The 72,089-nt window shown below is 37.3% G+C and overlaps 1 long non-coding RNA gene across 1 annotated transcript; it reads left to right on the top strand.

The window, feature by feature from the left end:
• Window positions 1-33,809: 33,809 nt before the first annotated feature.
• On the top strand, window positions 33,810-55,503 carry LOC121728916. The gene is made up of 3 exons (XR_006035886.1): window positions 33,810-33,821; window positions 53,450-53,457; window positions 55,413-55,503. It is a non-coding gene; the product is annotated as an uncharacterized LOC121728916 (long non-coding RNA).
• The last annotated feature ends 16,586 nt before the right edge of the window (window positions 55,504-72,089 follow it).

The raw sequence follows: 72,089 nt of genomic DNA, 5'->3' as shown, positions 1-72,089 counted from the left end.
CGTACGAAATTACACATTTTATCCAAGAAAAAAATATATTGCTATGTTAAAATATACATCTTATGTCAAAACGAGCTTCTGCCCGCGGCTTCGCTCGCGTTAAGCAGTATTATTACATACAAACTTTCATCCCCTATTTTACCCCCTTAGAGGGAGATTTTTTTAAAATCCTTTCTTAGCGGATGCCTGCGTCATAACATCTACCTGCATGCCAAATTTCAGCCCGATCCGTCCAGTGGTTTGGACTGTGCGTTGATAGATCACTATGTCAATCTGTCAGTCACCTTTGGTTTTATATATATAGATGGCCCAAAACTATCCCAAATGTTATACAATACGTTATGTACGTACGTGTTTGAGAAGAAACTTCTTCTTCTATTCAAGAAGTATTACAGTATATTACCACATCGCAACCACTGGCGTCAACGCAACCACGTCGACATTTTGTCGGTACCACAACGCAGTTGCGTTGTGGTAACTACAAAAATCTGCAGCGACACCATTCACACGTAACCACTGCTCGACGACATTTTGTGGTTGCGATGTGGTGTGGTTGTGGTAAGTGTGGGTTGGCCCTTAGAAGTCCAGTGCCACCGGTATGCACTATTAGTAGAAATGCACAATGCGAAAGTCCAATTAAACTCCTATAGTATAACTAGTTTCTGGGAAAAGGCGATTGGATGGAAGCAAACAGAAACGGCAAACAAAAAATAGAGAACATATTGTTTCGAAGATAAAATAGCATCATTCAATTTCTACGTCCATATTGACCGGGACGCTTCCAAACATTTTTGCATCCATTTTAGAAATGGATTTGACTTTTCCGATTCGTAAATACGGAAATGTGTTTAGTTATAAAATATTGCAACTTTTAGTAGAAAGAAAAACCCCTAAAAATAAAATCTATCAATCAAATATCCCGTAAAAGTATTTGTTAAAAAATAGAGGTAAAGTATTACATTATATTATTTTGTGCATAAGTAGAATGAAGTAAGTGTTGAAAACAATTTAGGCGTCAGTCAAGTATCACGGTCTCGTCATCGATCAAAATAGTTACGTATGAATTCCTTTTCACGAGGAACGAGCACATATAAAAATAATTTCAAGCAAACTCATGCCATTAATATTATCTAACAATCGACAAGCAAACGCTCAGACGAAACGTCGAGCCAAGCTAGAGACGTCTCCGGTCTCCACATACGGCAATAAAACCAGATTGATATTCAAGATCGCTGCCAAGAGCAGGGAACGCCGCCAACAATCTCCCCACTTTCGTGGTAATTAATTTTAACGTAGCAACATTAAATAACTTTGAGGTGCGCGTTAGAAATTTCACCTAAGTTATATGCACGTTGAAATAAAGGGAACTTATTGAATACGAATATCCAGAATTTATGATGCTAGTAATTTCCAATGTTCTACTAGGCGCCGAAAACTACTTCTTTGATCCCTTTACTGCCGACAAAGCTTGTCCTCATTCTGCGGAGTGCGGAGTATTAAACACACGCTCTGGCCGTGGAGATGGTAGTAGAAGCAGCTCTGCCTCGCCAAAACTTCGGGAACATCAAGAGTCAGTTATCCACGATATCTATGATCAGAGTAAATGCTTCATCTATTATATAGCTAATTTTTACCCACAAATTAAGCATAAAAGGTATAAAGGGTGTAGATTAAAGATAGAGTTAGATAGAGCCAATAATAACGGCTTTAGTAGGAAAGCGTTTTCATGATAAACTAATCTAATAGCTCATTCAACAAGGTAGTTGTAGAATGCGTGAGCGAGAACCGAAGCAATTTCTGCAGGAACTTATTCAGGGTGGTTAAGGACAAAACATACTAAAAGTCCTGACGTCTAGGAGGTGAGCCGGAGGGAGGTGGGGCGGCAATGGTCTCAATTTTTGGTTTTTCGCCAATAACTAAAAAACGATGCGTTGTAGCAAAAATTATTCTATGGTGAAATTAAAGAAAGCGTTGTATAAGTGTTGTATGTGTAAATATAAATTAGTACATTGGTAAACCTAGTATGTTTTGGTAGCTTATTCTCATCTCAAAATACATCGTTTTTTTTATGAAATAAGGGGGCAAACGAGCAAACGGGTCACCTGATGGAAAGCAACTTCCGTCGCCCATGGACACTCGCAGCATCAGAAGAGCTGCAGGTGCGTTGCCGGCCTTTTAAGAGGGAATAGGGTAATAGGGGAGAGTAGGGATGGGAAGGGAAGGGAAGGGAATAGGGTAGGGGATTGGGCCTCCGGTAAACTCACTCACTCGGCGAAACACAGCGCAAGCGCTGTTTCACGCCGGTTTTCTGTGAGAACGTGGTATTTCTCCGGTCTAGCAGGCCCATTCGTGCCGAAGCATGGCTCTCCCACGTATAAATGCTATAATAATAATAATTAGCTATACTAATAATTAGCTTAGCAAACCGACAATGATTAATTATTGTCTAGTAATGTATTGGGAGACACTACATAGACGATTTTCCAGTCACAGCACAATCTGAACTGCAATATACTAAATGTGATCGGTTATGGTAATTACATGATAACAATAAACCACAGCTTGTAATAGAACAAAAACATAAACAGAACCAAATACACATGGCACGATCCATATGCATACTAATTGATTCGATATTGTGATTACTGATTAACATCAGAATGTTATTTTAGTCTGCCAGGTTTTTAAAATAAAGCATTGGTCCGATGTGAAAAAACTTTACTTATCCAAAAAAAAAATCAATGTCGAAATCATCACAATATTATGTCAAAAGGGCCCAAAACGTGCCAAAACTATCGCAAATGTTATACAATACCTTATGTACGTATATAATATAACATTTTAGTTTGAGAAACTTCTTGTCCTATTCAAGAAGTATTACAGTATATTTTGGGGCAGAACTGATACAATTAGCATTTTTCTACAATAGAATAGGAATGTAAGATACATAAAACGATAGTACTTGGCAAGATGGGCGGTCATGACTACTAATGGCCGTTTAAATACAAAATATACAACAGTTAAGCCTTTTATAGATGTGTTAGTTTAACATAACAAACTATTGACGGCGTATAAAATTCGATTAAAAGCATCTGTCTATACTCTGTCATCTGTGCAAACGTGATTAAGGCGAGGACAAACCCCGTTTTGTTATTTATTGACTCCCGGCTTACCTAGTTCCAATATAATAACGAACTGTAAAAAATATGAGATATAAAGCACGATATTTAAAAGGGTTAATATCATAAACATTTTAATAAAACGTAATACTTTGGATGTAATTAATTTACAAACTTACCTCCGACAAAAATCTTTACTTTCGAAAAATAAGTATTAACTAGGATAAGATACATTTTGACAAAAATAACATAGAGATGATCTCCCACTCGAAACTACAATTTATGCTAAGTTAAAATGAATCTTATTGCGATACATACACGACTTCGGTTGTGTGCAAGGTTATCGTTTAAATAATAAATAATAAGGTAGCGTGATAGTGAGGTAGGTGCTCGCCTTAAGAGGGCGACTAACCCAAAAAATCAAACATCGTCCTTCTCTCTTCACACTCACATTATGCCAGGTGAAAAAGGACGATGCGGATTCATCGCCAAATTAGTTTTTTCTCAATAACTCGATAAATATACAACATTTTAAAAATCCGCTAGGTCGATCATTCAATGATAGAATATTATACAATGAGTTAAAATATTAACTTACAGTTATGGCAATAAATGAAAAATTCGTGAAAATTAGATGCATCTTTGTGATTTTTTTCTATCGACAAAATTTTAAGATATCATGTTTTTGCTCAAATTGAATTCTCGGAAATATAATGTAGTATCTAATTTTAGAAAATGAAACAATTCGGGGCTTATTTTCAAGTATAAAAATGAATTATAAAATCGACACTTTAGCGTTAGTCGCCCCCTTAAGGCTAAGGATTCGTATTAGGGTCGGCAGATACAGAATCGTCAGCATTGCATTTAAGACAATTTTAACCGCCTTAAAATAAAATCAGGTTCTACAGTATTCGACTTCACATATTTTTCATATACAAGAAGATCTAAGTTTTGCAAAAGCAGCGCCAAAACGCAGTCCGGCGCTTGCTCTTTGGAAAGGATTAAACGTGTCCATCTGGTGGTAAGTAACTTCCCTTTAAATTGCAGCGCCGCATCACATAGCATCTTGTTGTGACTTATGAACTGACGCTTCAAAAAAATATGCATTGGACTTCTTTTTTTGAAAGTCAGTTAATACATTTTTAATAATCAAAATAATAAACGAGTATGCAAAATTTCAGTTCATCTATATATTAATACGTGAGAGAAAAACTTTGTAACCCTTTTTACGAAAAATGGGGAAACGTAGGTGCATGAAATTTCGCATAGTTATAGTTTATATGGTGAAGGAGCGCATTCAGCTAATATTATTTTAAAATGATGCTTTTATCATATATATTTTTAACAAATAAAACGTTACACCCACTACGACACTACTACTAGGAAAAATGACAGATTTTTGAGTGACAATCCTATACATACGAATTATACTCTTTTATATATGATTGAAGTCTGTTGACATTTGACAACAAGTTGACAAATTAAAAATGGATTATTGTTTTTTTATTTAATTTTAGATACTATGAGACAATGCTTAAATGGCCAGTCTGAGATCAGCTGAGTCCCAGAGACAAGAATTGAAAAAAACTATGATGAAGTCAATATTACAAAATATAGGTAAGGTCTAATTTCGACCATTGGGCGATCTCTAGTTCAGTTAAATATATCTACTTCAAAATGGAGGTCCAAAATTCCACCGTAACATACATACTTACATACTGAGCAAGTTAAATAAAAGTTTTTAAAAATAAAGTATGATAGATCATATTAAAATTTTGCTGTTTAGTACAATCGTAACGAAGCCTTAGTAGGATCTGACATTGAAGCAAAAAACCCTTAGAGCTATTCAGGTGAATAGTGAGTTTGCCATGCATGGTCTTTGGTCATGTAGATCGAAGGCCGCGATTCACACTGAAGCTACTAGTGTAATTAGTCGAGGATATATTTAAAATGCCTCACCGCACTGATTAACCGTTTATCTCATTACAACGTAAATGGATAGAATTACCATACATAATTACCGTGAGAGAACACACATTGTTTACTACGCTCGCAGTTCAATGTTTGTTTTTGGAACTTCAAAAGATTGACTGTGATTGCTGAATGGGGCTGAAAGGTGTAGGACTTCTAGAGATTTTTATTCTTTATTTTTATTTAGGGCGTCGACTCGAGGGGGGGGGGGGGAAATGCTATTTACGGCACTGGCTATATTGTTAACTTTATACAGGATATACACTCATTCGCACCCTAAAGTATTATTACTTACTTTGTTTTATTACACCCTGTATTATAAGGCACGAATAAGAAGTCAAACAATAATGTACTACTAAAGTAGTTGTTTCAAGATGAGACGACTCAGATAGATATTATAATTAATTAATGAGCGTAGAATGCAGCGGGGTGTGTGTGACGTCAAGCCAATAATGCCATAATTTGCTGCCTCATTGAATCACGGCGCATGCATCAAGGCAAGTGGTTACATATTGTGTAGTGGGTATAATTGAATCTCGAAGGCTAAGCTCGTAGTAGCTCTGGTAATGCACTAGCCTACGCAGTGTTATCCTGTTGTCTGATGAGGGGAATCAGATTTAGCCGTATCGCCACAATAGTTGAATAGACAATTCTTACACGGCCAGTCTGAGATCAGCTGAGTCCCAGAGACAAAAGTTGAAAAAAAATGTGATAAAGTATTTATTTATTTACTTAAACAAAACAAATTTATATTACAAAATAACATGGTTTACAAATATTATGGCTTAATGTTATTACAATAAGACATCGATAGTTGCTGCGGAAGTATTTAATCAATAGATGACGCGCCTCCGTCATGCCAAAACGCGTTTATCACGCGGGGACCGTACATTTTTCCGGGATAAAAAGTATTGTATGTCCTTTCTAGGGACTCAAAGTGTCAACAAAATGTTTTTTTTAATGAAATAAGGGGGCAAATAAGCAAACGGGTCACCTGATGGAAAGCAACTTCCGTCGCCCATGGACACTCGCAACATCAGAAGAGCTGCAGATGCGTTGCCACCTGCCGGCCTTTTAAGAGGGAATAGGGTAATAGCTCCCCTATTAGGTAGGGAAGGGAACAGGGTAGGGGATTGGGCCTCCGGTAAACTCACTCACTCGGCTAAACAGCGCTAACGCTGTTTCACGCCGATTTTCTGCGAGAACGTGGTATTTCTCCGGTCGAGCCGGCCCATTCGTGCCAAAGCATGGCTCTCCCATGTCTAAACAGGTCCGGGTTCAGCGGTTTGGGCAGGAAGAAGTAACAACAGACACATTTTCGTATTTATAATGTTAGTAAACCTCTAGTACAACAGCTGTAGAAGCGAAAAAAGCTCTGTCTGCCTATCCTCTTCACGCTTACACGGCTGAATCGATATAGATGAAATTTGATAAGGAGATGTATTTTTTAATTTGATATAATGGAAAATGACATAATAAATGACAGTTTACTTTGTACAGAAGTACAATATCTAGAAACGTGGTAGCGTGTCAAGCCAAGTTCCAGCATAACAAAACTGGCGAGCAGCAACGTGTGTAGGTAATATAATATTACACGAACCATAATATTATTTTCTCTACGTTTACTTTACTTTTACTACTGGTTTTCGTGTCGGTCTAGTATTTTTATTTTGTGAACATCAGACAATACGGAAAAAATATCTGTCAAAAACCTGAATATTGTATTTACCGATCAAATAAAAGGTATTTTTGGATTAGGTGTACAATACGGTTTTATACTTTCTAGTAGAGTTAAGAGGGCGACTAACCCCAAAAATCAAAGATCGTCCTTCTCTCTTCACACTCACGCCCGTCTTTCATATGCCAGGTGAAAAAGAACGACGCGGATTCATCGCCAAATTAGTTTTTTCTCAATAACTCGATAAATATACAACATTTTAAAAATCCGCTAGGTCGATCTCTCAATGATAGAATTTTATACAGTGTGTTAAAATATTAACTTAGTTCAATGCACGGTTATGACAATAAATGAAAAATTCGTGAAAATTAGATGCATCTTTGTGATTTTTTTCTATCGAGAAAATTTTAAGATATCATGTTTTTGCTCAGATCGAATTCTCGGAAATATAATGTAGTATCTATTTTTAAAATATGAAACAATTCGGGGCTTATTTTCAAGTATAAAAATGAATTATAAAATCGACACTTTAGGGTTAGTCGCCCTCTTAATACGACAAGACAAAGGAAGTCATATTATAAACTACTTTATTCAACAGTGAAATAATTTAGTAATGATCTAAGAAATATGTCTACGGTATGTTAAATGTATTTCAATTAATATTAAGTTATAACAATCATAAAACTATAAATTAAATTGTACCAACAACTGTTTCTTCCGTTATAATTATAACGGTTATAGACCTTGTAAATAGTTTGTTTTTTTTTCTAATTTATCTTAAAACTTCTTTGTTCATTTCTAAAAATTATGACTTTTGAATTAGATCAAAATATTATGCTGCCATTATACATCGATGATATAATAATATTATATTACAATCATGAAAATATTTTACTACTTAATTTTCAGTCAAATATGTTTAAAATTGTCCAACTTTATGACCTACTAGCGCTTCGAAAACTATCTCGAAATTATCTCGGCTAGAAGAAGTCGCATAAGAATCTAAGTGTAAGTACTCCTCACATACAGTTTTTCTCGATCGAGCAATCATGTAGAGTAAAAACCACGGCTCGGGCTTTCGTACACACATTCAGCATTGCTCGATAGTTTTACTCCTGTTCGAATTAAATTAGCTATGAATAATAAAAACTAGTGTCAAAAAATTGTCAAGCCGGCTCGATTCGAGCCTTCAAACTGGCTCGATGCGAGACTTCGAGTTGTGAGTTTTGCGGTCCACACGGTGGTTTTTGCTCGATTTCGAGTAAAACTATCGAGCAAAGCCGTATGTGAGTACTTAGCATTAGACGAGAAAAAAATAAAACAACTTTCTAACATATGATGACTACTGCAGTTCATTACTTACTTAATATTTATTCAAATTACTACCCAGGGAAGTGTATGGGTAGATTTTTTTTACTTAATCTAACATGCATGCTAAGTATAATATTTACAAATTATTTTTTTATCTACTACAGTTTATTCTTAGATAAGATGTTGTACACTCCGTTTCCATCTATTTCAATCTAAATAGACTACTGGACCATCCGTAATAATATTACTACCATTTACATTTTTTTTCTAAACTATGAGAACGAAAATGCGAGAAGTCCAGTTAATTTTTTTTTTTAAAGATTAAAGATGATGTTGATGTTTTATTTAAGATTTAAGCAAGTGGCGAATTTTTCTCTTTCAATTAAAACCTTAAGTTGTTTACCCGGGGAGCAAACGTTTGAAATGGCTCTCTAAACTGAAACACTAAAACTAAACGCCCGTCGTTCGCTCGTGGTTTGCTTGCTCTTTAAACCGAAAACCTAAATGTTTTTAGAAAGACGTGTTTTGAAGCATCTTAAGCTTTTGTAAAATCTTCTCCTCTTCATTTTTACAGTCATACAAATCAGAGTAGTATAACCTTAGTCATACCAAAATATTATATTTGTAGGCATAATATTTATACTCGTATGTATAACGTTTACTTACCTAACTTACTGCCACCAATAAATCCCACAGCTAACACCGTAAGCTTTATAACTTTAATCTTTCAGCAGCGTATTGGTAAAAATACATAGAGTATTTTGTATTTTTTGACAACATAAAAAGGTTTTTGTTACCAATCAGAGCAAGATAATCTTAGGGCCGATTCACACCGGAATGGCAGCGGCGAGGCGAGCACTTTCAGCGTCATATGATTTTAAACTTTATCTTCACTATTGTAATACATGGTATCGCTTGAGAAATCGTTAATCGCGGCCGCCGGCGGCGGCCAGCGGCCACGAGCGGCCGCGAGCAGCCACGGGCAGCCGTAGACTTATCAAGCGATACTATGTATTACAATAATGAAGATAAAGTTTAAAATCATATGACGCTGAAAGTGGTCGCCTCGCAGCTGTCATTCCGGTGTGAATCGGCCCTAAGACTTAGTTGTAACCTAACGCACGGATTAAAAAAACACAGCAGAATTCGTTTCGGATTTCGGATTACTTCAATAATGGATTTAGGTTAAGCTAAGCATTTCCATATTTGATCCTTTTGGAACCCGGGTATTTGTGCGGAATTATGTTTTCTATTTTTTGGGTCTCCTTGTTCAAAATCAGTTTTTGAGATCAGCGGAATTTCGATCCGATCGCCTACGATCAGAAAATTTAGTACGTACTTTTTGACGAATTTTCCTAAAGCTGCTTATAATAATAATTGATTGATTGTGATCGTTGATAAATTTTATTGTTTAGAATATTATGAAAAATACACAAACTGGATTTTTTTAAAGGATGACTTACCAAATTTTCCTATTCGCAATACCTGGGAACTGGGATAGACAGCGGGAACCTACGAAATACCTTTGGCAGGAAGGTTTAATTGCACCCTGTATAATATGACTAGTAGCGCAAAAGACAGTTACGCAGTTTTTCGTTTATCGCGATATTACCATACATTCTGCCGCTATAAAAAATATACTTTGTCGTTTTCCGGGCCTTAAAGTAACTTCATACAAAATTTTGTCTATTTTTTAATACTAGTATGGGTATTTTCTTCTTACGTAAAGACGAACACACCACATAATATTTAATTTTAATGACTTAATTTTATTATTACGTGATACAGTGCTAGTCAAGTGTGGGAATAAAGACGTGTTAATATAAAGTCAGTGAGCATTTAATTTCATTTCCATTTAATTTCATCAGTCAGCACCAGTTTCCTTGTAGGATGTTGAAAATAAGCCTTGAATCAAATAACAAACAAGAAATCGATTTTCAAGGATGTGTGTTCACTTTATACACAGGCCTAACCACAAGTAACTCCCTAACACAAGCACAAGCTCTCGTGATCTGAAGTGACTTAGATAAACGATTATATTACAAAAAACTGTGTCCTTTCCGAGTCCACGAGAAGTCACGTTTTCGTCAGTCGAGTGACAGTGAACAGGAATCGCTTAATTCAATTAAGGAAGTATTTTGGTGCGGAAAAATTAACATGGAGTCTTGTAATAATTAATGAACTCTTAACAGCTTTGTTGTAATTAGAATTTGAACAAAAACACTCAATCACGTCAGATAATATCTGCGCTTGCTTTTGACACATTCGAGATCATGCCGCGATATCATTTTAGATTGTGAATTTCAATTTAACAAATTAGACCGCTATTTATGTGCGATGAATTATTATTTAAAATTAATATGAATAATTCGCGCCGTATAAATTTTTTTCTTATGAATAATTTTCTTTTAATGAAAGTTAAAGTGCGCTCAGAGATTATCTCGTAGGTTCTAGAGTGATCTCTAGATCATCTTAAATAATTAATTTTACAGTCTTTATAATGAAATAAAGTAAAAACGAGAGTAAATACTAAATAATCTACAGCTCATCCTCGACTGTTGTTGGAGCAAGTATTGTTCGATACGTTCGATTTTCGATCGATACATTGCCTATTTAAAAAAAAACACAGTCTAGTAACGTCAAAAAGGGTTTTATTTTTTTAAATAAGGGGGCAAACGATCAAACGGGTCACCTGATGTAAAGCAACTACCGTCGCCCATGGACACTCGCAGCATCAGAAGAGCTGGAGGTGCGTTGCCGGCCTTTTAAGAGGGAATAGGATAATAGGGGAGGGTAGGGATGGGAAGGGAAGGGAATAGGGGAGGGTAAGGAAGGGAATAGGGTAGGGGTTCCGGATTGGGCCCCCGCGAAACTCACTCACTCGGCGAAACACAGCGCAAGCGCTGATTCACGCCGGTTTTCTGTGAGAACGTGGTATTTCTCCGGTCGAGCCGGCCCATTCGTGCCGATACATGGCTCTCCCACGTATGTTTTAATTTTCAAGTATTGCAATAGTCTCCATAATTACTACGTATGCTAAAACAAGCTTCATGACAATGGAAATAGTGTTGCAACGAAATGCAAGGAATTCGTGATCACGCTTGAGAATTATGTGAGGCCACTAAAACAGCGGTGCCAGCGTCGCGACAAAAAACGTACGTCATCACGTTTGTACGAATTAAAAAAAAAGTTCTTGAGCAAAGTATGGATGGGAGAGTCGCTGCTGTCTAAACGCGTAACGTAATTATTGTAAGCATCTGAAATATTATACGAGACAAAACTTAAGCAGTTGTGTCTCGTATAATATTTCAGATGCGCAATGGGCAAAATTTGGGATTATTTACCGCCTTCCTATCGCAAAGTCTCAAGACTGCTTGTATGTAACACAATAATTATTATTAGTATCCTCTTGTTTGGAAATTCCCATTTACATGGGTATAAAGGATTAAGGAGTTTTTGGGTGGTTTCTGAATTTGCATTTACGAAAACAGCGATTTAGGCCCGTATAAATAGTCAGTACTTAAGATGCATCTCGGTCTCTAGACTCGGTTCAGGCTCTGTGATAGGTTGGCTATCAAAATTTGGACCAATCACAGAGCCGAACCATGTCTTGAGACCGGGTCGCTTCTTAAGTACTGACTATTTATACGGCCCTAAATCGCTGTTTTCGTGAATGCAAGTTTTGTAACAAGCCGTCTGTTGCCTATCCTCTTTCCGTGAGCTAAAAACCGTGTGATATCCGATAATTTTAATAATGTAATATAACCCTTGCACGATTCCTGAGGCTTAGTTAAGAGAACGTACAAAATAAATGTAGAGAACAGTTTTGAACAACGAGAATAAAATTAAAACGTAAATTATTGTACGTACAAGTGAAATATTTGAAATTGTAGATTAGTTACATTTCATAGAAATAAATTTTTTATGAAATTATTTTAGGTACGTACGTAAATTAAAAGTTTTATTACTTTCATTTGGAGTATTATTAACAAGTTTTTTATACAGACTAAATATAAAATTACATTACTAGAATATGAACAGAGCATCAATTTGTTCTTAATACATTTTAATCATAATTTATCATTGTGTATAAAAAAATTATTTTGTTATTATTTTTAGCAACATTCCGCGAAAACGCGAAAATTGCTAAAAATAATAACGAACTAAATTTAAACTATGGATTTCCGCAAAGTAACGCCTGTATCCATTAACTATTTATCATTCTGTTGTATGGTCCATGGGCATGGTGCCTACGGGTGGTGATTAAAATCAATCTGGCCAAGAGAACTATGGCTGTAGTTGATTAAGATATAAATCATGTTAAAGTGATTAGAATAGTCACAGCGCTTGTATGAAATATTAGAATAATAATAAAAATAATTTAACATTTTCTTAGCTAGCTTTTGAAAGTATGAACTATATTTTTGCCTATCCCCCTTACTAACATTAAACTTACAAAGTTACTTAAAATACTTGTGGCACTCGGGGACTGCCGCGGTAAACCTATTGCATACCTACCATGTTTTATCAACCGCAGCTAACTGCACAGCGAGTGGGGTGTAATTAGATTGTGGCGGTACCCACAATTCACCTAACAATCCTGCATCGCGCTATCGAAGTTTCGGAGAACGGCAAGATATATACAACGTCTGAAACTGACGTCAGTGGGCTTCGGCCTAACCGAGCATGCTATCTCTGTCGGTCGGAAGATCTTCCTTTTCGGCCGCCACTAACAACGTAAAATGTTTCGTTACGGAATTTCTTGATTCGGTCGCTGCGCTCAAAATCCGCGATAAAAGCTATGCAGTAGCTTAAAAACTCTACCTGTCTGCTTGTCTCTATCTGCCATATTGAAAACTACAAATGACAGGCAAATACAGCGGACTATGAATAGTGAAAACTATACATAAATGCGACGTAAATATTTGTTTTACTAAGAGGATTATTGTTTATTAAGGAGATTATCATTTATAATAATGGATCCATTCCATTATTATAAATTCGAAAGTGTGTCAGTTGATTCGTCTGTTTCCTCTTCACACTTAGTCGGTTCAACCGATAATAATATTGTTAAATATTGAGTTACTCTCAACATCAAACTATTGTAATTTAATATTCATAGAATATACGGTGATATAATTTAGTCCCTTAGAAGATTTTGCAGGAGAACACTCCTGTCTCCTGAGTATTAGCATTGTTTTCATAGAAACGATTCGTAACAGAATAAATTATCACCTCTTTTTCCTTTTATGTAGCGTCGATTCAAACCGAAACACTACGTGCTGCTGAATTTTTAAACTTGATAAAATTGAACTCTATATAACTTAACCAAAACAACATACAATATTTTTGTGTTGATAAGTTTTCTTCAAAATAATAATATTTTACTCTTTATAAATATATTCATTATTTTTAGTGACTTCTCTAAGCCCTTACCTAACCTAACCTAGACGATCAATTTTACTGTGCAATGTGCAAATCACGTATTGTGCAATATTATTGACCGTATTGTAATATAAGATTGAAATTTAAGTATTGTTGTAAAGTGCGCTTAGGGAAACCCTTAACACAACATAATATATTGTTTAGCTAGAATAGGTCAGTTATCCCCCTATTGGGGAAACTGTTAGAGTAGGTAATTTTGACATTTTATTTTAATGACATTTTACACCTTGACATTTATTTATTAATAATTCAATTTAATTTAATTTTAATTTATAATTTATAATTTGAATCTTATTTATTTAAATTTTAATTGAGATTGACAAATCCCCCCTATTAAAATGATGCCACGTACTTCCCAATTACGGCGAGCCAGTGATACGTTTACGATATCGCCAGCGAGGAAAAACGAGGCGGATGAGGGCAGAGCCCAGTCACAGCCAACAGAAACCTCCATAGTGCGGAAAAGCGTAGATCAATATGAAGCACTAAAAATAACTAAGAGTGTAACACCCCCATCCAAAAGAGATAAACCCAAGCCCAACCCAGAGCCGCCAACAACGAAACCTAAAGTTAATAAAAATGCTACTATGTTAGTAATACCCTGTAGCCCCAACCACCCCAACAAACCTAGAACCAACGAAGGTAAGGCCTGTCTGATGCGAGCGAAAAGCAGTATAAATTGCTCGAAAACTTTTAAAAAGGAGCTCAAAGAAAAAGCTTTTTCCGCTTTAGAGAGGCTTTACCATATCGTAAAAGAATTGGAGGATGAGCTCATCAGTGTCAGAAAACGGAGCAACGGAGGGCCGGGGAAGATACATCCCACCCGATCAACCAGCGCAAACGACAGCACACTGGCGGGAAACCTGGAAGAAGAAAATAGATTAGTAAGAGAAAATATGACACAAGGAATGAAGGAAATGATAACAAAAATGGAGGAAATGAAGACATGTTTAAAGGAAAATGAGGGAAAAATGGGGAAGTTGAGCTCGTTACTGGAGAACAACATGACTGTCGCCAAACCGGCGAGTTATGCGAGCGTTGCCTCGAGAGGATTCGTAGAGAAACCTTCTGAGGAGGCAAGGGCACTGCACTCAGTCATGGTGTCTTCCAAGGACGAGCAAGAGACTGGAGAAGAGGTGCTGGAAAAAATCAGAAAAGCTGTAGATGCAAAGGACGGCTGGGTAAAGGTGGAGAGGGTCAGGAAGGTAAAAAATAGGAAAGTTGTAATAGGATGTATTAAGGAGGAAGAAAAAAGCAAGGTGAGGGACAGACTCATAAAGAGTGAGAATTTAATAGTGGAAGATGTGAAGAATAAAAACCCCCTCCTGGCTTTCAGGGATGTGATGAAGTGTGACATACCCGACTTCGTCACCGCGTTCTCTAACCAGAAAGCGGACATCCTTGAAGGCTTGAAGGAGGAAGAGAAAAAGGTAGAGGTAGTACACATGATGCGTGCAAGGAACCTCCTACAGAACCATCTAGTGGTTAGGACGAGCCCACAAGTATGGAAGAGGTGTGTGGGTGAAGGATACGCCCGAATAGGGCTATTGAGAGTGAAAGTTGAGGACCATAGTCCATTAGTGCAGTGCTCCCGTTGTCTTGGGTACGGGCATACCAGGAGGTACTGTAAGGAAGGAGAGGTACGATGCAGCCACTGTGCCGGTCCTCATTTGAAGACTGAATGCGAAAAGTGGCTGCGGGGAGAAAAGCCCAAATGCATTAATTGCATGAAGGCTAAGAAAGGCAATGAGGAACACAGCGCTTTTGATAGAGGATGTACGGAAAGGAAGAGGTGGGACGTCTTAGCCAGATCGGCGGTGTTGTATTGCTAAGGTTGTCCCCGGTGAGTACTTCCAGTACCGAATATTGCAGGCAAACCTTCAGCGGAGCCAAATCGCCACAAGGGAGTTATTACTCGAGGCCACCAAGCGTAAGGCCAGCGTAGCGCTGCTGCAAGAGCCCTACATAGGTGGGGCTCGGAGTATGAGGACATACAACGGAGTGAGGGTCTACCAGAGCGATGGGGAAGGGGGCGGTGTTGTTAAGGCGTGTGTTGTAGTATTCGACGACACGTTGGATGTCGAACTGCACGCACGCCTCAGCAACAACAACATTGTTGTGGCCACCCTCCGAACCAAATCCTGGGAGATGGTTGTAGTGTCCTTCTACTTCGAGCCCGATAAGCCTGTGGGGCCCTACCTGGACCATCTTATGCGGATAGGAAGAGAGTTGGGATCTGATAAGATGGTCTTGGGAGGCGACGCCAACGCGAAGAGCCCGTGGTGGTGTAGCGACAAGAAAGACCCGCGAGGAAGGGAAGTCTCTGCTGTACTGGAAGCAATGAGCTTACACATACTCAACACCGGAGACACCCCAACTTTCGATACCGTCAGAGGGGGTAAAAGGTACACCAGCTATGTGGATGTGACAGCGTGCTCCGACGATCTGCTGGACCGAGTGGGCGACTGGAGGGTGGAGGAGAGTCTGACGAGCTCGGACCACAACGGCATATCATTCGGCATCAGACAACAGAAATCCACAGGCATAAACATAATACGTACCACACGAATCTTTAACACTCATAAGGCAAGCTGGACTCAGTTTCGTGAGAAACTGACCCGGCTGATGTCAGACAGACAATTGACTGTACAAGCGATTGACTCAATACACAGCACACAACAAATAGATGAAGCAAGCATAATAAACAATTACACACAAGCCATAACACAGACATGCAGAGACACTATGCCGACCAAAAAACACACACAGAAATTCACCTTGCCGTGGTGGAATGATGAGCTCGCGCAGATGAAGAAGGAGGTCGCCACAAAGAAACGCAGGATCCGAACCGCAGCGCTTGATCGCAGAAACCGCGTAGTTGGGCTGTACCTGGAAGCGAAAGAGAAGTATGAAAAGGCAGTGAAAGAGGCTCAAGTAGCGAGCTGGAAGGAGTTTTGCCGAAAACAGGATAGGGAGGGGGTCTGGGAGGGCATCTACAGAGTGCTGAACAGAGTGAGAGGGCGGGAGGAGTATCTGCCCCTAACAAGGGGCAGTGAGACCCTCGACGCCCGAAGCTCCGCAGAACTGTTGGCGGAGACCTTCTACCCCGCGGACCTGGAAAGTGATGAAAGTGAGGAACATCGACGGACGCGCCGGCGTGCGGAGTCCTTGGACTCCGAACCGCCGACGGGCCCGGACGACCCTCCTTTCATTATGGAGGAGTTGAAGAGAGCCGTAAGCCGTCCAGCTCGCTACTTGAGCCTTCAACCCCAAAAAGGCCCCCGGGGCGGACGGTCTCACGTCCGACATCTGCCAGCACGCTGTAGATTGTAACCCGGAATGGTTCCTTGCCCTGCTGAATAAGTGCCTCACTGTCGGCTACTTTCCCGGAAAGTGGAAGCAGGCGACAGTGGTGGTGCTGAGAAAGCCAGGCAAGGAATCATACCGGGTACCAAAAGCCTATCGACCGATCGGCCTCCTTCCTGTATTCGGAAAAATCTTCGAGAAGATGCTGGTCGCCCGACTTAGGTTCTACCTGTTGCCCAAAATAAGCCCGAACCAGTATGGTTTCATGCCCCAAAGGAGCACCGAAGACGCCCTCTATAGGTTAGTGAACCACATCAGAAAGCTGAGGGAGGAGAAGAAAATTTCTGTTGTGGTATCACTGGACATAGAAGGGCCTTCAATAGTGCTTGGTGGCCAGCCATAAAGGTTCGGTTGGCTGAAGTTGGGTGTCCGGGGAACCTGAGGCGGGTGTTCAGTAGCTACTTGAGCGGAAGAAGAGTGAATGTGAGATATGCTGGAGTGGAGGTTAGCAGGGGGACCGACAAGGGGTGCGTACAGGGGTCCATCGGTGGACCGATCCTGTGGAACCTCTTGTTGGACCCCTTGCTAATTTTGTTAGAGGAGATGGAGGTCTTTAATCAGGCTTTTGCCGACGGTATTGTGATAGTATTTGAGGGAAAGACAGCTTTAGAGATAGCGCAGAAAGCCAATAGGGTGTTGGACAAAATAAAAGAATGGGGTATGGCAAATAAGCTTAATTTTGCACCACACAAAACATGCGCTATGATCTCCACCAGTAGTGTTAGCACGGCGACCAGCGGAAATGCGAAAGTATGGACAAACTGTGGAAATAAACCTAAGGTGCCGTTCCGATCTTTTTTCGTTCCGAAAAATTCAATTAAAATGCCACTTTATGACAGACTATAGTCACAAACTGTGGAGATAAACTTAAGGTGCCGTTCCGATCTTTTTTAGTTCCGAATAATTCAATTAAAAAGCCACTTTATGACAGACTATAGTTCTAAAAATTCAAATAATATCCTACATTATGACATGTACTATAGTGTGTCATAAAGTGGCATTTTAATTGAATTTTTCGGAACGAAAAAAGATCGGAACGGCACCTTAGGTTTATTTCCACAGTTTGTCCATACTTTCGCATTTCCGCTGGTCGCCGTGCTAACACTACAGGAAACTGAAATTTGATACACCTAGACTCACGATGGGGGGTGTGGATATTAAATATTTTAATTCGATTAAGGTTTTAGGGCTTACCATCGACAGCGGAGTAACATTCAGTGAACATGTCGGCAACGTATGCCAAAAAGCTATCGCAAGATACAAGCAGCTAGCCAAAGCCGTTCGAGTAAGCTGGGGGCTTAACCCCCAAATAGTTAGGATTATTTATACTGCGGTCATAGAACCGACTATTCTGTATGCATCAGCAGCGTGGGCACCCACCGTGGAAAAGATGGGGGTCCAAAAAAGGCTCAACTCCGTCCAACGGGGTTTTGCCCAGAAGATCTGCAGAGCATATCGAACCGTCTCCCTGAACTCTGCAATGCTGTTGGCTGGGATACTCCCTCTTGACCTCAGAATACTCGAAGCATCGAGGCTTTATGAGGCCAAGAAGGGAGTACCACACCCGGCACTAAGAGACAGGGAGGTGGAGCGAATGGCTCCTGCGATTGAGGACCCACATCCGGCAGAGCAGGTAGAGCTGAGGTTCGGGTTGGTAGATGAAGACTCATATGCAGACGTGGTCAACAGCCACGTCCATAGGATATATACGGATGGCAGCAAGATTGAGGGTCGAGTTGGAGCCGCACTCTCCGTATGGAAGGGTGGGGCCGAGACAAAGGCCGTCAAGCTTGCATTGCCGCCGTATTGCACCGTCTACCAAGCCGAACTTCTAGCGCTCCAAAGAGCAGTAACTATAGCCTGCAAGAGTGGACTGGCGAAGGTCGGAATCCTCAGCGATTCCAGATCGGCTCTCCAGGCTGTCACTCTTAGTTCCCCTCATCCCCTGGCAGTGCAAACAAGGGCGGCCCTCCGAAAAGCTGCATTGCAGAGGCGGGAGGTCTCCTTGTTTTGGATCAAGGCGCACGTAGGGTTGAGAGGGAATGAGAGAGTTGACGAATTAGCCAAGAAGGCCGCGCTGGGATTGAGGAGGAAACCCGACTACGATCTGTGTCCTGTTTCATTCGTCAAGCGTATCTTAAGAGAGGATACGATTAAGGAATGGGACAGGAGATACGAAGTGGGAGGGACGGCTGGAGTCACGAAGCTCTTCTTCCCAAGCGCTGCCGCTGCATACAAAATAGTCAAAAAGATAGACATCATACACTACACCACACAGATTCTGACTGGACACGGCGGATTCGCCTTCTACTTGCACAGATTCAAGTTGAAGGAGGATCCGTCGTGCCTGTGTCAGCCAGGAGTTGAGGAGACGGTTCCTCACCTGTTACTCGACTGCCCAATTTTTGCTAGCAATAGATATGATATTGAACAGAAATTGGACACATCGATGACAGGTGAGAATCTGCCATCCATCCTGGGGGGAAAAAAGCGGGACATATTCCTGGCTTTTTGCAGGAAGATTGTGGGTGCAGTATGTAAGAAAAACAGTGATATTCTGTGTGATAAAAGTTAGGTTCTAGTTTAATGGTTAGCTGTGATATTAGGATAGTTTTACATTTGTGCCGTTGTTTTATCTTTGACATTGTTGCTGTATAATATTGAAAATGTGGATTGAAATTTTATTTTTGGTAATTTTTATTTACAATTTGTACTTATCACATTGGAATTTTATTAATCAGAAATTTATTAAATGGAACATATGGAAAATTGTAAGAAACTGATTATGGGAACCATATTGTATGAAGGATAATTTTACATAGGCTAATATGAAAAATCGAAAAGAAAAAGGAAATTGTATAAGAGTGACAAGAATCACGAAATGATATTTTAATGTAATAGCTACAATGATATTCTATGTTACTAACGTAACAGCTATCTAAGAAATCAGTAAATAAGACTAAAATAAATAAAAAGAAATTGAAGGAAAAGAAAAAAGAAATTAAAGAATAATAACAAGCCCTAATAATGTTAGGGGGGTGGGAATAAATAATATATATATATATATATATATATATATATATATATATATATATATATATATATATATATATATATATATATATATATATGTGTATAAGATTGAAAGGCGTGCCCGTCTAATAACAAGTACTAGTTTTATCGTTAAGCGTTTTGTAGCGCCGTTGGAGCGCGCGCGTTATAATTTTTATATGAATTTAGAAGCATATTATATTAATTAATTTAGAAACACTATTTTGACAGGATCGTTAGGAGTTCGCAAATTATGATTACATACATAAATTTATAATATTATAATATTGTTTCTTATTGATATTATACACATTCTTTTTTGTATGTCAAGTCAAAAAATGCCCAGTGAGAAGATCCAGCTTAAGAGGGTACGCTAGCACTGTTTTTTCTATAAATTTTATACAAACGTATTCTCCAATTTACTCCCTGGACAATGCGTCTAGACAAAGGATTTTTTATACAATATTGGGATCTGTTAAAGCTATGCCTCTACGTTCGATTTTTTCTAAATTTACTTACTAACAAATAAAATAATATAACCCTTCAAAAATCACAAAAAATGAATGCCCCGTACCTCGCCAATCCACCGACCATAAAACAAAATTGAAAGATCTTTAAGATAAAACAAAAACGTAAAGGCATAAACTCACTCTTCCTGAGGATATTAAAAAAAAATAACTTGAAAGGTGTCAAAGGACACCCAAATGGAACTAAGTTATAAAAAAACGCACCATAGAGGAATGGTAGAATTTTAAATTTCCCGCCACTCGACGCCATCGCCACATCAACGCCCTCTACCCTTACTTTGCAGGTACTAATTTTCGGTCAAAAAGTGTCGTTACAACTTTTTCCGTCTAGCACCCTTTCGCAACGCGCGTTAAGGGACTTCGTTCCAATAATAAATAGATAAAAATATGCTCTATTTTGAAGGAGGAATTAGAGGACTACGTTACCTCGATTTACTGTCACTATCACAATACACGTGCCGGCGCAGGGTGATGCGTGATGGCAATAGTTTATTTAATTCTATTATTCTTGCACCCACGTTCCCTCTTAAGAAAAATGTATTTTTCAAATTAGGAAACAACGACTTACCCCTCTAATAACTAAAGTTTAAGCTAGGCATAATAGCCGAAAGTGGTTCCACAAAATATCCTTTTAATATCGGCGTTTCGATTTAATCAAACTTTCGCATACGTCGGAAAATTCCACGTTATTTGGTGTAGACAATTTGCGAATTGTCTGTAATAAAAACACGCACAAAACAAACATTTTATAAAGGGGAACGCTGATTGGCAAAGTAAGATTGAACTCTGTATGCAGTTGTCAGACACAGGGATACGTGCTACGCATTTTGCTGGTTCGTTTCAATTGTTTACATCCTCCGACCTATCGTTTTGAATGAAATACATCAATTCCACACAACATTCTATGTAAAATTTTGATGTAGATCTCAAGATTTATGTTTATCTGTATGTTTGGTTTGATGTGCAAATAAAGGATTAACAAATATATAAAAAGCTTGCCAAGTGAAAAGTCCTGTATTTCTGCTGGTATAAAACTAGGCCTTTGTATCCGTTGTGGATGATTTATACAGTATTTTCAGAGTGAAGTAACCACTCTTCAAATACTGTAGTGCCTGGGACAATTTTTTTAAATGCCTGTAATATGGTTGCCCAAGCACATACGGCGTTCTCGCAACATAGTCCGCCTAGTCCAGAGGAAAGAACGGGTCAATACGTCTGGGACCAACCATGTGCGGATTTCCTCACGATGTTTTCCTTCACCGTACGAGCGTCCGTATTGTGTACTTAAGATCAGAAAATGTCTCATTGGTACACGCCGCCACCCGGGATCGCGAGTGCGAACCAAAGACTACCCAAATAGGCCACGGACGCTCAACTTGTATCTAAGCTGATATAAATATGCTGGTATAGCGATACGGAAAACTGGCTTGCTACAACGCTTGTTAATTAGTAGATCTGTCTACATTGTGCCTTTTTCTGTTCGTCGAGAGCATGCGTTATGGCGCAGTTAACAGCGAACGTGAGGCATGCCCGCGACGCATGCCCTCTGACTGAAAATTGAAGATGAAAGTGCACAGTGTGGACATAGCTATTGTATTTACAATGCATAGTATTAAATTATATTTGTTTTACGACAAATCGGTCACGGTGGATGGAAGTTTTAGGGATGAGATCATAAATCAGTACCGTAGTCACAAAGTCGAAGAGCGCTTACAGATGAACGGCAGTTGTCGGCGGCAGTTGCTGGATTTTTTTCACTATTTTTTTCGATACTTGTCGACTGCCGTAGACTCGCCATGCTGTTCATGTTATGTAAAAAAGCTTTTTTTTATTAAATAAGTGGGAAAACAAGCAAACGGGTCACCTGATGGTAAGCAACTACCGTCGCCCATGGACACTCGCAAAATCAGAAGAGCTGCAGGTGCGTTGCCGGCCTTTTAAGAGGGAATACGCTCTCTTCTTGAAGGTCTGCAGGTGGTATAGGTCCGGAAGTATTGCTGGTGGCAGTTCGTTCCAGGGTTTTACAGTGTGCGGCAGAAAGTTACGCGAAAAACGCACGGTGGAAGACTGCCACTCATCAAGATGATGAGTATGGTGTGTTTTTCGCGTGGGACGATGGCGAAAAGTTGCAGGTGGTATGATTCCAAACAATTCCTCAGAGCACTCTCCGTGATACAACCGATAGAGGATGTAGAGTGAAGCTACATCTCGGCGTAATTCCAAGGGGTCCAAGCTGTTTGAAACACTATGGCAGTCATCAATTTGAGCGGACCTTCGTTGGATACGATCCAGAGGGAGCAGTTGGTATTTAGGCGCCCCTGCCCAGAAATGAGAACAATATTTAATATGAGGTCGAACCTGCGCCTTGTAGAGTTGTAGGCGTTGGTCCGGACTGAAGTACTGTCTCGCTCTGTTAAGAACACCAAGCTTCTTCGAGGCTAACTTTAATATTGTCTGCCTCAAAAGTTGAAATGGACACTTGAAAAAGAATTGACCATTAAGTATAGCGATATGCCGCCTACATATGGACAAACATCGGCTATGGCTTGCTCTTTCTTAGGTGATCAGTTTGCATATTTTCTGGTTCACTTATCATCCATCTATACATTAATGTGAAAGTGTGTCTATCTGTCCGTCTTTCTGTCTGTTTGTCTGTCTGTCTATCTACCTGTCTGTCTGTCTGTCTGTCTGGCATGAAAATTTGGCATGCATATACTTTGAGTCCCGGGAAAGGACATAGGCTACTTTTATCCCGGAAAAATGTACGGTTCCCGCGCGATATACGAATTTTGAATGGAGTTGCGGGCGTCATCTAGTTTGAATATAAAAAAACGAGCCACCAACGATTATAATGATGTTTTTAAAATATAGTGCTTATAAGTTTACACAAAAAAAAAACTTTTTCGACATTTAAGGCCCACTTTCACAGGCCTGAAGTAAAGTTAGCCCTGGATCAGATAAAGCATTTTATCCCTTGCCTTTGTTATAATGAAAGAGATTAAACTGCTTCTAGGAATACCTGATAGTATTGAACACGAGGAAAATTCTTTGAACGAGTATTTTCCGGAAAGAAAAATTTTTCACGACCTTTGCTTGGCTTTAGAATGCATTATGAGAATATGCTTATGCTATTTAATAAATGAAAGTATCCAGGAGGAACACTTTTCTATATTATAGCTAAAGGAACAACGCTAGCTTCCGAATTCCGAAAATTTACGACCTTATAACTTACAAACAAATTACGGAAATAAACAAAGATTTTACACGAAAATATTCGTACAATTATTACGTTACGTAAATCCTCGCCCGGGACTAGAATTCCACGACGCAAATGTAATGGTGGAATACACGAAATTAAACATAATTAATAATTATATTAGTTATTACATACCCTCATCTTTTTCCTGCAATCGGACGTAATAATAATATTATTATAAAATTTTATCGATACAATATACTATGTGAAAGTACATATTATATTCGTCTGTTTGTAATGAGATACTCTTATGCTATATTCTATATTATAGATATTCTATATTATTGTATTGTTTTTTAAAATCCGTTCAGTAGTTTTTGCGTGAAAGAGTAACAAACATCCATACATACATCCACACTTTAACAAAACATTATTGCCGAATTTCTGCCGGACTTTACGCTCGACTCGAATTTCGGCATAGTGTGTCGTCCATCGCGTTCCGTCCGTATTTTGTATGCGTTTGAAACGCGGCGTAAACGCGGCGCGGAATTTACGCCGGCGTAATTCAGCTTAGTGTGTTTAGACACATAGGTTAAGAGCCGTGCCACACCGGAATGGCAGCGGCGAGGCGAGCACTTTAATTATTCTAAGTATAGTACTCGATAATATATAATATCTATGGACGCTTCACACCACGTCAGTCTGGCCCCGTGCTAAGTACCTAAAGGACTTGTGTTACAGGTACCAGACAACGGAAATATATTTAATACTTTATACTATACATATATTTAAGATTTTTATTATATCATACATATATTTAATACACATCCAGACCCGGGAACATTGAATACTTTTTGTTCCGTCGGCGGGATTCGAACCCGCGACCCCCGGCTTGAGCTACCGACGCGCTCACCACTGAGCCACAGAGGTCGTCAAATATATCTATATAATCGATAGTTTACTAGGTAACTAAAAAGAGTGAAATTATTATTTTTAACAAAAAATTAAAACCGACTTCCAGGGTAAAAGCAATAATAAAATCCTCATAATATGAACTAAAAAGTATTTAATAATTTTTCCTATCTAATAGTGCCTTTTTCCGAATTCGGCTAAAACTCTACTATTTCTGTACTCAATCTTCATAATTTTGAATTCGGTGCCAGTTACAAAAGTTTCAAATATTCTGGCAGACTGAAGATTCAGCTATCTGGTACCGACTTCAAAATGATGAAGATTGAGTACAGAAATAGTAGTTTTAGCCGAATTCGGAAAAGGCACTATTAGATAGGAAAAAATATTTAATACTTTTTAGTTCATATTATAAGGATGTTATTATTGTTTCTACCTTGGAAGTCTCTATCTTGGAAGAATAATAATTGTTTAAATAGATGAACAAAAAAAATTAAAATTTCCTAATATCGTCCCCTTACATGAACCTAATATCGTCCCCAAGACGTTCGAACGTTCATATCACTTCTTTTTGCTTGAAAGTGTAGAAAAATATGTTTTTTTTTTAGAGTTCCGTAACCAAAAGGTAAAAATGGGACCCTATTACTGAAACTTCGTTGTCTGTCCGTCTGTCTGTCTCTCCAGGCTCTATCTCGAGAACCGCTATAGCTAGACTTCTGAAATTTTCAGGAATTGTGTTACATAATATATTGTTGCCGCTACAACAACAAATACTAAAAATAAATATATTATATTTATCCCTTTAATATATTTATAGTAAAGGGACGGAATTAGGAGCCCAAAAATAAATTTTGAAAATATGAGTAAGTATTTTCCTGAAATCGTTAACGCATTTTTAATTATTTTTAAGAATAAAGGAATAGAGTAGCTAAAGTTTGATGTATGATTTATGTAGTATTTTATTTTATTTTTTTATAACGTTTTTAAAAAAAGGGGACGATTTAATATGGCGACTGTACCTTACTATAAAAGCTCGTACACAAAACTGCGATGCGACGTCGCACCGCAAATTTATGAGAATTTTAAAGTGTTTAGTTTAGCCCCAATTTCACCAACGACTGTTAAAGTTAATGCTCTAATTAGTATCACGTTACCTCTTTCATTTTTCTTATGAATGAAAGAGAAGACTTGTTATTTTAACAAGCTGTTAACACTAACATACGTTGGTGAAATTGGGGCTTAATATGAGATTGGAATGTTTCTGTCAGCGACGCGACGTCGCATCGCAGTTCCGTGTATGAGCCCTAAGTTACACATACGCACCCTAAAGTATTATCGCTTTGTTTCGTTACACCCTGTATATTAATTTATGACAAATTCCACATTAATTAAATTATAATTATGTGTAGCACCGTCGAACGTAATAATTGAAGCGGCAGGGAACAGGGTGATCAAGTGGAAGATACAGTGTTGTGGCCGCACATCGTTTGGTAATTTATTATTATGCACGCTCACACATAGGATATTTTAAAAAAGAGTTCTAGCTAAGGCAATTGTCTATATATGAACATAAGAGTTTTTCTAGTCGATAGCTCTTAAAATTCTGAATACAAAAATGCAAAAAAACGACGATCTTTGCAACGACGATATGTCCTTTCCTGGGACTCAAAGTATCTCCACGCCGTATTTCAGCAAAATCGGTTCAGCGGTTTGGGCGTGAAGAGGTAACAGACAGACACACTTTCGCGTTTATAATATTAGTATGGATTATTTTTATCGCATATTACTATTGGTATACAATACGTCAATTGCGATGACACGGTACACTGCAGTCCGCAACGCACTAGAGCTACATGGCCCGCTCTTAGAGATTTCTCCCATGTAGAGCCCCGACGCGTGCAGCTTAGGAATTTTATTTATCGACTGAATTATGATGACATGCTATTATTTTTACCCAACTATGTAAAAATAATATTGCGTTTTAGGCGAGAGTTAGAATGTATGGACGTTTGACCCATAAGATAAAAATATAATACGTGAATTTCATAATAAGAAATTCTCACACTAGTATCGGCTCAGAAGCCGATACCAGCGGGGCTAAAATGGTCGCTTTGAAGAATCATGATATGAATCATAATATGATTCGTTTTTCTAAAATCGCAAAATGCAACAGCTTTGCTTGCAATTCATTTCTGTATTTTTGTACTGATTTGACATTTGTCAGTTTGACAGTTTTGACAATTCATTTGCTGAATTGATTGAGAGGAATTGCTAAATGTGACCATTTTAGCCCCGCTGGTCTAATAAAGATAGGTAACAACTTTTTCATTTCAGATAACTCTGCTGAAATGTGAATTACGTAAGTTGTTAGATGGTAACAAACTTTTTATCCTTATCCGACTGCGAAGGTCATATAAATAACCTTAAATTAGGATCTACAATCAAAATTGTAGATCCTAATTTAAGGTTATTTTTGAGCTAAGCTGGTGCTCGGCTAACTATCTTATGTTCGATATAATATTATATTGATGTTTGATTAATGATCAGTATTCTATACGTGGGAGAGCCATGCTTCGGCACGAATGGGCCGGCTCGACCGGAGAAATACCACGTTCTCATAGAAAACCGGCGTGAAACAGCGCTTGCGCTGTGTTTCGCCGAGTGAGTGAGTTTACCGGAGGCCCAATCCCCTACCCTATTCCCTTCCCTACCCTCCCCTATTCCCTCTTAAAAGGCCGGCAACGCACCTGCGGCTCTTCTGATGCTGCGAGTGTCCATGGGCGACGGAAGTTGCTTTCCATCAGGTGACCCGTTTGCTCGTTTGGCCCCTTATTTGGATGCTCTCAAGCTATGCACCCGCAACCAATGAAGAAGAGTCAAGACAAACTACACCAAGCTTAGGGAATCTCACGAATTAATATTATTATTTCGTAATTCGAAGGAGCACTGCTCTATACTTCAAAATATGTGCTGTGAGGTGGCTACGGATCGTCATATCATTCATTTGCAGCGATCCTGAAATTATATTTACTCACTGAATAGAATTCCTGGAGTATGCTACTGAGGCAATATTGCAGATAACACTATTGCACTCAGTCATACCTTGTCAAATTATATACAATTTAATTTGTAGCTTTGCTGTCGAAGTTATCAAATGTATCGACTTAGCTAAAGGCTTTGATGCTTCAGTTTAGTTGACAGTCGGTGTTCAATGTTCATTGAGAGGAGCTTTAGCTTTGACGGCGCTGCTGTTTCCAGGTATTTGGCCAAACGGGACTAAATGATGAACACAGAATAGTTTCCAGGAATTTATTTACTTGATATACCTGTGGCAATACCCACAATTCCCACATACCAAAATCGAGAGATATCCTGGGCGTCAAACGATTTGCTTTGCTCATGAACGCGTTTGCGTTCTTGATTCGCTGAATGTTTCTCATAATTATTATCCGCCATTTATATAAAGCCTTGTCTAGAATGTTTATCGTTGGAAAAATTACCAACATTACAATCGAAACATCGCCTTATACAATTCTGTTAAAAATAATCCGAAATTAGTTTGTGGTTCCTATTATTAGAGTGACTTGATCTCAAATTAGGGCTCAGCTCTAGTCCCAGTGGTTGTGTGCCTTAGAACCAAATCGCAGACGGCAGCATAATTGATTAAATTGGCTTACCTAGCGGATTAGTCATTACTGGTCGGCACCTAATTCAAGTGTCAATCAGGGCTCGGTTGTGCAGCTATCCATAATTTAATTACTAGCAATTATTAACTTTGCACCGAACAGCCCATGAGTGCACCATAATATGGTTCGTGGATCCTGAACTTCTTAATAAACTTTCTATATATATTGTTACGGTACATGGTATACGGACACGTGGTGCGCAAGTACATACTCGAACCTTCTAGAAGGGTCTAATGTTTGTTTACGTGTTTACCCTTTATTTGTTAGCGTGTTTGAATTTAGACCTTATGACTGAGTCCATAAGGTCTAAATTAAATTCAACTTACTGCACTTATCGCAAGGACGGCAGTTTTATTGTGGTACATGCCCGAGCCTCCGAGAAATTTCCCACGGTTGTTTACTTGTTTACGTGAATCGGGAAATTTCTGGAATTCGTCTCGCCATATAAAAAGAGCCGCAGGCAGGCCCGGCAAGTCAGTTCGGTTCGAGCGATCATCAAGGCGATTTCGGAGTGAACACAAGTGATCAATAGTGAGTGAACCAGTGAAACCTGCGACTTGGCTACGACCTAAGAAGGACAGTGATAGTGCTTAGTGATTGGACCTAGTGATTAGTGTTTGGACTTAGTGCTAAGTGTTGTGACCTATTGTTTAGTGCAGTGTTAATAAAGTCTTCAAGAGAGTCACCAGGTCTTTCTCTCCAAATCTTCGAACCCTAGCACGTAACAACTGGTGTCAGAAGTGGGATTTGGAGATGCCATTGACTCCGAGAGAGGACTTCAAGGGGAGTGTCAGGACAAGGGCGCAGCGAGCTGCTGCCATTGACTCCGAGAGAGGAGTTGCGGAGGCCACACCCACTGGGGACCAAGCTCCGCCCACTGAGGGACAGGCCCCACCCACTGGCCCCGCCCACATGGCTCCGCCCACTGGCCACGCCCACCAGGCTCCGCCCACTTTGGCTGAAGCCACGCCCACTGGCTCCGTCCACCGGGACACGCCCACTGGCCACGCTCCTCAGGCTCCTCCCACTTTGGGCATGGCCACGCCCACTGGCTCCGCCCACCAGGCCACGCTCACTCAGGCCACGCCCATTAGCTCCGCCCACCGAGCTCCGTCTGCTCAACCCCTGCCTACTGGCTCCAGCCACCATGCATCGCCCGTAGCTTCTGCGGCCCCTCAAGTGGCTCCCCAATTACAAAGCCTAATTGAGTTAATTCAGGCTCTGCAAGAATCACAAGACCGCAAGCTCGGCGCTTTGCAGGAGTCACAAGACCGCAAGCTCGGCGCTTTGCAGGAGTCTCAAGAGCAACAAAAGGACCTCCAAGAGAAAGCGCTTCTGGCCATAAAGGATGTCAGTGACACGGTGGTTAAGCTTCGAAAAGATGTCGACGTAATGAAAGAACGAGTTACTGGGTTAGAGACGGTTGTGGAAAATTTGAAAACCGGATTCACAGAACTACAGAAGAGAGTAGTGCGCCTAGAAACTACGGGAGTTGCGGTGTCTAGTGGAGTCACTGGTGTGGCGCAAGGACCAAGAGTAAAGGTGCCACCGTACGACGGCACTACTTCTTGGAACGCTTATCGTCGGCAATTTCAGACTGTTGCTACCGCAAACGGATGGACGGAGGAGCAATGCTTGACCGCTCTCACTGTTGCACTCAGAGGGCAAGCTGTGTCGATTCTGGAGGCACTGCCACATACGGGAAATGGTTTCCAAGACCTGATGGAGGCACTGGAATCCAGATACGGGGAGCGACACCTGGAGCACGTGTTCCGTGCCCAACTGCGTGACAGAGTCCAACGTTCAGGAGAAGGACTTCAACAATGGGCGTTGGAAATTGAAAAACTCGTCAGGAAAGCATATCCAGGAGCCGACACCAAGATGGTCGACACAAATATTGTTCAAGGATTTGTCGATGGAATCAAAGACTTGGAGGTCAGGGCTGCAGTAAGACTTGGTCACCATACCTCGCTAAAGGAAGCATTAGCGCATGCTTTGGAAGTCGAGGCTGTGCGCCATGACATACGGCAGACCCATAAGATCCACAAGGTCTCTGAAGAAGTCAAGGAAGTTAAGGCTTCTACGAGGAAAAGATTTGAAGCCATGTGCTATAAGTGTGGTGAGAGGGGCCATCTTCAGCTAAACTGTCCGCAGAAGAAGACCCAGATGGCAAGGATAAAAAGGATCGAGGAACAAATGGAGGAGTTGAAGAAGCAAGCGGTTTCGTCCCCTACCCGGAATCACGGGGAACGAATAGAATCCAGAAATAAGGGGCGAGTACTGGATGACGCGGAGAAAGCCCCGGTAACTGTTACCTCCCAGGCACGGAGCGGAACAAAGAGAACAAGTAATTTGGGGCACACGGAGAATGAAGCTATGAGAAGGGCTCAAGAAAGAGATGACGACCTTCGGCACATCATCACATGGAAGAAGCGGGGTGACGTAAAACCAATCTGGAGTGAGGTTGCACCCACTGGCACTGTCACAAAGGCGTACTGGGAGCAATGGGACAGTCTGATACTGCAGGATGGAATACTCTATCGGAAATGGCAGAAGGCTAACGGCAGAGAGTTCTATTTTCAGATAATTGTCCCAAGGGCAAGAGTACCAGATGTTCTCCGCGAGATACATGAGGGCGTATCAGGGAGTCATCTAGGTGTCAAGAGGATGCTAAGGAAAGTGCGAGAACGATTCTTCTGGTTGCATTGGAGAGATGATGTGCAGGATTGGTGCCACAGATGTATTACTTGCGCTGCTGTAAAGGGTCCACAGACCAGGAGTAGTCGTAGGAACAGCGTGGCGCGTTACCATGGCAGTAACAATGATGCTCGGGACGAGCATCTCTAAGAGGGGAGTAGTGTTACGGTACATGGTATACGGACACGTGGTGCGCAAGTACATACTCGAACCTTCTAGAAGGGTCTAATGTTTGTTTACGTGTTTACCCTTTATTTGTTAGCGTGTTTGAATTTAGACCTTATGACTGAGTCCATAAGGTCTAAATTAAATTCAACTTACTGCACTTATCGCAAGGACGGCAGTTTTATTGTGGTACATGCCCGAGCCTCTAAGAAATTTCCCACGGTTGTTTACTTGTTTACGTGAATCGGGAAATTTCTGGAATTCGTCTCGCCATATAAAAAGAGCCGAAGGCAGGCCCGACAAGTCAGTTCGGTTCGAGCGATCATCAAGGCGATTTCGGAGTGAACACAAGTGATCAATAGTGAGTGAACCAGTGAAACCTGCGACTTGGCTACGACCTAGGACAGTGATAGTGCTTAGTGATTGGACCTAGTGATTAGTGTTTGGACTTAGTGCTAAGTGTTGTGACCTAGTGTTTAGTGCAGTGTTAATAAAGTCTTCAAGAGAGTCACCAGGTCTTTCTCTCCAAATCTTCGAACCCTAGCACGTAACAATATATATATACTAACGCGAGCGAAGCCGCGGGCAAAAGCTCGTAATTAATAAAACGTAGTCTACCATTTCCATTATATTTTAAGACTGACATTGTACTTCCAATATGTATCGAAAAAACATTTTTGTACGTAAAATTTTGAGATAACGACATAATACCTCCTGTATTCCATCCCATTTCCTTGACTCACGCCAGCTTTTACACTTTATACGTGTGTTCGAGGAATAATCCCACAAAACATGAACACACCGTATTTCCTAGCTGCGATAAACCCTTTAACGCAAATAGCGTATAGGGTATTCTATTACGCAGTGTTACAGAATAAGTGGATCGTTCACGCAATCTGTCGGTTAAATGGACGTACATTAGTACCGCCACATGAAAGCGTTGGGGATTTTAAGGTTCTCGGAAGTGGACGCGTTGAAACTGAGCGTTTGATAGATTTAAAGTATGTTAACATAAAACAGTTTTTTTTTTTTAATCTGCCCTGGTATGAAAAATTTTTTTCGCATAAGCCCACCTTTTGCTTTTTTATCGTGCATGCATGTATGTATGTTTATAATTATATCCTTTTGTTATTATTCTCCTACTTTGTATGTCAATTATCCATCTTTTAAATCTTTTTTTTTATTGAAATTGTTCTCTAGACCACTATAAAAGCTTTATGACGCCCAGGAGGTCGGGACCCGCAGGTTAAAAAGTACTGACATAGAAGTTCGAAAACAAATGGTTACTTGACGATGACTTCTCTCAAATCCCACACATCTTTTATTTCTAACCGTGCCAAGCTTGCAGAATCAACGTCAACCTAAGACAATTACAGACAACATGGAGCCCGGAATTTATAAATAGGCCGTATAGGCCACGACCTAGGGGTAGCAGGGTCCTAAGGCAGCGGGCAGCGAAAATAACGCATGAAAAATTAAAATCCGGCACTGCCAATGTGCCCTTCTATTAGTCGCTCGTGTTGTCCATCACGGGCTAAAAAACTAAATAAAATGTAATCCTTATCGGTTAAAACCTTCTTTGATTTTTTTTAAATATTGCCAAAACTACCTTCTAAATATTTGAAAAGCAGTTGCAAAAGCCAACCTATCTCAAGAGTCATACCCATGTCTAACAAGGGCTAGAGGAGGTGAAAGCGTATTTCAAAGACGTAGATATTAAATTTATTAAGTATGTCGACAGTAGTTTCCACTTGGCCGGTCCTCACCTTTATTAGAAGTGATGCTGCACGCGTCTTTGATGTTAGCGTGATTTTCACACGCTTTTCCAATATACACTTCAAAGAACCCTATTTCATTCCTATTAATAATGTTGTCTCCTAAAGTGATAAATTACATTTTATTATTACTAGCTATTTGACCGAGCATAGCTCGGTATCCGATAAAACACGAATTAAATGACATTTTCTAAAAATGATTCCTAGCTAGATCGATGTATCGCCCCGAAAACCACTTATATACTAAAATATACATACATATAAGAATTGCTGAATAATCGAAAAGATATAAGGTGTTATGGAAATTTGTGTAAGGGTTAAAAATATGAAAATTATAATACTAGGTTAATAGATTCGAAAATATTTTAGAAACAGAGTTTACTTAGAGTTGGATATTTAGATGCCAATTTTAATTGAGATCCAATGAAAACAAAAGGTAAAGAAATAAAAGCAATCTCTTTCTGATGAATCAATTTTTATCAAGGCGCTAAAATTCTATTATATTATATTAGCAGGCGTTTAAAATTGACATTGCTATTTGATTTCATAGTATTTCAATTTAAAAGATTTATCTTTAAAGATATTTCATTATTTACCTACATAAAAGTTGAAGTTTACTTTTCAATTATCATTGTATTTTATAAAAAAAAAATTGGTAATATAATATCATCTTTGTTTGTCGAAAATTTTGGAAGCTAGAATTCTGAAATTCATAAAACACAATTCTTTCGCTTCGTAAAAAGGCAAAAACAAGTAAGCAAATATCTAATAAAAGCACCTAGCCAATAAAAACTTTGATTAAAGCAGTAGTAGTCAAGACAAATAAGACGCTTTAGATAATAAAAGGAACAATAAAAGTAGGACAGTTTTCCTATATCCAACTCGGAACATTCATTGCTAATAAAACACAAACAAAACGCATTTAGTTCATTGAAATGTCTGAATCTATTGTCAAGCTATAAAGAACACTTTTCAATGCTATAAATCTTTATTCCTAGTCGTCTGGCGTCCCTGCGCCTGTATTATTATCATTAAGAATTCGAAGCGATATTCAGTCTTCAATAATAGAATAAAAATTCAATTCACAAATTGAATTGGAGTATCAAAGGGGTAAATCTTATTCAATCAACACATTTTTTTTCAAATTATGCATATTTGGACTCTCGTATTATCATACTATGAAATAAGTATACGATCTACATAATACCACCTCAATTAGGTTCTTTTCTCATTAGTGACACCAAAAACAACTCTGACACGATGTTTTAAATAACGTAGACTAAGAAAACGTTATACTTTGAACTGTTACTTAGATTCTTTTAAAAATTGTTATTAAAAAATACGGAGAATATAATATATTATAATATTATGAAAGCAAAGCTATTTATCATCGTTAGGTACAATATTTATACCTATGACGGGCGTATGCATGAAAGATTGATTACTAAATACACTACGTGATTTTTATACCTTATCACACAATATAACAAGTACAATTAGCATAATTAAACATTTGTATAAGTCAATATATTTAAAAAACCGACTTTATAATTGTACGACGTACGTATACTTAAAACAGCGAAACGGAGTTGGGGGCACGAGCGTCATCTAGTAATAAGTTTTTGCCTTTTTACAACTTTTCATAATGATAAATAACCTAATTTTAATCCAAATTTGCCGTTACTCGCTCAACCCCTTAAATATCATTCAATTGTTGTAGTCGACGGTTTAATTTTCTCATTAACCGGAGTTGTAGAGGTTACTTGTTTATTCTGTTTGAGTTCATAAGAATTTAAAACAGCCTTTGTGTAAGAACAGCTTCATTGGGAAGCAATTTTATGTTGACTCTTATTAGTTTTGTTAGACTTTCAGTACTTGATAATGCTTTCAAAGAAAGAGGCGATAAAAGAGTAATAATGTAATAATTGATCCAACTGATTAAATTGTATGTAATCAATTAGATTATATATATATATATATATATATATATATATATATATATATATATATATATATATATATATATATATATATATCTAGAGAGCCATGCTTCGGCACGAATGGGCTGGCTCGACCGGATAAATACCACGTTCTCACAGAAAACCGGCGTGAAACAGCGCTTGCGCTGTGTTTCACTGAGTGAGTGAGTTTACCGGAGGCCCAATCCCCTACCCTATTCCCTTTCCTACCCTCCCCTATTCCCTTCCCTTCCCTACCCTCCCCTATTACCCTATTCCCTCTTAAAACACACATGCAGCTCTTCTGATGCTGCGAGTGTCCATGGGCGACGAAAGTTGCTTTCCATCAGGTGACCCGTAAGCTCGTTTGCCCCCTTATTTCATAAAAAAAAAGATTATATATTATGTAGATAAATGATAATATAAATACGTAATATATATATATCATATATTATAGTTTATCCAAGTTCTATAAAATTATTTAAAAATCTAAGCTTAAAATAATCGGCCAAGTGCGAGTTGGACTCGCGCACGAAGGGTTCCGTACCATTATAAAGCAAAATTAGGCCAAAAATTGTGTTTTTTTTATGGGAAGGCCCCTTAATTTTTTATTAAATTTTAATATTATTATTAATTATCAAAGTACACGTAAAACTAAGGACTTTGTGAAAAACTCAAGTACCTACCTGTGGCCATTATAGAGTCTGGCTAGCGAAAGATGAGACTGGAAAAAGGCGGCAAATTAGAAAATCGACGTATAACAACCCTGTTTATAGCCGGAATTATAGTTTTAATCTACGAACTATGAATAATAAAAACTAAGAAACCTTATTATTCGTAGTTCGTAGATCAAAACTATAATTCCGGCTATAGACATGGTTGTTAAACGTCGATTTTTTGAATTTGCCGCCTTTTTCCAGTTTCATCTTTCGCTAGCCAGACTCTAGATAATATAGAGCAAAAAAGGCCAAAAATATCACGTTTGTTGTATTGAGCCCCCCTTAAATATTAATTTTATTTTGTTTTTAGTATTTTTTTTTATTAAATAAGGGAGCAAACGAGCAAACGGGTCACCTGATGGTAAGCAACTGCCTTCGCCCATGGACACTCGCAACATAAGAAGAGCTGCAGGTGCGTTGCCGGCCTTTTAAGAGGGAAGATATGCATTGAAATGACTACCTATACTATTTACGGTTTCAGGCATCTCAACGCCTCGTGACGATGCAGTGTGAATTTACCTTTAGAGATATCATTTATTTAGAGATATAAATGAAAAACCTAAGACCATCTGCCTTCTTCTCGGCTCATCCCTTAAACGTCAAAACTTTAAGTACGTTTTCCCTTAGCACGCAAAATTCGCTCCTGAAGGTTCATGTAAGAGCACCAATGCACTTTACAACTAGGTGCTTCATTTGCTAGATCAATATTCAAGATACGATCAATCTTAACAACTATCGATGCTTAAATCCTCACGAACACTGAATATTTCTTCGAGTTTTATCTCAATAATATTAAATTACCGTCTGCGAGTTGCAGCCGCAAACACTAATGGCCTGAATAAAGCTATAGATTCTTCGAGAACCAACATTTGCATAATAAAAAGCAATTCAAAGCAGAGAGCCTTTATTGCATTTGTTTGTTGACATAGTAAAATGATATTATTTTATTCAACGGTAGCTGTTTGCACATTGCTAAGTTGTAACTTGTGTGTGCAAAAGGAAATCATGCATTTTTAGCGACGAAAAGTAGACTGTATAAAGTATAATACGGTAAGGAAACCGTATACTTTCTTTTTGCCCATTTAGGGAATTCAAACTATATTATGAGAGTAACTGTAGGTGTAATACATACCTATTATAATACCTAAAGGACTGTACACAGGAGGTAAAGGACACCGGAAAGAGATAATAATATACCAGTTTTTATCACAGCAAAATACGCGGTTTTCTCGTAGTACACACGTCGAGACTAATAAATCCTTTATTTTAATTATTGACAGACTACTGCCACACATTTACTGTACTATCATAGTTTGTACAAAACCTCGCACTCACTCACAAGTGACAAAAAATACATTGATTCAACAGTATCAAGCCCGGGTTGAAATAACAAGGTATGTTGTGCTAAAGCCGCTTTTGTTATCGTACGCTCGTTCTGTTTTCAAACGGACCACTGGACAAAGAAGATTATTTTTATTGCACTCCAAAAGGTGCAACGGACCGAGAAGCTGTGGAATTGAGAGTAAAATCGATTGAACATCATGCGCCAGCCTAAAATTTTTACATTGTACTCAATTTGTATTGCAATAAATCGTCTGGCAATAAAAGTTTTAAGTTTTTATTTTAAGATTATTAAATTTAGTTTGAAAGCTAAGTAGTACAGTTTGATTGTGTGTTTACTACATATTATTATTACTTTGTTGTTTTTAAATGCCAAATTAAGAAACTCGGCTTCAAGACACAACTCACACAGTTCACAAATGAATTAAATATTCTGCATTTTAATTAGAAATTATTGTTATCGGTGATGATTTTGATTTTAAACAAGGAAAAAAAAATATTAGGCAAAATTTTAAGCACGTTTTAATCCAAATCCACGTCGTTTTGGAATAAAAAAGAGGCCATAATTCTACGTTTAATGCCTTAGGATATATTTTGATATAATTACATCACGTTAACTAATAAAGGTCTAATTGGGAGCCATATACGATCCAAGGGCTTTATCGTCAGATATACCGACCGTATGAAGGTTAATGAAGATCATAATATGGATTATTCAAAGAGCACTAGACGAGACGACGCTCAAGTCCTAAGACGAGATCAGTGGACAACAATCCATTCACAGGAATACTCTGAGAGCCCACGTCACAGAGCACACTATTATTCACAGGCTCCTGGACTAAAATGACAAGTTAGGGTTGTGATAAATTGAAAATTCCAACGGGAGCGGAATCTAAAACAGCCCTGAATCAATAACTTTTAGTATTATTAAGTGATTCTAAATGTTAAAGCGACTGAAATAAATTGTAACATTGGCAGCGCACCGCGGAAGCTTTTGTTGAATTATATATTTCAAGCGGTTAGGAACAGTCCAATGGCTTTCTGATTTTAGTCCCAATGGAATAGATTTTAAGATTCCAAATAGAATCTATTTGAAGTTTTAACTTTACTTGGTGCGGTAAAAATTAAACGGACTAAAAATCGTATCTAAAATTAATATTACTGGGTACTAATAACTAGGTAGTAATTTAAATGTTACTTTTTACTCATTTTCTTATGTTGCATCTAAATGCCAATTGCCAAGTCATTAGTTTTTGGTATGACATGGTTGTACCGGATTTGTTCTAAACAGTAACACTTTATACGGCGTCAAACGCAATAAACAGTTTTGTGTTTCATTAAAACGAGCTAGAATTATGCGTTCTCTTAGTGTAAGTACACACATACAGTTTTACTCGATCGAGCAATCACGTAGAGTAAAAACCACGGCTCGGCTTTCGTCCACACATTCAGTATTGCTCGATAATTTTACTCCATTTCGAAGGAAATTAGCTACAACTAATAAATACTAAGGAAGAGTAACTGTGTCAAAAATTTGTCAAGCCGGCTCGATGCGAGCCATCGAGCTGTGAGTTTTGCGGTCCACGCAGTGGTTTTTGCTCGATTTCGAGTAAAACTATCGAGCAAAACCGTTGTGAGTACTTAGCATAAGTGTCAATTCAGACTGCAAAGCGACGCGTAGATTCATTTCCAAAGTACTGAATTGACAGACTTCAATTGCGTCAGACGTCTTGGAAATCTGTCAAATCCATACTTTAGAAATGCATCTACGCGTCGCGTTGCGATCATAAAGTTAATATACGTAGCGGAATAGAGAAACAAAGGCCTGAGCAAGAGAGATGTCACTATCAGTAACAATGGGTGGTAAAAAGAGACGCGTGATACATGACAGCAGCACTCGTTTTTTGACGTCCAGTCGGCACGTGCCGCACGTTGACAATTTAATCTCATAGAATTCATGTTCAATCATGCTTGTGTAAGTGTTACACATATTTTTCACACAGATGTAAACCAATTTCGGTTTCGTTTGACAGCTCAAGATTGTTGCTCTATTCCGCTAGGTATATTAACTTTATGGTTGCGGTCTGAGTTGACCCTTAGGGCTCCCAGACAAAATGCATCGCATTACAAAAATGCAACAAAACTCATACTAAAATGACATTGCAATGCGATGCGAATTCGCAGTTTTGTGTGGGAGCTCTTAGTTACCGATCCGACCAAAATCCGACATGTTGCACAGTGCACACGTAATATCAGAATATTGTCTAATTTATATACTGTCTACGTTGAATATTTATATACTGTCTACGTTGTAGTAAAATATCCCAATAAAAAAGAAAATGCCCCTCTACCGGTCCCTAATCGTGTATATTCCGTCCATCATGAGCGGACGCAAAAAGGCCGTAATATATTCAAAATTTCCCGTCATATTTCTACTCTCGTTTAATTTTAACTGACGGAGGCATGTGCTTTGTTACTATCGTTCAAAGAAGCCTTATGAAACCCTCGACTAAGACAGGAATAAAACAGCGATATTACAACTTTGATTAAAGCGCTCCAGTGGCTTGGCTTTTCGCTTGCATAAAAATATTATTTACGGCTTAAGATGGATCATTTTCATATTTTGCCCCCAGGTATTAAAGTTTTTTTCCTTTTGACATCAACATTAATTTCGAAATAAGTTGAGAGAAAAAATTGGCGTGTTATTCCACGGTGTAGGATGCAATTTGCTTAGGACTAACCTCTTTACCCTAACCGGCAGCCGTGAGCTTGGGTGAATTTCTCCCGGGAATTTCTCATTTCAAGCTCAATTTGCAGGTCGTCGGCTATCCAAATTATATAAGTACCATCTTGGTATAAAAAAACACCTATGATCTATACATATTATAAAACAAAGTCACTTTTTTTCCCTCATGTCCCTTTGTTCCCTTTTATTTTCCGTTAGTTAATCCGTTGCGTAGTTTTAAAGATTAACTTTAAAACTACGCAACAGATTTTGATGATTCTTTCAGTGTTAGATAGCCCATTTATCAAGGAAGGCTACGGGCTATAATTTATTATGCTAAGACTAATAGGATCGAAGAAATAGAGGAAGATGTGGAAAAAACGGGGAGAAATATTTGAAAGGACTAACTTGAACGCGCTAATCTCAGAAACTACTGGTCCGATTTCAATTTTTTTTTCAGTGTTAGATTAGGCTATAGGCTATATTTTATCACGCTAAGACTAATAGGAGAATGTGGAAAAAAACGGGGGAAATTATTTGAAAGGGCTTATCTCGCGAACTACTGGAGCAACTTTAACTTTACAAAAACAACTGCAGCTTAGTCTTTATTACAATAAATTAATATTTTTTGTTTTTAAATCACGTATCGTCAGTTTTTGTGTACGTTGTACTATAACAGCACTATAAAATAACTTCTGCGTAGTTGCTTGATCATTATAAAAATAAGAAAAAAATCTTCTTCATCAATAAAAGTCGGCACGTGCAGATATTATGTCAATTAAGAGAAAAAATCCTGACCTTGTTAAATATAAGGAAAAAAGGAATAATAAAATGGTGTCTTTTATGATGTCCGATTTCAATGATTTTACGATCTTTTCGGCATCATAATGTAGGGTAATAACTCTTCAAGTAGCGCACATGTGTCTCCCATTCTAAAGGTTTAAAGGGTCCGCTAAGGACATTACTTTACTTTGAAAGGAATCCAACAAAGAGGTCAGGATTTAGTTGGTAACGTCCATCGTTAGATGTGAAAAATTAAGGTTCTGAAGGTAGTTTTTGTAAAGCCAATAATGGATCTCGTTTACAAGCACACATGCTCATACTTACATGACTTGAAAATAAATGTATATATGAACTTTCTTGTTTAAACTTTTCACCTAAATCGATGGACCGAATGAGATAGTTAGAGAAATATTTTGAGTTGAAAACTATCATAATATGTGCTCAGCCTGCCTAGCATACGCCATCGAGATATCTCACTCTCGAGATAATTAAAAACTACTCGTCTCATAATGTCAAAATCTTGACATTATCTCGACAAAAGTCTATAAAAATGTGTTATTTCGATGAAAGATCTACGCGAGAAAAATGTTTGTCATACAACATACGCGTCAATAGAGATGAAGAGACAAACCATCAAACATCGAGAAAAACATATAGAGTGAGATATCTCGTTGGCGTATACTAGGCAGGCAGGAGGCACACATAGGATTGATTATGACATGACATTAATTAAGCATAATATAGCTTATTAACTTATTACATAAATACATAAAGATATTTACTAAATACATGAGAATCATATATAGAGCGGCTCTCGGTTAGAGGCAGCAATACTCGTAGCTTCAATACCATGTCGACTTAAGTCGCACGCTAAGTACTTGAACCATGATGTAGGAATATACACGAAAAGGATACATAAAATCGAATCTGCAAGCAGATACTTGTTTCATTTTAAAGCCAAAACGTATAAGAGTGAAAGAGAAAAAAATATTTTTGTTATTTATTCTCTCATGTTGTCCCAGTTTTGGAGTCCAATATATGGACGAGTAGCGCTTGGAGTATTTGAAGGTACGACTTTATTGAACTTCAGACTATTATAAATGCGGAACTTGCAACCTTTTAGTACTGCCTTTAAGCTTTAATCTTTACTCTTAGCACGAGCTATGAATTAGTAATGTATTTCTATGTTCTCCACTTAGTTCTTAGCCATTTGGAATCAAAATAATATTATCGAGTGTTTTAATTATATTATATTCATATGAATGTAATATAAATAAAGCACTCGATAATTCGTAGTTAATATTTGATTGAATTTACTACAAGTTGATTTTATATTTAGTTACGAACTTTATTAGATGCGTTGGCAGAAGCGCTATACAAGACTTATCATATTTTATGAGAACAGTAGAGGTATTTTGTTGTTTGATAAAAGTTATATAGACATGTGTAACAAAATATTTTAATTTATTTATCTTAAAGACAAGATTTAGGATGACATATCCCATTCAACAAAGTATTAATCTATCCTAATATTGTATTATGTTCATAGTTTCATACCCATGAATTGATTGTATCGTTACACAATATATTTATTTCGGTTTAGCGGTTCAAGCGTAAAGTGTAGATGACAGACGAATACACTTTTGCAATAATTATAATGTATTCAATAGTTTAACTCGTTAGTTTGGACTCAATACTTATAAAAAATCGCGAGTTGGACACGCCCATGAAGGGTTCCGCAGCAGCAATAAGGTTTATTTTTATGAAATTTAAAGGCTTTTGATTTATTTTTATATTTCAGTTGATTTAATGGAAGTTAATTTAAGGTTTACCATTTATGGCGTATAAAAAATACTTCTGGCAAAATTTCGTTGAAACCAATTTTCGTTGGTAGTTTTTATAGAAATGTACATCATATATATTTTTTAGACTTATCATGTAGTACTTTAGAAATCAGAGGGGGGGGGGACACAAATTTTACCACTTTGGAAGAGTCTCTCTCGCAAACTATTCAGGTTAGAAAAAAATTATATTTGAAACTTCAACATGATTTTTGAAGACCTATCCATAGATACCCCACATGCAAAGGTTAGATGAAAAAAAAAATTTTTGTTGGTTTTAGGTTTAACATTTATGACGTATAAAAAAACTACTTTGCTAGATTTCGTTCGAACCAATTTTCATTGGTAGTTTTTATAGTAATGTATATCTTATTTTTTTTTAGACTTATCATGCCCCTACTTTAGAAATTAGAGGGGGGGGGGGGGACACATTTTACCACTTTGGAAGTCTCTCTCACAAACTATTCAGGTTAGAAAAAAATGATAATAGAAACCTCAATATGATTCTTCAAGACCTATCCATAAATATCCCACACGCATAGCTTAGATGAAAAAAAAAATTTTGTTTCAGTTGTACCTATGGGGACCCCTAAAATTTTTAATAATTTTTCCATTTTTGTATCAAAATCTTAATGCGGTTTACAGACTACATCTACCTACCAAGTTTCAATAGTATAGCTCTTATAGTTTCGGAGAAAAATGGCTGTGACATACGGAAGGACAGACAGACAGACAGACATGACGAATCTATAAGGGTTCCGATTTTTGCCATTTGGCTACGGAACCCTAAAAAGTGAACGTGAAAATGGAACCCATGCTACACAATATCAATAAACTCTATGGAGGGCAATGATTGAGTTTTACAGAAACATTGCTTTTGTAACTTGAATCACGGGAGCGCGTGTGACCAGGCTTGTTAGGGCCCCACGTGGCTGGCCAACCTCCCCCTTTAGTGGGCCGTGAAAACGAACAACGATAACCTTTCAATGTCGCACAAAAGGTGCGCTCGGGCGCGAACAGACAAAATTGATTTTTGCTCATATTGGACATCTAGGGCGGGACATCCTGTGTAAAGAGAAGCCAATGAATTTCGTAAAAAACATCATTTGTTTTTTTTATTCTTCGATAGTTTTGGAGCTAAATTTTTAATCCTTCACTTCACAAAATATCTATTCTTTAGTGGATCTACATAATTCCAATCCAGAAGCACTGGAATACACTAGAATGTAATCCACTGCATTAATTAATTATTATCAATTACAAAAAGTATTATTATAAATTAATAATCGCAGATTGTAACCTTTTATCACGATTCACGAGTATTATTATAACTGAAAAATGTAATAGAGGTAAAAACTGTTAACTTTTTGAAGGATTGGGGTTAAGTACGCAGGTTATTTAAGTCCCTATACAGGACATCGGATTGATGTTAAGTACGCAGGTTCTTTGAGTCCCTATACAGGACATAGGATTGATGTTAAGTACGCAGGTTCTTTGAGTCCCTATACAGGATAATTTCCATGCAAGAAAGTTCCGGGCAACAAAAGTAAAACTAATGATAACATTTAATAAAATAAATGTAATAAAATACCTGCGGTTCGATTTAACTTATTTGAATAGTTTGCCTATCAGATGTTGTTTGTGAGGTACAGTTTTGTACCCAAAACTTTCTATTATTTCCGTCACAAAGGCCGCAACTCTCTATTTTAATTTATAAATGTTATTCTCTAGGGGACCATAGAACTATTTCTTTGACAGGGGGGACCAATGGATACCCAATGTGGACTTTAGAGTTTATACTTGATCAAAATGGAATTCTTATAGCATTCACGCCATTTTCTAGCATTTAAGGTGTAGATTTTTTAAAGTAGGCCTAAACATAATGGTAACTCAGAACTTCAGGTTTATTTTATAGGTGGGAGAGCCATGCTTCGGCACGAATGGGCCGGCTCGACCGGATAAATACCACGTTCTCACAGAAAACCGGCGTGAAACAGCGCTTGCGCTGTGTTTCGCCGAGTGAGTGAGTTTACCGGAGGCCCAATCCCCTACACTTTCCCTTTCCTACCCTCCCCTATTCCCTTCCCTTCCCTCCCCTATTACCCTATTCCCTCTTAAAAGGCCGGCAACGCACATGCAGCTCTTCTGATGCTGCGAGTGTCCATGGGCGACGGAAGTTGCTTTCCATCAGGTGACCCGTTAGCTCGTTTGCCCCCTTATTTCATTAAAAAAAATTAGACTTCGTTCGATAAATATTATATTAAATCATCCAGAATGAATGCAAAGGCTTTAATATATTTTTTTTGTGCTGTTTCTGGGCAAAAGCCTTCCCATGGTTAATCCATTTCTCATGCCTCTCTTGGCTTGTGTACATCCAGCTTCTTACGATGGGTACGTGGTCCGTCAGGTACCCTTACTGTGTTTACCTTTTCCCAGCGGTAGAGTTACATACGGCTGGTGACCTGCTTAATTCCAATTCAGCTTGGTAGTTTCTGTAACACCCACAACACCTCTTTTTAGCGCATCATGCTACAATGAAAAAATTTGGTTGGGTTCCTATTAAAATAAATTAAAGTGTAATTTTGTAATTTTAATAACATAATATTTGTGTCAATTTAATCCACTAATATTACTGTTTCTCAAAAGTAAATTTTTAAGTGTGACTATTACACATCGATGAATTAATGAATATTAACTAATTAGTAATTACACCAAGTTATTAACATAACATAAAAATAATCATCTAGTACCTACATGGCGCAAAATATTTTCCAATGCAATTTCTGAGAAATCTTAATAATTAATAATTATTTAAATTTTGGCACAGTTAATATTTTTTTAAGCTAGAAGATGCTAGATTGACAATTGAAATGCATATCCTGTGGGATATGCATTTCAATTGTCAATCTAGCTTCTTCAGTGTTCTGGTGTATGCTTTATTAAAATCATACCTGCAACCTAGAAGTAATTTTACTGTACGTACCTAATCGTACAAGTAGTACATAGAGCAACCTTCATAATAAAATTTACTCTACGTGACTCAGTGGGACGGATAATAAAATCATGACTTTTTGTAGGTATATAATATTATATTACTTGTACAGAAAATCAGGTGATTAACCTGCATTGCTACATATTTTTAACTGACAACTTCTAACCCAGTGGGGTTTATCCGACTTATTAAACTCTTTATCCAAATAACGAAGGTGCTGTGGCAGTTAAAAGCGATATTATTAAAAGGCAATTTTATCACCGCGCCAGACGGAAAAACATCCTAATTAAACAATAATTCAAGCGCCCTCATAAACGTGCCCCACTAAGTATTTTTCGGATAAAAATACGCAAAAACCACGTGATTTATAGTCCGGTCTCATTCTCTTTGATTTACGATTTCGGCGTGCGAATATTAAAGATTCGTATTGATATATTATTCCTTTATCCCGCCGTTCTCCCTTTTCCTATTTACGAGAGTTTCCCCCGCTCTCATAACTTTCTTCCTTTTACAGGGTCTTATAAATTGGCATAGATTCTTTGCGATGTGGGTTATACTTGCTATTCAATATTTGTTAGACGATCGTTTGTTGCGAGTTGAGTTAACATTGTTGTGTGGCAAATCTAACAAATAAAGGATACTTTTATGGCCCGGTCCATCGAGGTTTCCACTGAGGAAAACATAATATTAATTGGGCAATATATACTTAAAGTAAATGAAGTACCTAGTCAGTAAAATTTCATTCCCCTGTAAAGGCTTAAGTTATATAAATGATTTCAATATCAGCTACAAAATTCCGATAATTTTAGAATTCGTATTTAATTGTAAAATGAAGTTACACTTAACCCTGGAGTAAGCGCGCTATTCCGTGTTAAGTCAGTGTGCGCGTGAGGAGCATTTATTTTGGCCGCACCCTTCCTTTGGATATTTTAGGTAGGAATAAAGCAATACAATTATTAATTTATTTGAACACGATTTCAATAATAAATAAATAAGTATTGGAAAAACAACATAATATTTATTAAAATCTGTTTTAGGAACTTTGATTTACAAAATATTTTTGAAAACTTAATATTTTGGTGGACTTTTATAACTTATCCTACAATATCCTATTATACTTTAACGAAATTATATATAACGAAATTATATGTCTTCTAAGTCTTCGGAATATTTTTTATCCAAATAGTCTTCATAAAGGTATGAGCAATTTTCATATGAATGTGATTAGCCTTAGACAACACCCTTCTTTTTGCGAATATTTTAAAAATTTATAATACAAATTATATTTTTAAAGAAAATAGGCGATCCATCCTCCTTCTTGAAAGATGATTCTTGTTCTGCTGTTAGGTACTAAACTAGCAATTTGGTAACCTAAATAATTATTTAATAATATTATAATTTATAATACATTAAGACTTGACTAGCACCATTTCAAATAACCTACTATTGAAATAAATGCTTCTAATACTATATTATATTATCCATTGATATTTAAAAATCCATAAACTAAAAGCGTATTCCACTATTACACCATAAAATAAAGTAAGTAATGCAACTTTGCAAAAAATAATGACACAATTTTCATCTACGTCAGTGGGCGCGCGATGAGCAATTTGCCGCCACCTGCAGACTTAGCATAACAACATTAGAAACGGGAAAGAATCGACACACTGACAGATTTAAGTGATAAAATGGCGGATTTCATTTGTCAATCTGTCACTTTGTCTATTCTTCCGTAGAAAGAAACCGCTTCTATGGTGACTATGCTAAGCCTACTGATGGTAACCTTCACTTTAAGTGGTCCTCTGCGCTCTGACGGCGTCCAGGTTTTCAGCACGCGTAGCTAACGAGAGTTGGGGCAGCTACTATAAAGTGCAAGACTAATGAGTAATTGCTTTACGAATTATTAACGTTTTTTCAGCCCGAGCGGCAAAATACTCATAGCGCGCTCACTCTAGGGTTAAAATAACGGTTTGTTGAATTCCTCTAGTGATTCCGTAAATTTTCCACGAATTTCGTGAAAATATTTGATGTGAATTATACAGTTAACTTATTAATAAGAAAATTGCTAAACATTTCACCAAAAACGTGTGAATGATTAATTAATGTCTATTAACATATTTTCATAATAAGCTATCCATATTTAACATGTTTTACGAGACCACAGTGCCATCATAATAATAATATTATGTACCATAGTTGTATTATCTATATATTATATTTATATTGTAGGTACATAATGTACCCACAATGTACCGTACATTACATAATTTAGATCTTGTTTCTTTACTAGATATTTTCCGCTTTTTTATCTGATCTGTCCTAAAAAAAACTAACTTAAGTGTCTAAACACACCATGCCGAAGTTCCGCGGCGGAAGTTCGACATAATTACGTCAGCAATGTCAAACGCATACAATATAACGCGACGTAATGGCCTGTATTCACTTTCATTAGTGCAAGTGCAAGTGACTAGTAATTGAGGCAGTGGAGCGCAGGTGCAGTGCAAGTAGTGTCCAATTCTTATTTAGTGGCTCTATTTAGTAAATTCAGTAGTAGCTGTCAACCAGCGACTGTTTTTTGTCAACCAGCGAGTACGGCCGAACATCAACAAGCGAGCTTGCAATTGCAAGAAGTACCCAAAGAAGTATTAAATGCAGTGCTGTTTGATACGGGAACTCTTTTGGAAGCTGAATTTGCAAGACCAAGAAAAATATGGGATTAATAGAAGACTTTGCCATTTTTTTTACAAAACAAGACGAGCGTCCGAGTTTCAAAAATACAACTGCAATTTTGATTTTTAATATTCATTTTATTAAAAACTATTCAACCATAAAGTATTTTTATAAAACTAGATATCGCCCGCAATGGAGCTGCGGCAAAAATTCGTGTATCACGCGGGAACTGTGCTGTTTTTCGGGATATAATAATATCCTACGTCGTTTCCGGGGACTCAAAGTATCTCCACACCAAATTTCAGCAAAATCGGTTCTGAGGTTTGAGCGTGAATAAGTAACAGACAGACAGAGAGGCACACATTCGCATTTATAATATTAGTAACTATAGATTAGTATGGAAGTAATTATTGAAAGGGTGTCCTTTCGTACTTTTAATATAAGGCCGCGTTTAAACGTGCGCGTGTTCTGCGCGTGTTCTACTATAGCGTATGGGAAAACGCGCACGGCCTGCGCGCAGGTTCTGCGCGGGCTCAGCGCGTGCCGCGCGCGTGTTTTCCCATACGCTATAATAGTAGAACACGCGCAGAACACGCGCACGTCTGAACGAGGCCTAATATGATTATAATATCTATGGCCGCTTCACACCACGTCAGTCTGGCCCCGTGCTAAGTACTTGAAGGACTTTTGTTACGGGTACCAGACGACGGAAATATAACATTTAATACTTTTATACTAGACTAGATGACGCCCGCAACTCCGTTGCGCCAAAAATCGCTTATCGCGCGGGGACCGTACATTTTCCCGGGATAAAAAGTATCCTATGTCCTTTCCCGGGACTCAAAGTATATTCATACTAAATTTGAGAAAAATTGGTTTAGCAGGTTGGGCGTGAAGTGGTAACAGACGTAGACAGACAGACAGATAAACAATATAGACAGACAGACACATTCGCATGGTATACTTATTATATTATATTGTTTGATATAGGTATACATATTATATTGTTTAATATTTTTATTATAATATCATACACATAATATATTTTCATACACATCCAGTCTCCAGATCCGGGAACATTGAAAACTTTTTGTTCCGTCGGCGGGATTCAAACCCGCGACCCCCGGCTTGAGCTGCCAGACACTCAACCAATTGAGCCACAGAGGTCGTATCTTTATTTTGATAAATTAAAAACTTACTTTAAATTGAAAGAAAAATAAATTAGGTATAGTGATAATTATAATTATTTAATAGCCCCCTTCTATTTCCATTGTCCCCAGTATGAATTCAAAATTGATCAAAAAATTCAAAAATGATCCATATTATGTACTGGACCAAGAGGGTGTGACGGCCGGCCTGGCCGGCGGCGGCGGCGTTCCTCAGTTTCGGAAAGCTGTATTTCAACATTCTGAAAACATTTGCTTCAAATTTATTCAGAAATAAAACAATTTTTATTCACTATTTTATTTATTTATATGAAGGTCTACCTGATATTTGAGAAAAAATAAAGCTCAATTTCATAGCTGGCAGGCACGCGGCGAGTTAAGGGAGGAAGGGCGCGCGGGACGTGGGTATTCGCACTTGCACTCGCAAAAAATAGAACACACTTTTAATCACGTTACTACGCAGACGACTAATCACTTGCACTGATCAGTCGCTGTCCACACTTACTTTCTCCTAATCACTAATGACCCGCACTAGTTACCTGCCACTAATCAAAGTGAATACAGTTCTAATCACGTTACTATGCAGCCGGCTAATTACATGCACTAGTCAGTCGCTGTCCACACTTATTTTTTCCTAACAACTAATTACCTGCCCTAATAACTTGCATTTACTACTAATGAAAGTGAATACGGGCCTTAATTTCGGCATGGTGTGTTTAGACGTGGTTTAGACACTAATTCTCAAGCGCCTGTATTAAATTAATAGCAAGACGTTTTTCAGATGATAATAATAATAATATAATTGTAGGATTTATTACCTCTGATAAGTATTTCTTTAACTATGTAGGTCCACCTTCTGCCTATAAATCAATTTCTTTAATAATATTTTATTTAATCCGAAGCTCGTTAAAAAGAAGTCCAACTCGTGATTGTCTTTGAAAAGAAAAACCTAATAACGCGTTAAGACATTCGATTACAAAGCTTTAGAGTTTTTATAGAAAATACGAAGCATTTTAACAAGTTAAGGAAAGGATTACAGTTTATAAAGACCTCGCTCTCAGCTTCGTTACTTCGACGGCGTCTTTTTCTTCGAGAAGATCGATTTCACAGGAACTTCGATGCCACAGATATATTGTCAGAGGATTTGACACCAGGTAAACAAAAACTACAAACTTTTAACAATGATTATAGCCCACAAATACAAAATGATAACAGTGATAATAACCTAGAGTCCTCACTCTACAGTCCTACGATCGTTGTCGTAGCCCCGTGAAATTTACTGCAGCATACAGGACCTCCATTTTGCAAAAAGACTCATGCTTTGTATAATGAGAATTATTACGGATGTAAAAAGATTTCAGGTCTAATAAGAGCTCTTGCTGTTTAGAAACTGATAAAATACTAAATAAGTATTATATAATATTGTTATGATTTACGTATTTATTGTTTTTAGAATACTAAATTATTGTAACTTAACTATTTTTGACTAAATTAGATGGTAGTTTTAATATTTAAATCTGGCCACACTGACAACGTGCAATCCCAAGGCTACGTTCGTTTCACTTGGAGTGGGGGTTGACGGGTAAAAATTGTGTATAAATACCCCAAGAGCGCAGTATGATGCGAATTTTGACGGAAGAACAATTGTAAGAGGAATCTCTGCCCGAAAGTGTACCACTGTATAATATTGTAGAATAAATGTATTTGAAAGTCATCATGCAGTTTCTTATCAATATAATATAGGCTTTTTAATTTGGATTAAATCCGAAACATGTCGAAGAAGGTGAGACCTAGAAACAATAATAATGTAATTATAGGGTTTTATCTACGGGTAATAAAAACTATGGAAACGGTAACACCTCAACAATTCAACCGTTTTGAATTTGGTTCCTTTTCACACACTAAAATATGACAATAGCTACATAACACACACCATGCCAAAGATAGGCGGGCCAAGTTCGGCAAGATCACGCCTGCAATGTATTTTAAACTAGATGTTCCGCACGGCTTCGCCCGCGTTATTTAGGAATTTCACAGAAACCGTACATTTTCCGCAAGTAATAACCTTTGTCCTTCACGTGGTCTATTCTTCATGTGTGCCAAATAACATACGAATTGCTCCCGCTGTTGTTCTTAAGATAATAAGCAACTTCAAATAATTTTCCGAGTTTTTTCCACATTTTCCTCTATTTCTTCACTCCTATTAGTTTTAGCGTGATAAAATAATATAGCCTATAGCCTTCCTCGATGAATGGGCTATCTAACACTGATTTTTTTTTAAATCGGAGCAGTAGTTTCTGAGATTAGCGCGCTAAAACAAATAAATTCATCCGCTTTATATTATTTGTTTAGATTACCGATGACACACCATGCCGAAATTACGTCGCGTTATAATGTATGCGTACTGCGTAGCGCATTGATGACGTAATCATGTCGAACTTCAGCCGCGTTTTTTCGGCCTAATGTGCCTAAGCACAAAATTGAGAGATGAATATTAATACACAAAATTGAGAGATGAATATTTTATGCATGTATTCGGGTCTCATTATGTTGTAGACTCGCGGAACAAATTTTTATTCCTTAGTTTTTATTATTTAGTTTTTATTATTCGTAGGGTTTTATATATCAGAATATCCTGCCGGTTTGTCTTTTAAAATATATCTACGTCGATCATTCGATTTACCTGGCGTCGCGCGTCGTGAAACTGAATGAATAAAAGTCGCATTCCCATTGTTTCTCAACTTTTATTTTTTAACTTTTTCCAACTTGATGAGATACATCTCCAAGTTTACTTTATTTACATATTGAGGGCATTCACAGCGAAATAGCTTTTACTGAACTTTTACTTATGAATTAACGTATTGCTTAATACATACAGTGAAAACATACTAGCTGTACCCTGCAACGTTGGAATCACAAAAAGGGGAAAATTGAAAAAGAAAAAATTCCTTTAAGCAACAAGACATTCATGTACTTTTTACTGCAACATGTACGAAAAATCAATACATTTTTTTTTCAACGTGATGTGAACAGAAGCCAACACTGCTCTTCCATATTATGTACAATTTGGAATATGAATTTACATCTCAAACTAAATTACACGTGGTACGTACATTATGACACCGCCAAATTAGCATAGTTTGGCCAAATTAAGTTGCAGCGCGGCTCCACCTGGGATATAGTGCATTTAATATTAACCAACTTTTGCAACATGCATTTCTCCCTAATACTGCGCTAAACTTCCAAACAAATATTATGCAGAGAATTTTGGATCTACTTTGAGTTATAATTCTGAAGTAGGTACAGCATAATTTAATGTTTAGTCTGCTACAGACTATATAAGGGAGCATACCCATACTACGTGACCTACTTTTTAAGATTTTTTTACCCCCCCCCCCCCCCCTCCCTCTGGTGACCACGCGTACAGTATATGCCAAGACCCCCCCCCCTTCAATTGTTCACGTGGGCCAAAAATTATTCTTCTCAATAGAGAAGAATAATTTTTGGCTATAAATAACCATAATAAATGCCAGTGTCAAGTATTAAATGTCGAGAAAGATTTTTTCGTATGACGTTTCTCTCGGCGAAATTGACTACGTGACAAAAGTCTAGATCCCCTCCTCCCCTCTTGTGACCGAGCGTAGTATTTTGTATTTTCTGGATTATGAGAGTAAAGGAATAGAGAGTGCTCTTGTGTACCGCGCACACACTTGGGCACTATAAAATTACTCGTAGCTGGCCTGGTTTCAATGAAACCGGCCACCGTCACCGAAATCGGTGTGGGAGCTATTATTATTATTATTATTATTTTATTATTGAAACCTACGAATAATAAAAACTAATTGACACATTGTTTACTAGAACGGAGAACCGACCTAAAAGAAAAAGAGGTTCTGCAAAATTTAAGCTGATATTCCTAAGATTTCCTCATATTGCAATAACAGGCTAGTGTTGAAAGTATATAATAAAATGGCCAATAAAACCGACCTGAATATAGTTCAATAAATCCCAACTGTTATTCACATGTACGAAGTTCCTTTATATTAGGACTTTTACGAGCTTTTTATATTTATTCACCCATAAACACTGAGTTCATCAAATATGGTACAAATAAGTACATTGTTGATAGTGCTGACTCGATGACGATATTTTTTACCAGACAAACCACTTTAATATATTTAGTTTTGCCGGGAATGTGAAAGACTTATTTTCCTTAAATTGTATTAACTGGGTTTTGTAATGTGTAATATTGGTAGGATATTAACCATTAACCGTTATCGTGTACACGTATGTACGGTTAATGGTTAATATTATAGTTATATTATATAGTATAATTTAATACAATAACGTACGAGAATATAAGGTAATCACTGGTAATCACTAATTTTAACATTCGTTATACACCCAAAGCAATATCCGTTTCCTTCACGGTGGCAAAAATATATTACACTAAAAATTCGTGATAGCTATTAATATAACAAAGTTTTCGAGCAGGTGAAACTATCGAAGTTATGAAATAAATCGCGGGAGTTGGAGCAAAAATACTATAACGACCTGGAGTTTCTGAACTTATAGGATCCACTTCGTGACACTCAAGTTTCGCTGTCAATTATGTCGGTCCGAAGTATGGTCAGCAACTTGTAAAGTTTCAGATTAAAATTTTTAGAAACTTATAGAAATATAACGAAGGGCGGAAACTTTCGGTACAAGTGTAACAAGTGCATGAAATAACAAAAAAGTTCGTAATTTTTTTTTATGAAATAAGGGGGCAAACGAGCAAACGGGTCACCTGATGGAAAGCAACTTCCGTCGCCCATGGACACTCGCAGCATCAGAAGAGCTGCAGGTGCGTTGCCGGCTTTTTAAGAGGGAATAGGGTAATAGGGAAGGGTAGGGATGGGAAGGGAATAGGGGAGGGTAGGGAAGGGAATAGGGTAGGGAATTGGGCCTCCGGTAAACTCACTCGCTCGGCGAAACACAGCGCTAGCGCTGTTTCACGCCGGTATTCAGTGAGAACGTGGTATTTCTCCGGTCAAGCCGGCCCATTTGTGCCTAAGCATGGCTCTCCCACGTAATGCGAAGTTTCTAGATTATGGTATTAAAACCTTAAAAATAATATAGATTTAGATGCCGCATTTCAATAGTGAATTTTAATTGTGCAAATATAGAGAAAAATGAAATACATATTTTTATTTATTCGTACGAAACAACTGCTGCACTCAGAACTGGAGATGAAAAATCCACGAAAGTAACTTTTAAAGCGTCCGTATGAAAATTAAACGAAAAAATTCACCCGCAAAATGTCCGTACAATCCCGCCCGCCTCATCCCCGGTGGTGGGAAATAAAATCGTCATCAAGCGGCTGCTGGTAATTCAGAAGTAATGTTACAAAATTTGTAGCGGAATTAAAGGAATATTCGCCCGGCCCGCGCCGGCTCGTTCAATAATTTGCCGTCGTCATTATATTAAATGCCGGACTATTATATTTGCAATTTATCGCATTAAAAGATGAACGCCATATGTGACGAATTAAATTTCATACTTTTATATACCATTAAAAGCGATTCAAAAGTGCCATAACGCCTGCAATTATCGTACCGGATATTGTGATATTGTGTAATTGAATTTTCATTACTGAAGCGAGCGCGAATATTCAATTTTATTTCAGGCTTCATACCTTTGAATAAAATTTAAAATCGTTAATTGAGACACCTTATTTACATGGCACAAGGTAGGTATATAACCGTTGCAACGTAGGGCTGCCTGAACTCTGTAAATCTGTACTACGATACTATTATAAGATTAATGCGGCTAACCATGATAAGCGTTGAAATTCTTTCCATAAAATAATATTTTATAGAGCATATTGGTGTAATTTCATAAAAAGAATACAACTTTTCCATAACATATACTTCCATTTTATTTATAAAAAAAACGTCGTCAAACCACAAAAACAGTGAAAAGTGTAGAGCAGTAAAAAATATTGGGTACGTTGACGACCTCTGTGGCTCAATGGTTAAGAGAGTGTGGCAGCTCAATCCGGTGGTCGCGGGTTCAAATCCCACCGACGTAACAAAAATAGTTTTCAATGTTCCTTGGTCATGGATGTGTATTAAATATATGTATGATGTAATAAAAATCTTAAATATAATATGTGTATTAAATACAATTTCCGTTGTCTGGTTCCGTACTAAGCACGGGGCCAAACTGACGTGGTATGCCATGTGAAGCGTTCATAGATATTATATTGTAATCGCACGCATCGGACGCATCGCACGCAACGGATTTTAATTTGCCTTGTATACGAACATACAACAGCGTCCACTAAACCGCACCGCACGCAACGGATTTTACTATGAGGCATACTCCGTTGCGTGCGTCCGATGCATCCGATACCGAGAAGTGGACGCTTACCTTAACATAAGATCCCAATAGATACAGAGCTTCACCCAGAGGTAGGGACATTGTTGGAAAAGATTAACAGTTTCAGAAACCACAAAGTCACCAGAAGGCGTTTTTTAAGTGAGTCAGATTTGCCCCTTAGCGACTCTAGAAATATAGGAGATAGTATAAAGTATGTCTGTCTGTTTGTCTGTTACCTCCTCACGCCCAAACCGCTGAACCTCTTCTGCTGAAATTTGATATGGATGTATGTAAGATGTAAGTATCATATTATTATGTCCTTTCCCGGGACTTTTTGAGTCCCGGGAAAGGACATATTATGATACTTTTTGTCTCTCCCGAGCGATAAACGAATTTTGGCGCAACGGAGTTGCGGGCGACATCTAGTTATTTATATAAAAAATAAGAACAACGTTAATGAAATGATTTTTTTATATTTACTAGAGATCGCCCAATGGTCGAAATTCGACCTTAATTTCAACGACATTAGGACTAAGTACCTATATTTTGTAAAAAAATATTGACTCTATATTTTTTTCAACTCTTGTCTCTGGGACTTAGCCAGATCTCAGACTGGCCGTGTAAGCATTGTCTAATAGTATCTAAGATTCAATAAAAAAACTATAATCCATTTCAATTTGTCACCTTGTTGTCAACAGACTTCAACCATAAATAAAAGAGTATAATTCGTATGTATAGGATTGTCACTCAAAAATCTGTCATTTTTCCTAGTGTGTGTGTTGTAGTGTGTGTAATGTTTTATTTGTTAAAAAAAAATATGATAAAAGCATAATTTCAAAATAATATTAGCTCGATGCACTCCTTCACCATATAAACTATAACTGTGCAAAATTTCATTCACCTACGTTTCCCCATTTTTCGTCAAAAGGGATACAAAGTTTTGGCTCACGTATTAATATATAGATTATAAAAAAAATATTAGAAAAATTTGTATTAAAAAATAAGTTTAAAACATCATTATGTTTGTACTAAGAGTTTTCATAAGAACACTCGTTATATTCAATAGAAATGTAAATTATAATGTTCTTTAACAACTACCTTAGAATGCAACGTTTAATTTCTCAGAGAAAATACCTGAATTAACAGGTAAAATATATTTTACCTGTTCTCGATGAAATCTTAAATTACAAACATTTATCTTTCGAAACAGTTAAGCACACCAATATTCTTCAAAGAAGCGCAGTCAGCAGAAACAGTTATTATATTAAGAACCCCGTCTTACAGTGAACAGGGTTGGCAAAGTTACATCTTAGGATATAATTGTTTTAATGCTACTTATTCGTATTCGTACGTATTCACTGATTTATTGACGAATATAAATAGCTATGTCCACACTGTGCACTTTCATCTTCAATTTTCGTCATCAACTTTCATATTGGCGCATTCAATAATTGAATGCGTCAAGGAACGCAACGCCAACATTGTCATTTTTGAAGTTTTGGATACGGTCAGAGGGCATGCGTCGCGGGCATGCCTAACTTTCGCTGTTGACTGCGCTATAACGCATGCCCTTGACGAACAGAAAAAGGCACAGTATGGACAAAGCTAATGAACGCTCGAATATAAAATATTTTTCGACAAATAATACATTTATAGCAAAACAAACATATTTTGTTATAGCTATACGGAAACATCATAATTTTTGTTCTTACTCAATCGTAATTACAATGTTACACAAGCATAGTATCACAAATATTATGTTGTTGTCCGAGGAGTCCAAAAGCTGCGCAATTTGTTATTTTTGGCAACCCTAAGCTCAATAGATGGGACTCGCTGACGTGTCTGGTCGTAAACTGTTCCCGGATTTAATAAAATTTATTTAGCTTTATTCTACGGGGGTCGACAAATCATAATTTTAGGGGAATGGCTACTTATTTAGTTTAGAGGCAGCTTAGGCGCCGGTAAAGTTTATTCAAGTCAGCGCCCACGGGACCGGATATTATCTTTAAAATTTGCAAGAAAATTTTACACGTACAAAAATGTTTATGCAGAGTGAAAATTCTTCTAATTTACCGTGATTAAAAAAATATATCATTCATTTCAATTTGATCATTATAAATTATTTGAAAATAATATATGTTCATCTTCTACCTTTTTTCATAAAAACTTACTTATTGGAGAGATTTTTTAACTGTGAGTAGATCTACATAATGCTTTAAAAGTTTAAGTTGTTTTTATTCGGTTCCTATTTAAGTAATTTTTAATTTCGAACCCACGGCCTTGACGGTATCGATACGCAAACCACTGAGCCACAGATATCATAATATTGTATGGATTAAATTTACTAACTGTGTACTTTAAAAAATTTCAACTAGGAATACAATCAGTAATTCAAGCATACAGGTGGTCACTAACCAAAGTATCGGCTATCGTTAATGGGTTCTTAATTGCTCGCTATTCTGAAACTACAGTCATATATTACTACACTAGTATTTGCAAGTCACCGATAAACATAAGCGAATAACTTACTCTATTAGTTTTTGCTGAACTGCGATGTTAACCCGTAATAACTGCCATATTTTTATTCCACAAAAACATCATGGACTAAAAACGTCAACAAAAAAATTTAAAAAAGTAGTAAAGATAAATCGATTTTTAGATTATTATGAATCTAAAAAATAACTACATAAAATAAACAAACATCGTACACTTTTAAATTTATTATATGTTATTCAGTATCTGTATATTAACGGTAGAGTACAGAGAAAAAGTTTTTAAATTTTCACCAATAATAGGACGTCTATTTTTACGAAAATTTTGATTTACATGGTATTAACAACAAAAGCAAATTGTGTAGATTTTTTTTAAGTCTTAATTAAAAATTTATAGACGGTTTGCATAGTTGAAGCTAAAACTCTAACAATAGCTTTGTCCACACTGTGCCTTTTTCTGTTCGTCAAGGGCATGCGTTATAGCGCAGTCAACAGCGAACGTGAGGCATGCCCGCGACGCATGCCCTCTGACCGTATCCAAAACTTCAAAAATGACAATATTGGCGTTGCGTTCCTTGACGCATTCAATTATTGAATGCGCCAATATGAAAGTTGATGATGAAAATTGAAGATGAAAGTGCACAGTGTGGACATAGCTAATAGGCGATTCGGCGTAGTCTCGTAGAGCTACTAATTCGTCTTCGTAGCGTCGGGTCGTAGAGGCTGGGTCTACGATGCTACGTGGGCCTACGCCGCCTACGCGTAGACATAATACAATTACTCTTTCTATAATAATAGTATATTATAATAAATAAGAGATGTAAATGATGCTGTGATAAGGCAGAGTAGACAGAATTATAGAGTATACCGACTTAGAACTGATGTTGAAATTTTTAAATTTGACGTATTATGACGAAAATCGTCGCTAGGGTTGTTAACTGTTACCTACGAATTTAAAACTATGAAATGTTTGTGTTTAGGCATATGCGATTAAAATTGACAGAATCCAATTTTGAAATCTTTGTTTTAAATATTTAAAAATAAATTATATCAGCCAGCGCGAGGCACATTCCGTTCATAATCCTAGTGAAACCCGACGAATTTGATAGATATTGAAACCTGTCCGTTTCTTTGCAGTCGAACTACTGGTAGTTATGTCTATTGTGGATAAGACAATATGTCGAGGTCAACTTCGTTTGACATTAGGCTGGACTCACACAGCCGGAATTTCATAATCGGTAATTCATATTCTTACAGATCGATCTATGAAATTCATAATCTGAAAAAATCAGAATGTGTGTGGAGGGTACTGATACTGTATGGTATTCCGGTCTTTCTGAATTAATAATATGAATTTCCGATTATGAAATTCCGGCTGTGTGAGGCCAGCCTTAAAGTTTCTTACAGTGATCCTATTTTTTTTTTCTTTTCGCTACATTAAACACCCATATAGTAAATTCAAATTATTTGCTGGTATTTTCGAAGTGAAACTCATTTTTTTTTCAGTTTAAAATCAAAATAGAAATCCAACAATAGGAACTGGCTTTTTAAGCTGTAAGCTGTCTGAGATAAGTCTTAAGTGTAATGGCGTCTGATATAAAGAACTTAGTGGAGTTTCCCTGACCGCGGACCACTACACGCAATGGCACTCAAAACTTCCGACGCTGGCTGAAATAGCTCGCTGTTTCCAACGATACTTGATTAAAAATTCAATCCACAAGGGCCTGTTTCAGAATGTACAGATAAGTTTCAGACAGCGCGTTTGTGCACTACACGGCAAAAACATGAAAACTTTTGAGCACCGTTTCCTTACTTATAATATATCCATGCCCCGCAGTTTATTAGAAAAAAAAATCCTTCAGTAAAATGTAGCTGTGTTAATCTAGTGTATTAACGAACTCTTTACCAAATTTTACTACATTCGCGCCAGGCGTTTAGACGGGAAGAAATAACAATCATAGTACAAACTCACAAACTTTCGCCTTTATCGTATAAGTGTGATTATCTAATATATTAATAATGAAGCACAAGTTGTATACAAAATTTGATAAGTTATATTATTGTGAAGTTTCGTGATCGGTTCATCGTTTGAACTTTAGTAATTACTGTGATTCACTGATTAGCGTTGCTCAAAAAGGGTTTTAATATAAATGGACACTCTTTTAAATTTGAAGTTTTACTTATCTTCTAATTTGGTTGATTTCTTGACTAATATTCTACTGTTTTCATTTAAATCTTAAAAAAATATGTAGATAAACACGATAATATGATTATACGAAAATAATACTATTTTTGATTACGCAGGGGAAACGCTTTGGTACGGAAATAATTAACCCAATTTAAACATAAATCATGAACCTATTCTGAATCTGGCTAATAGGAATCATTGTCGAGCTTAGTGTTAAATACTCTGGTTGGTTAAACTTCGAAGAGATTCGGAGAATTGATAGCGGTCTGATACTTATTGGTGCGCGATAATACAGCTGATATCCAAAGTTCCTAACGTGAACTTAGAACAGAGATATTTAGGATTCTACTGCACTGTGATTATATAGGTATTGCGGAGTGATTGCCATGTGCCGTTTCTTGGTATACCTCAATAATTACTATACTCAACTTGCGGCCCGCGAGGAGTTTGTCAGTGACCCGCACGTATTTGTACTTTAATAATAATAGTAAAACTATAGCGATACTAGACTGATTCGCACTTGGACGATTTTAACCTTAGATAAATTTGGTTGCGGTCCGCGACACCAAAACTAAAAGGAGTTTGTGGCTCATAAAAGGTTGAGTACCACTGGTATTCAACCTTTTACGACGAGTGAGGTGACATTACGACAGAATTCCATGAGACTAGCGCAAAAGTTAGTTTTTTTACGAAACGTACGTGCGGAATTCGTTCCGTTCGGAAAAAAGCGAACGTGTGTGTGTTAGATTTTAAAGAAAGTTTAAATATAAAAACATACTTAAAGTAAATTTTAATCAAAGTATTAAAGCAGATTTTACGTAGTAATAGTATTATTCAATAATTTATTAAATTTATTTAAAGGGCTTGAAAATAAAAGAAAGTTATATAGATCCATTTAAGCATTTATTTAGCAAGGTTCATAATATTGAAAAAACGTAAGTACTTCTTATTAACCATTTATAGCTTGGTATACATCCACTAGTTTACATAAACAGTTAAATCACTATATTATATCACATTATAACTTTACACAAACATTATGGCAGTAGAAAGTAATACCTACTTATCTTTAACACGTCAAATAGAGATGCTTCTTCAATCACGGCCCGAGCAAAAGTGTCCGAACACGTGAAGAACAGTCTTTTATAACGTGTCCCCACTCTTCGACCCGCCCACCGGTACAGTTTAAATACAAAATAATACTAGTTTCATTATTAGCATAGTTTCTAAACTATTTACATATTTTTAAAACAATCATAAAATCATAATATGTATTAGTTAAAAATGTAATACTATAACATGTGCAAGTTAATGTACTTTCTATTAATTTCATGCATTCGGATTTCCGAATACGGAAAATGAATTCGAAATACCTGTGTATGCGGCCAGCCATAGGCAAACGCGTTAGCAAGTGCGCTGGCACAGCCACTGGCCCAATGTGTAGAACGGTCGTTAGCGCATTGGCGGTAGGCATTTGAACGTTGGCCGGCGCGCTTGCGAGCTTGTCGCGCGGTGTCGGAAACATCATCAAAAGACACGTCTTGTCGTATTTTGTCGAAAAATATATAATATTATATTTTCTCGAATGACTCCAGTCTGCAGTCATTCGAGAAAATTGATTGAAACATAATATGCACCATTGGTATTAGGGCCAACCCACACGTCCGACCCGCACTTGGCAATTTTTTCTAAGAAACTGAATCAATAATTACGCTACAATTACAATAAAATTGTTAGTCATAAAATGTTCAGAACAAAATGGTACAGTGACTTAGTTATTAATTATTTAGTTCACTGTATCGTTGACTCACGTACCAATTATACCAAAATTATACACCAATTTTAATGTCATAACTACCACACTGTCGCTCTATAATTATGTTTTACAGCAGTGCGTTAAAAATCTTGAAAATTTTATAGATTACTAGACGTTCCACACGGCTTCGTCCGCGTAAATTAGATATTTAACAGACAAATTAGTCCAAAAAAATTAGCCTATGATCCTTCACGTGGTCTACTTCTTATCTGTGCCAAATAACAGCAAAATTGCTCTAGTAGTTCGTGAGAAAAGCCCTTTCAAATAATTTCCTCCGTTTTTTCCACATTTTCTTCTGTTTCTTCGCTCCTATTAGTTTTAGCGTAATATAATGTAGCCTATATCCTTTTTCGATAAATGGACTATATCTCACACTGAAATAATTTTTCAATTCGGAGTTCGGACCAGTAGTTTCTGAGATTAGGGCATTCAAATAAGCCCTTCCAAATAATTTCCCCCCGTTTTTTCCACATTTTCCTCTATTTTTACGCTCCTATTAGTCTTAGCGTATAGCGTGATAAAATATAGCCTATAGCCTTACTCGATAAATGGGCTATCTGACACTGAAAGATTTTTTCAAATCGGACAAGTAGTTCCTGAGATTAGCGCATTCAAACAAACTACCAAAGTCTTCCGCTTTATAATATTATTATAGATATTTTGGATTTAAAGCTTCATACAATATTTATTTCATTATTAATTATATTGGTAACAAAGGCTTTTAAATTAATTGAAATGATTTATACCAACTTTATTAAATGCTTTCCATAATATCAATATTTACGATGACAATTTACTTAATTGAAAAAATAATTAGTGTAATTTAGTAACATAAGGGACAAGTTCACTTCTACATCAGATCAAGTAGCAAATGAAGTTGAAAACCGAAAAAATAATATATTATTTTACCATGCATCACATAATAATAATATGGCCTTAGCAATCTTTGAACATGCCAAAAGGCGTGCAAAGTAATGTTTGCAATATAGAAAAGTAAGAAACACTGACCACAAAAGCTAAGACCAAGAACACTGATTGAAATAGATCACAACGTATCGCCTATTATGAACTGACCCTAAGAGTTATGTAAAGATAATATTTATTATAACTAGACTGCTCTGCGAGTGCTCTTGAGGTGTCAATCAACACGGATTACAGAGGGTGAGGCTTATATCCAACGTGACTGGCAAAGCTGTAAGAAGCGGCGTAAGCGGTCACCATCAGTCTTCAGACAGATTGCGTATTGTCCGCTCACCGGACACCGTTTCCGAGTGACAAATGAAATAAGATTTACGACTATACCTAAAATTATGTACGTTATAAGGGTGTAAGTAAACTAAGTGATAATACTTTGAGAAGTATATGTGTCCCATATACAGGGTGTAAAATAGTGTTTCAAACAGCTTGGACCCCCTGGAATTACGCCGAGATGTTGCTTCACTCTGCATCCTCTATCGGTTGTATCACGGGGAGTGCTCTGAGGAATTGTTCGGAATCATACCACCTGCAACTTTTCGCTATCGTCCCACGCGAAAAACATACCATCCTAATCACTTTGATGAGTGGCAGTCTTCCACAGTGCGTTTTTCGCGTAACTTTCTGCCGCGCACTGTAAAACTCTGGAATGAACTGTCACCAGCAGGATTTCCGGACCGATACGACCTGCAAACCTTCAAGAAAAGAGCGTATACCCTCTTAAAAGGCCGGCAACGCACCTGCAGCTCTTCTGATGTTGCGAGTGTCCATGGGCGACGGTAGTTGCTTACCATCAGGTGACCCGCTTGCTCGTTTGCCCCCTTATTTAATAAAAAAAAAAAATAGCAGCGATGAAAGCATAATCACTTATTTTTGTTACACACTGTATAGAATTCACTGTAAAAGTGAATTGAATGAACAAATCACCAAAAAAAACCGGGGTGCCTGGCCATACAAATCACAAAAAATTGCTCTTTCAGCGCTGCTACCTTCACGGTAACCTCTTTACAAGGTCATACACTATACAGTCCCTAAAGTAATATCGCTTAGTTTTGTTACACCCTGTATATTTTAGCCTTAAGCCGGCAGATGGAGTTGGCGTAACTTCATAGGTAGGTAGTCAACTGGACATTACTAATAATTTTAGTGTAGTTGTGAACAGGTAGTCAACTGGACATTACTAATAATTTTAGTGTAGTTGTGAACAGGTAGTCAACTGGACATAACTAATAATAATTTTAGTGTAGTTGTGAACAGGTAGTCAACTGGACATTACTAATAATTTTAGTGTAGTTGTGAACAGGTAGTCAACTGGACATTACTAATAATTTTAGTGTAGTTGTGAACAGGTAGTCAACTGGACATTACTAATAATTTTAGTGTAGTTATGAACAGGTATTCAACTGGACATTACTAATAATTTTAGTGTAGTTGTGAACAGGTAGTCAACTGGACATTACTAATAATTTTAGTGTAGTTGTGAACAGGTAGTCAACTGGAAATTACTAATAATAATTTTAGTGTTGTTGTGAACAGGTAGTCAACTGGACATTACTAATAATTTTAGTGTAGTTGTGAACAGGTAGTCAACTGGACATTACTAATAATTTTAGTGTAGTTGTGAACAGGTATTCAACTGGACATTACTTATAATTTTAGTGTAGTTGTGAACTTTTACGAATACCTAAGGGCTTTATCACAGGCAGTTTGCGGGTTGAGGCGGCGGTTACTAGATCATGGGCGGTTTGATAGCGGCGCTCGCTAGATGTATGTATTTATTGTATGGGTATAAAATTACAGAGGTAATGATAAATAATGATTAATAATGTTATCTGTAGAGAGCACAATTCGTTAATTTTTTATTACCCACGCTCGACGTCGATTGTGAATTTTATAGACAGCTGTGCACTTATGAGAATCATGCAGGTTCTGTATATATGTATCTACGTGAAGAGGAGATAATTACTTCCGCTGCACTATAAAATTTTTCTTTCGCTTATAGAATAACGTGCTCATGGTGAGTAAAGAAAGGAAATTAAAAAATACTTTAGGAAAAAATCTATTTAGACGTGATAAAAAATGAACAAACAAAATGTATTCGACGGGCTGGAAATTGCATTTTACATTTTAATAAAAAATTCAATCCCCGGCCGAGGCTGGACGCTCCGTTACCTTCAGATAATTTCATCCCGACTAATCCCACTATTACTACTTACCTCGCACTGATTACAGAAAAATACACATTTTCTCGCTGAAAATATTTCTCAATTGAAAATAGCTTTGCTATTTTTGCTGCATTTTCCAACCTTTAGTTACTTCGCTTGAGCGTTAAAATAATAATATACTGCAACTAGATAACATAATTGCTTCTTTAAAATGAAAAAAAAATCATAATAAGATAAATAATAAGCTCAGAAAATATTCCTGGAAAAGTTGTACGTTATGTACGAACATTTTTTCCACTCAAAAGAGCATTTGAATGGACCATTAGTTCCTGGAAACAGACAGAAATGGACTTTGAATATGCCTTCAGTAGTTATAACAAGATTAGGTGGCTGTTCATTAAAGCATGTTTGTTACGCATTTGTGTACTAGGAGCATAACAATAGCGGCCCCTGTGTATGCCATCGAGGTAGGGAAACCAAAACGTGACGTCGCGCGTCGTATGATTAGGTAATATGAGTTATACCATAGATTGCAAAGCTATCAGAATGTGCTACATAATTGTAAAAAGCCCCTTGAATGATTTCAAGAGTTTCATATTCAAGGCTAAAATTCTATTATAATTTTCTAGTATAATTTTACAATTTATATGTGATATTGAATGTACTGTAACGTCTTGGTGGAAATTCATGTTTCACAGTAATAAAATTTATTAAACACTTTTCATCCACATATTTTATTTATTAAAATTTAAAATTACCTGCAATACACCTGAGGATGATTTTGTCGAAACCGATCGTGTAAAACATTAAAATTGTAATAAAATATATTAATAAGTGGAATAATTATATGATAAGTGCATATTTATTAATGTAGTATCGTTTCAGTTAAATTATTGATTAAAATTGTATGATAATTGATTTTATGGCCAAAATTACAAACTAGATGATCCGGTGAACTAGTTCTTATAACTTTCTTCCTAATATAAACCATCCTTGGACATTTCAAGACCTAGATTTTCAAGATTTCCCGAGTTTTACGAGACTAACAAAATAAAAAAAATTTTTATATAGAATATAGATACTGAGGTTTTTTTATGTATGTTTTACGTGGGAGAGCCATGCTTCGGCACGAATGGGCCGGCTCGACCGGAGAAATACCACGTTCTCACAGAAAACCGGCGTGAAACAGCGCTTACGCTGTGTTTCGCCGAGTGAGTGAGTTTACCGGAGGCCCAATTCCCTTCCCTATCCTCCCCTATTCTCTTCCCTTCCCATCCCTACCCTCCCCTATTACCCTATTCCCTCTTAAAAGGCCGGCAACGCACCTGCAGCTCTTCTAATGCTGCGAGTGTCCATGGGCGACGGAAGTTGCTTTCCATCAGGTGACCCGTTTGCTCGTTTGCCCCCTTCTTTCATAAAAAAAAAAAAAACATACAATTCATGGCACACTCAGTATCATTCGCATCAAAATAAAGTAGAGCCATACAAAATTTGACCTTTGCGTCAATCCAAATTTTAATTTATGTCAGAATGGCCCCAAAATAGCCCTAAAGTGGATTCCAGGTGACATACTTTTAGCCTAGACATGTGCTGTCTATGGTTATTTACGTCTTTGGATGAAACGTGACGTGTTGCTTAATTCTGGGACCTAATTCACATACATCGAATCAATCGACAGTGTAATACTCGTAACACACTTGTTTATAATATAAATTATATTTGAGGTAGAATTTGGCAGACAAGAGAATTAGCACCAGTATAATATTATTTTGTTTATAGAGTTATAAGTTATATTATAACTCTCTTGAATTGATGTTGAATTAAGGTTAACTAGTAATATGTTAACGTTACAGATGTAAATATAAATAAATAAATGATAATTGTTTCTCATTAAAGCCAGTTAGAGCAATATATTATGTTGGCAAATATGAGTAACTAGTGCGGTAGCGAGTGTTTCTCTTTCTCTGTGTGTGTGTGTGTGTGTGTGTGTGTGTGTGTGTGTGTGTGTGTGTGTGTGTGTGTGTGTGTGTGTGTGTGTTATATAACTTAGTTCCATCCGGGTGTCCCTTGACACCTCTCAAATTTTTTCCTTAAACTTTGGTTTGTCTATGTTTTATTCCATGAATTTCTTAACATAATATTATTGTCTGTATAAGCGTAGTCCACAAGTTTGGCTATCAAAATATGAGACCTTTTTTATCTTCATAGGATATTTACTTAGGAAGTATTAGATTAGTGTGAAAACCAAGAAAAACTAAAATGGTTGCCATTTTACAACCGCCAGAGAAAAAAATTGAGAGCCAATTTGTCTATAAAATATGCCATCCATTATGATTACAGTGCGGTGTCGGGATACATTATATTATTATAATATTATGTGTAAGCGTTATTCTCGAGAATGGCTGAACTGATTTCGATAATATTTTTTTTAATGGTGTCGCTGATTTCGGAGGAAGGTTATTACGGAGAAAAAAAAAATCACGCAGGGAAAAACTTCATAGATAGGGAAGACATCCATCGGGGCTCGCTAGTTTACTGATATTTATAGTTCGCTGCTTACAATATTGCTTAACTAGATGAAACCCGCAACTTCCCGCGGGAACCGTACATTTTCCGGTACAAAAAGTATCTTTAGTCTACGTCTTGTACGTGGAAGAGCCACGCTTCGGCACGAATGGGCCGTCTCGACCGGAGTAATACCACGTTCTCACAGATAACCGGTGTGAAACAGAGCTTGCGCTGTGTTTCGCCGAGTGTGTGAATCTACCGGAGGCCCAATCCCCTACACTATTCCCTTCCCTACCCTCCCCTATTACCCTATTCCCTCTTAAAAGGCCGGCAACGCACCTGCAGATCTTCTGATGCTGCGAGTGTCCAGGGGCGACGGAAGTTGCTTTCCATGCAGGTGACCCGTTTGCTCGTTTCATAAAAAAAGCCAAATTTCAGCAAAATCGAAGCAATTTGAGCGTGAAGAGGTAACAGACAGACAAACAGATAGACAGGCAGACAGACACAGAGAGGTAGACAGACAGACAGACATACTTTCGCATTTATAATATTAGCATGGATGAACAATACAAGCAATTTTGACAAAAAATATGTATTTCAAAACTTCAGTTTCATGTAACAATCTTCCCTGTTAATTATGAGAGCGATAAACACACTATCTGTTTGGTTTATCCAACTAGGTTAATTGCCTCCGATATCATCAAACTAGCTCGATCGATGTCAGCTAGTTGATGTTTTAAATTCAAATTCAAATTCAAAGGATTTTTAAGGATTAAGGTAAAGCTTATTAATCAATCACTAGTCACTACAGTTCGGTCACGGGACAAAAAAAATCCTCCATCTGAAAATCTTTATCGATTTAGTCGCATTCGAAATCGGGGACCAATATTTTCGTGCCTACGAAAGGAAAAATGGATTTTAGACCGTTTCGGTTGTTATAACAGTGTCGTACTTTATTTCGGATTTCAACTTAATGAGAACAGTATCATGATCAATTATGATAATCATTATAGTAACTTAATGTAATCAGCTAAAGCAATGAAACGACTAAATTTTTCTTTTTTCGTATTTAGTGATTTTATTTTAAAGCATAATATCTATATTTACTTTGTTGAAAATTATTTTGAAAATCGACAATCTCTTGGTAAGTTATTTCCATACAGTAAACTCTTCTCAAATAAAGTATACAATAAGGCGGGTTTAGTTCTAATTTTGGCAAACAGCCTTCCAGATCTGACCACGAGACACGAAATGCCCATGTCAATTAATGTGCGGACGTGCGAAGGACGGGTAATGCAGGGAGTGACATGTGCACAAAACGCCGGCAGATTGCTTGGCATTAATTATGTCGGCACAGTTAACAGACGTATTAGGGCATTATCACAATGACGATTTGCGAGCAATCAGATTGCGTTGCATTCAATTGACGATGTCACTCGATAGATCGCCTTGCATAGATTGCCAGTATAACCGGCGTGAAACAGCGCTTGCGCTGTGTTTCGCCGTAGTTAGTATGCTATTATACCTTTCCCATCAGTCCATGCTGCACGACGCACATAGTTTCGAGTCTGTGATTTTACCAATTGGGACGTTTGTCGTGGGTTAGTGCCCTAATTTATGAATAAGTACCTGGATGACCGAGCTTCGCTCGGTATAGCAAACACTCATTGACTTCGTGTTACTTATTAACGCCATCTGCTGGTCGTTAAAACAATTAGTTGCTAACAAAATAGTATTATTATTTGCCAATAGATGTCAGGAAGAGTCATATTTTTCAGTTTATCGATTATCGATAAAACACGAAGAAAGACATTTTCTGAAAATGATTCCTAGCTAGATCGATTTATCGCCTTATAAAAAATATAGCTTAGATTTATTATAAAATATATTTTTATTACATGACATTTTTGGCTCGATTAGTTGTACAACATAAGATGCTATATTCCTAAAGCGTACACGCCATTCAGATGTTCAGGTAGACTCGAACATGCTATTAAAGATATTTAAAACGTAACTTGTTAGCACCGTCACGATACAACAAAATCGCTGACTTACAACTTACAAGTGCACGAAGTGAAGTGGATAGGCTAATAAGATTAGCGTAATTGCGCCGGGCAGCACGCAAGCTCATACGATTAGAGGGTAACTGTTAGCCGGGATTTTCACAAGCAAAATTAAGGTGTTCTGGACCCTAATTCCTACTCTTCAGCTGTCAGTCTCTCGAAGGAGTGTGCAATTCTGACAATACATAGGCAATGGTTGGAAATAACTGAAAAATATACTTAATATTACATTGTATTCGTAGAATTACTAAAAATTACTACAATATGTACTTACAACGCATACTTTTATATAGTGAGCTTTTTATGCCATTTTTTATCACAAATATATTTGTTTTCTTCTAACACACAATATTCATGAAGCCCCAAGCGGCCACATCCGGCTGCGATAACAAGAGATAAGCTATTGTGTCTCGTTTTCCGCGATCGAAAGGTTGAATTCCAAGTAAAAATTACATGAAACTTAATATTGGAAGAATTTTGACAAATCTAGATAAAATCTAGCATTTTATGAGCACAGTACACATCAAATTATAGTATGTAAAAATCCTTGTTAAGCAATGCAAACACAGAGTAGCAATGGAAGCAGTGTATTCCTGGTAACGTCAGTCTAATAAAGCTACCATAAACTAAAGATCCGCTCCGCCTCGACAGAGTAAATATTCAATAAGAGAAACAGTATATTGTAGTCGCGATTTGGTTTGCTCACCGTTCAATATACCGATATCGGTATATTGTTTTGGTCGTATTCAACGAAATGAAGCTGCATTATTGTGTTGTGTTCTGGACTCTATTTTCTCTCGTAACAATGCAAATTATTTACGCTTTCGTATGCAAATAATGTCTTCAAGATTGTGTGGGTGCAAGCTACTCAACAGACTCCCAATGATTATTATTATTACATACTAGTTGCCGAATGCAACACCGTTGCGCCAAAATTCGTTTTTCACGCGGGAACTGTATATTTTTTCGGGATAAACAGTATCCTGTTCCTTGGAGTCCCGATCCAAGTATCTCCATACAAAACTTCAGCAAAATCGGTTCAGCGGTTTGGGCATAAAGAAGTAACAGAGAGACAGACAGATAGAGACACTTTCGCATTTATAATATTAGATATATTATGGATTATTAATATGAGGTCTCAATCTCTGCTAACTTTGACATTCCTCTATACCCGACATGTTTACTTAGTTACGACATAGCGAATTGATATTAAAACAATATTAACGTCGAGGAACCCTCACTAAACGAATCCGACTTGTCTTTTATACGAACATTTCGGTTAATATTGCGACTAACCCAAAAAATAAAACATCGTCCTTCTCTCTTCTCACTCACGCCCGTGTTTCATATGCCAGGTGAAAAAGGACGACGTGGATTCATCGCCAAATTAGTTTTTTCTCAATCAATAACTCGATAAATATACAACTCAATGATAGAATTTTGTACAATGTGTTAAAATATTAACTTAGGTTATGTAATGCATGGTTATGGCAATATAATATGAAAAATTCGTGAAAATTAGATGCATCTTTGTAATTTTCTTCTATCGAGAAAATTTTAAGATATCGTGTTCGCTAGATCGAATCCTCGGAAATATGTAGACAATCTATGTTTAGAAAATAAAACAATTCGGAGCCTATTTTTAACTATATAAAAATTAATTATAAAATCGACAATTTAGGGTTAGTCGCCCTCTTAAGCAGAATATTCTGCCGCAGTAATTTTGATGTAACATCGGTTTCCTAATACTTGAAAGAATATTGTGTGTAATTTAGCGTATCACATTCATATCTTCCGGCTCCGTAACCACATCAGAACAATTATAGAGGGTGGGCGGAGAAATGTATTGATGGATTTATGGGCATCGATGAATTTTTGCTGAACGTATTGTATTGTAATATCTACTTTAGTGACCTGAATATAATTCTGCGCTTCAATTTCTCAAAGTATTTTGGATACATATACTACTACTGTCTGCCTGTTACCTTTTCAGGCTTAAACAGCTAAACCAATTTTGCTAGGTATAGTCTATAGACATGCTCGAGTTCCGGGAAAGCATGATAATACTTTTTATCCTGGAAAATTTTCTGTCCCTCGCGCAACGGAGGACGAACGCAAAAAATAACCTAATTTTGCGGGTGTCAACTAGTCTTTATTATTTTTATTATATTTTTTTTATACGGCAAATTAATAATAAATAATCTTAATCGATACTAATTAGTACACAGTATTTTTACCAAAGGGTAAATTCAGACCGCGACGTGTAGTCCGTAGATGCATTTCTAAATGTGTATGGATTTGACAGACTTCAATGGCGTGAGACGTCATGCAAGTCTGTCAGTTCTATACAAATTTAGAAATGCATCTACGCGTCGCGTTGCGGTCTGAATTGACCCTACAACAAATTTTTGAGTCTTTCTGCGGT

The sequence above is a fragment of the Aricia agestis genome, chromosome 7 (genome assembly GCF_905147365.1).
Source record: "Aricia agestis chromosome 7, ilAriAges1.1, whole genome shotgun sequence".
NCBI lineage: Eukaryota > Metazoa > Arthropoda > Insecta > Lepidoptera > Lycaenidae > Aricia > Aricia agestis.
The sequence above is the reverse complement of the archived record's forward strand: the minus strand, read 5'-3'. Positions and strand labels throughout refer to the sequence as shown.